The 72,089-nt window shown below is 37.5% G+C and overlaps 2 protein-coding genes across 3 annotated transcripts; one reads left to right on the top strand and one right to left on the bottom strand.

Moving 5' to 3' along the window:
- Positions 1–39,798: 39,798 nt before the first annotated feature.
- LOC120080945 (Myb domain protein) lies at positions 39,799–49,621 on the top strand. 2 transcript variants are annotated; one of them, XM_039035633.2, is made up of 4 exons: positions 39,799–40,002; positions 42,445–42,552; positions 48,703–48,767; positions 48,923–49,621. In XM_039035633.2, the coding sequence occupies exons 1-4, from the start codon at positions 39,913–39,915 to the stop codon at positions 49,068–49,070; spliced, it is 411 nt and encodes a 136-aa protein (XP_038891561.1). In that variant the 5' UTR covers positions 39,799–39,912; the 3' UTR covers positions 49,071–49,621. The 2 variants fall into 2 exon arrangements, with proteins under 2 accessions (XP_038891561.1, XP_090172196.1); XM_090316070.1 differs by having other exon boundaries at positions 39,815–40,002; positions 48,672–48,762.
- A 99-nt stretch (positions 49,622–49,720) lies between these two features.
- Positions 49,721–52,922, bottom strand: LOC120080934 (uncharacterized). The gene is made up of 9 exons (XM_039035624.2): positions 52,600–52,922; positions 52,063–52,088; positions 51,756–51,840; positions 51,404–51,613; positions 50,874–50,996; positions 50,740–50,797; positions 50,572–50,645; positions 50,090–50,178; positions 49,721–50,010 (listed from the first exon to the last, which is right to left on the bottom strand). Exons 1-9 carry the CDS (start codon positions 52,705–52,707, stop codon positions 49,941–49,943), a joined length of 843 nt encoding a protein of 280 aa, XP_038891552.1. The 5' UTR covers positions 52,708–52,922; the 3' UTR covers positions 49,721–49,940.
- Positions 52,923–72,089: the final 19,167 nt, after the last annotated feature.

Here is a 72,089-nt window from a genome sequence, read left to right as displayed (position 1 = left end):
ACCCACATGCTATCTGTAATGTGATAGATAATGCCCGCATCCAGCCACTTGATAATCTAGCTAGGAGTGGACATCATCATCATCTGCAGACAAATCCAGATCCTGTTTCATCATTAGCTTAGCTAAAGTGGAATAGTTTGACAGGCGGAGCTATAGCCGTTTCATTCCTATTCGTTGTTATGATGTTCCATATTCAAATAGCGGAGATTCACGAAGAAGTCTTACGCTAGACAAGCTACCTTTATGAAAAACCTTTTTGTTTAGGGGTAAGGGGTTCTTCACGAAGTTCGAAAGAAAGGAATAAAAAAGAGTTTCTTTATGGCCTCCTCGTTTTGAGACATTATGGCTATGAAATAGCATATGATAAGCTTGGTCTTTCTTCCCGTACTGATAAAGAATATTGGTATTGGCTGACACAACCTCCTTCCTTCAGGCTTTAGGTTCTTTGTTTACCAGGAATGAAATACGACAACCTCTTTCATCGTAGGGTTAAGTCTGCGTTGATTTTCAATGGTTACTTTGTGGTCGTCCTCAAGACGAATATGGTGCATGCCGTACGCGGGGCTAATTCCTCTGATATCAGCGAGCATCCAGCCGATTGCTCGCACATGCTTTTTGAGAATGCTCATCAACGCATTCTCTTTATCTGCGTTAAGTGTGGAGGAAATTATTACTGGCAGCTTCTCATTCTTCCCCAGAAATGAGTACTTCAGATGTGTTGGTAGGGTTTTTAGTTAAAGGGTTGGTGGCTCCACGAGAGAAGGTTACGTTATTTTTCTTTCTTCCTTCGGCTCTGCTTCTCGCATTGCGATCGATCCTTCTTCTTTGTTTGTTTTTGCTATGATCATATTGCAGGCAGCTACGGATGCATCAGCATCCTCTTCTTCATACTTTTCATCAGATTTTTCTTCTTCAACAAATTTACGTCATCTTCCGAATCTGGCAGATCTTTCTCATCAGGAAATTTCATGGTACGAATTATATTAAATTTGAGCTTTTGTCCGTTTATGCTCAAAGTGATCTTGCCCTTGTGCACATCAATTTGAGCACGACCTATTGATAGGAAAGGTCGCCCCAAAATGATAGACACATCTTTATCGGCCTCATAATCCGGGATGATGAAGTCAGCTGGCAAAATAAATTTATCAATTGTAATAAGCATGTCCTTCATCTTACCCTCTGGATGAACCAAAGATCTGTCGGCCAGTTGGAGGGTCATGGAGGTGGGCACAAGTTGACCCACATTTAGTTGTCTAAAAATCGACATCGACATCAAATTTATGTTGGCCCCCAAGTCACACAAAGCTTGCCCAATATAGAGTTCTCCTATGGAGCAAGGAATAGTGAAGCTCCCAAGATCGCTCATCTTCCGTGGGATAATAAATTTGGAACTTTGCGTTAATGCCACCGTGGAAAATTTTCCAGTGCCTCTTTTCTTGGTTACCATGTCCTTCAAAAACTTGGCATAGGCAAGCATTTCCTCAATCGCTTCACTGAAAGGAATATTAACATGTAATTGCTTTAACATAGATAGGAAGTGTTGGTACTGTACCTCTTCGTTTTTCTTCTTCTTTAGCCTCTGAGGGAAAGGTGGTAACTGGACTTTCACGATTCCTGTTTCATTTGACTTTGAGGTTGACACAACCTCAGGTTCTACTGCTTCATTTTCTTTTTCTTCTTCTTGCGTTGCCGCAATCGCAAGTTCAACTGCGATGGAGGTTGATTTGTTCTGCTTCTTCTTTTCTCCCTCCACAGTTTTTCCACTGCGCAATGTCACAATCTGACATTGCTCCTTACCTGAACCCCCTGGGTTGTGTGGAAGCTCGGTTGAACTTGGCAGTGCCCCTTGTGGTCTACTTTTGAGCTCATTTGCAATTCAAAGTTGCGGATGGACGTAGGCTGACTTTGAAGCACCGTCTCATTTTTCTCTATATATTGCTTCAATAGGCCTTCTAGGAAAGAAGATTGTGGGGGTTGTTGTGAGCTACTTGCTTGGTTGCTCTGTTAACCGTTGATGTGTTGAAAGAACCCTAGTGGCCCTTCTTTTTATGCCACAGATTGAAAGTTTTGTTGTTGATTTTTCCCAGCAAAGTTTGGGTGGTTTTTCCACCCGGAATTGTAGGTGTTGAAAAAAGGGTTGTTCTTTACAAAATATACAGACTGTGGGTTTTGTGGACAATCTTCCATCGCATGCCCATCACCACAAGTCACACACCTTTTGGTGTTTTGACTTATTGCGTTGATTTGCCCAACTTGCAATTTTGGGCTGCTGATCGTCATTCCTTGAATCAAATTCATCATTGCGGTCATTTGGTTTTGCAATGAAACAATAGCATCGTTATTTGCGTCAGAATCTTTGAGTCTTAATCTCTGGTCGCTCTCCCTCCAGTCTTCATGATTCTTGGAGATGCGATCCAGGATATTCTTCACCTCATGTCAAGCAGACCACCAGCTGCTGCCGCATTGGTAGCGGTCTGCGAAGTAGGATTCAAACCGTGGTAGAAAATTTCCATCTAAAGGCAGTCTGGCAACCCATTATATGAAGAATCTAGGACAAACCTTTTAAACCTTGCCTAGGCATCGCTGAGCGATTCGTCCATGTCTTGTTCAAAATTAGTAATAAGTTTTCTTCGTCTCGCATTCTCTATAGGTGGGAAATACTTCTTCATAAACTTCTCCACCACTTGCTCCCAAGAGGTGATCTCTCCTGGTTCGAGTGAGTAAGCCCATTTCCTAGCCTGATCACAGAGAGAAAATGGAAACAGCATTAGTTGAACCTCCTCAACAGAGATATTCAGGAACACAAAAGTATTGCAGATTTCAATAAAACTTCGGAGATGGGCATTCAGATCCTCGCCACACCTTCCTCTAAATTGACCTGCAGCTTGGATCATCTGCAGCATCACCGGTTTCATTTCAAATCCACTTCCGTCTAAGACAGGCCTCATGATTTCTGGAGAGAAATCATAGAGGTTTGGCGATGCATAGTCCTTAATGGGCCTATTGCGATCGTTGGCCAACAGAATTAGATTTGCAATGACATTGTTGTTGTTTGGTGCTTCATTCTTAGGTTGCTCCACCACCTCTTCTTCATCGAATTGTGGTTGCTGACGGTTGTTCCTCAGTGTCCTTCTAAAAGTCCTCTCAATCTTCGGGTCATAATTCGCCAGAGATTGAGAGTCCTGTAAAGAAATAAAAAAAAACTACCGTTAACAAACTATTTTACCGAAGTCCCCAGTAACGGCGACAAAAACTTGATGCGCTATTTTATTAAATCTGGAAATGGATGATAGACATTGATGGAATTTGTCACTCAAGTTTCCTCAGCGGAATCCAAGTGTAAATTCCTCTAAGTTTCATGGTAAGTCCAAGGTCGATCATAGGGACTTGTGAAAATAGTTGCGTTAATTTTCTTATGGAAACTTTGCGGTAACCGGTAAAATAAATAAGGTAGTGGTTTGTTGTTGCGTTAATGAAAATAATAATAAATGCGGTAAAGTTCGAAAAGAGTTGGCAACGGGAAATATGATGAATATGCGGTGAACGGGTTGAGAAGGGTTTCGGCTAACACTCCTTAGGTTGCGTTCATGCCTTGCGATCATGCAACATGCATATAATAGTAAACCACCTCTCAGCACGAATGCCACAGCTTCTAAGGCTAGAACGCATGCGATAAATATGCAATAAGTCTAAAGGGTTTAAACATAAACCTCTATTTCTATTTATACAATGAAAACATGACATTCACACAAATATGCGACCGCATAATATCATTTCTATTCCTAGGATGCATGCGATGCAAGTTGACAAACAGAGCTTATCTCTAAGTCCCTATTTCTTGTTTATGCAGGCCTAATTTTGCTATTTCAAGTTAGATTCTAACCTTGCTCTCTCGATACATTAGGTTTTTTCTTTAGATTCTTTCTCGAGCAACTCTAAAGGGATGTTTCGCACAGCATAAAACCAGACAATCGCAAGCAATGAACTTCCTAGATCATGTTAGCTTAGTTCCTCTCAACCCATTCAACTAGTTTAGCTACTCATGCATATTAAGAGAGTGAGCAGATGTAGAATTATAACTTCCATTGAATAGATAAAAGATGAAGTACAGAATAACAATGCAAGTATAGTAAAGAGCCTGGGACAATTTCTTGCCACCAAGTGTTCACTGTTCTACTTGTGCTCTAAAGATGCGAGAGTCAACCCGCTCTCTGCTCTTACGCCCCAAGGTCCTCTCTCAAGCTGCCTTGGAAAATCTCCAGCGTCACCACTCTTCTCTAGCTCCGCCGTGAAATGGAAAAGAAAACTGTGAACAAAAGTGTGAACTTGTAAGGTGATAAAGTAATCAACTGCTTAACCCCATCTCTGAAGAATGCACTGGGTATTTATAGGGCATAAAAAAGGTGAAAGGCGGCTTCTCTTTTCTAGTTGTACAGATGGGACAACTTTAATTCCTGACTGATGTGCCAGATAATTGTCACTAATAAAGCTGGATGTAATTTGTGACCGTTATCGGCTGTCAACTTAATTTGGATCCGACTGGTATCAGCTTTCTGCCCCATCGATCTTAATTGTCCTTTCGTCCGGATGCGTCCACCATGTTGCGGTGATTCTTCTTGGGTGAGTATTTGCGAACGCGATCAACGCAAAGTCTTGCGGTGAAGTTGTGTTCGACCAATGAATTCCTATGATCGCAATCTCTATAATGCATTACGCATATTCTACACAAAAAATACAAAAATCAATAGTTCCAATGCGCTGACGCACGCGACCACAATATTATAGATTTTATGCTTAATGGACGCAATTTATCATTTTTCATCAACGCAATCCAACATTGTTTAATAACTTAGCACTATGATAACGTGTATTTCTACCCGTTATCACACCCTCAAATTTAAACAATGCTTGTCATCAAGTATAACCTAAAGATTCCTTTACCAAGTCCACCACAAAGTTCTTTTCCTAGATTTCTCAAGGATACTTCATTGAAATCCTATATACTAGAATTTTCTTAAGTCTTATTCATGTCTACTCTTAAAATATTTCTAAAACCTAGGGACTGCAAGTTTAACTTTCAAAAGGACTTTACCAAATTTCGGAACATCGCATGATTTATTTCAAAAAGAAAATTTTCTACCGGGGTGACAAAAGATTTATCCTTGCACAAAAATTTTCTTTATTGCCATTTTTTTTCTGAACTTACGCTGATCCGAGTGCCTTGCCTTCATTTTCACTTGCCCCCACAGGTGTCATGCGGACATCCAACTACGAGCAATGCACTCTTTCTCAGGCTAAACTCATACCGATTTGGCATTGAAGTTGCAGTCATCGATTTATGCATTGATCTTGGTAACTTACTTTCGTTTTGGCTTGCCCCCATGTGTGTCATGTGGACATCCAACTACAAGTAAGTGCCTTTCATACCTTAACTCTTATCAACATAAGTTTCCCTTTTGCGTTAACAGTGGAGTTGTTATTCTCAAAAAAAGTTTTTTTTTTTTTTAAGAAATGAAAATAGCAAGGTCGAAAAATAAATACCTCACCCCCAAATTTAAAATACGGCAATGTCCCCATTGCCAAAAGATTAAAATAACTTATGTGATGTTCTAGAATACGTTGTAAAGAGAGTTTGAAAGAAAGCTAGCAAACTCCTAACTTCTAGAAATATTTATGAGGTGACTATCTTAAGATTAAGTTTACTCTAATATATACGAAAGAAATCAAAGCATAATTTCCATCATTGAGATCTTACTTGGTAAAGAAACAGAATGCGGTAAACTACTAAATTTATCTACTTATTAAATGATTGCGGTAATCAAGAAGGATGCGGTGATAAAACTTCGAAAAGCGACATGCAATGTGATAGCGCAAAATTTTAAATAAAGATAAAGAAGAGTACAACCCCAATTTTTGCGCTGTCGCCTGTATTGTATTGACGCATCCATCCTTGTGGCGATCTTTCTTCTGTGGGTTGCAGCAATGGAATAAGATGAATGCTTTTTGGCGTGACATCACCGCAATCCAGCGCCTCGATCGTTGTAAGGAAACAAAGAGAGGGTCAAATTATTTTAAACAAAAGAAAAATCGTTAACGCAAATTAAAGATAGTTGAAAGATAGTGAAGGTTTTGAGTTAGTGGAGAAAAGAGTTGAAGACTTGAAGTTTTCCCAAGCTTGCGTCCCTGAGAAATTGCGATCATGTAACAACGCAGGGATCACCTACTTCCTTCTTTATTCAAAGTTTCTTAGTTCCATGGAGTCGACTTGGTGATGCCAGTCTTCTCCATGGTATACCTTGACTCTCTGCCCATTGACTTTGAATATGGTGGTACTATCGTCATTTGATAATTCCACCGTGCCATGCGGAAGTACTTGTCGAATTATGAACGGTCCGAACCGACGAGACTTTAGCTTTCCCAAGAAGAGTCACAAACGTGAATTGAAAAGCAAGATTTTCTGTCCGAGTTGGAGGTTCTTGCCACATATGCGTTGATTGTGCCAACGCTTGGTGAGCTCCTTATAAATTTTCGAATTTTCATATGCGTTGTTCCTCCATTCTTCTAGTTCGACCAATTGCATTTTCCGCACTTCCCCTGTTTCCTTTAAATTTAAATTCAGTTTCTTGACCGCCCACAATGCTTTATATTCCAGCTTCAAGGGCAAGTGACATGCTTTGCTGAATACCAACGCATAGGGGGACATACCTATTGGTGTTTTAAATGCGGTTCGGTATGCCAACAATGCATCATCAAGCTTCACTGCCCAATCCTTCCGCGAAGCTTTTACGACCTTTTCAAGTATCAATTTAATTTCACGGTTGGACACTTCAGCCTGGCCATTTGTTTGCGGATGGTATGCGGTGGTCACTTTGTGGAGGATGTTGTACTTGTGCAGCAGCTCCTTAATACTATGGTTGACAAAGTATGATCCTTCATCACTTATGATGGCACGGGGAGTGCCAAAATGCGTGAAAATATTTTTCTTCAGGAACTGGGAGACTACTACCGCATCACTTTCGGCACATGCAATTGCCTCTACCCACTTGGAGACATAGTCAACAGCTAATAAAATATAGTGCTTACCGTTTGAAGGAGGGAATGATCCCATGAAATCAATCCCCCATACGTCGAATAATTCCAGCTCCAGGATAGTATTCATCGACATTGCGTTCTTCCATGAAATGTTGCCAGTGCGTTGACGCCGATCACATTTCATTGCATAGTCAACAGCATCCTTGAATAATGAAGGCCAAAAGAATCCATTTTGCAAAACTTTGGCTTTAGTGCGTTGTCCTCCAAAATTCCCTCCATAAGGTGAATCATGGCACTGTGACAATAGGCGTTGTTGAGCAGCATTTGGTATGTATAATCGAATGATTTGGTCTGCACCTCTTTTATACAGATTTGGCTCATCCCAATAATAGTGTCTGCATTCATTCTTGGGCTAGTGTCTCGGTTCCACTCATCGCATGGAAGGAATCATACGACAACGTTTGAGCACCAACCTTCTTCTTGCTCGGCTGGTTCAGACCCCATCATCTAGGGATTCGAGCAGATTCAAGATTTTTAATATGACTCCATAAACTTCTCTCTCATCTCTTCGTCTGGCATTTCCTGTGTTGGAAACAACGGTTGCAGACAATCGTGAGGTGATGAAGAACGCGATAGCACTAGCACAGGCCGGAGGAGGGCAAGGCTGAACGGCGAAGGCGATGCCTGTTGAGGTTAATGCCCTAAACCGTGTAGGCTCCTATAGTTTGTAACTTTGAATGAACAAACTCTTATGTGATTAATAATATATGATATTTTTATTCACTTTGTCTATAAAATATGTGATATTTTAGTCACATTAACCATAAACCAATAAACTAACATCTAAGGTTATTATTGTAACTTAAACATGTATGTGGAGACATATAGGTGGATCAAGTTTAAGTGATAATCTAAATGGTTTGTAGTATATGGATAAGGCTGGGTACCTTATCCTGGTGACACTACGAGTATGGCCCGCTTTGTAGGTGTTACAATTGTTGTAAAGTACTACAAATGATCTGATCCTGATCATTCGTGTATTAGACATGCCAGCGAGGATATTCTGTACAAAGAAGTTTGTATAAAACTAGACCACAAAATGTTTAGTCTTATTATATAAGACCATTCATAATAGAGATTTTCATTTCAACAGGATGACCATAGGTAATATGACCTGAATCCTGAGTGAGTTGTGAACTCCTGCCTATGAGGGCAGTCCTTTGATTTTTATGGGTGAGAGTGGCCAGATCACCGACTCAACAAGCCTACCATTTTGGGGTTTCGTTTGATTGGGGAGTTGGGAACACAGCTACACAAGATAGAATTCACTTCTTCCCCGAAGCAAGGGTAAGTAGATAAATTGCTTCTTTAAGGGCTGATTCCGGGGCTTGACCAATGTGGCACCACACCCTCTTCTAGCCCGAGAAGGGTTTAATCATAGTGGGACTATGATATATTGTTCATTAGAGGGATTAATGGTACTTAAGGAGTTAGATGTAACTACAGGGGGAAAAGGGTATTTTGGCCTAGCTGTACTTACGAGTGATTTGTGAAGGGTCATCGTACTGTTGATTGGTTATATCCAATGGACACAGAAATATATCTGCAGTGCGAAGAGTGCAGCTGTCAGTCTTTAGTGGAATGCTCGACAGTTAACAGATAGTGGATAATGTAATTGAAGAGTTTAATTAATTTATTCACGTATCGTTGGAGCTTCAAGCTACAGGTCCATAAGGTCCCCTTAGTAGCTCAAAAGAATTTAGTTGAGAATTAGTTTTTGGGTTAATTTGAATTGTTCAAATTAATAAGAGGGACTTTAGTTATATATGATATAATTAAATTGATTCAATTATATATGAATTTAATTATATATGATATAATTAAATTGATTCAATTATATATGATATAATTATTATAATTTATTTGAAACATTATAGTTTATTTGGAGGAAATAAATATTTGAATGGGATTCAAATATATTTTCTATGAATGTGTTTCATAGTTGTTAAATTTAATATAAATATGATTTATATTAAATGCCATAAAATAGAGAAAATAAATTATAGTTTATATTGTATATGATACAATATTAAAACTGTAGGTTATGTGTTATATCTGATATAACATATAGTTTAATATAAATATGATATGGTAAGTTAGTTATCATATTTATTTTTATTATTTTATTATTTTGAATAATAAATTCCTATTTTCTCTCCAATCACCTTAGTGGGTGATTATTTGGTTTTGTGGCAAAAAGGAATAAAAGAAAAATTAGTTTTCTTTTATCTTCCAGACATCTACATGGCTAACACTACACGATTGAAGATTGTCTATACAATAGAGTTTTCACAGAATCGTTCTATGAGTGTTCTTCAATCTTCATCTTCCTCCAAACTCAAACAAACCCTCCAAACCAAAATAGTCAAAGTCGACCACTCCTGGGTTCTCACCTTGAGAATACCAAAGGTCACTGTGGTAGTGTCCTCTCAATTTAGTTCGTGAAGTTCTTGAAGAAGATCTTCAAGATTTTGCTGAGTTCGAGGTTCGTGACTGTTCAAGGGATTTACACGAAGAAAGGTACTTCAAAGGTGATATCTCTTGAATCCTTTTTTCCTTGTAAAAAACATGTTGTAATTTGTTTATGAATACATATCTTGTATGTTTATTGTAAATTTAGTTTTCAATAAAAATAGAATTTGGACGATCCACTTCTGCTCAAGGATCTCCTTGTAAAGCGAGTTCCTTCAATTGGTATCAGAGCCAGGTTATAGTTCTGATTCCAAATTCCATTTCTGTATTGAATTTGTTTACAGTAATGGTGGGTTTTAATTTTTGCATTGTGTTTATATGATAAATCTTTGTGGAGGTTGTTGATGGATGTTTCGAGATAGAAGTCTTTGTTTATGGCTTTCTGTTTAAATTTACAAAGTTAATTTGAAACAGTCCCTGCGTTTTTGGGCAATAAATTGCAATCAAGTCTATATTCATTTAGTTTTGAATCGCTCATGAGGCTTCAGAAGAATGGTTGCAGTGCGTTTCGATGGAGAAGATGAAACGGTGGTTGTCGCATCATGTAGTTGGAGCTAAACAATCGTTTAAATTTTTTTATGTGATCGTGAGAGTTTACTATACGATCGTATAGCATTTTCACGATCGCATAGCTAATACTACACGATCTTGCGTTGGCTGCATGATCGCATAGGCGCCCGATGGGTAGACGATCGTGCGGTATATGATACTCGACACAGGCTTGCGTGCTAAATGATCGTGTAGACTATCATGCTCATCGCATAGCCATTAGCTACACGATCGCATAGTATATGATACTCGATGCATGCTACACGATCGCGTAGACTTCATGCTCATTGGATAGTCAAAAGCTAGGAGTTTGCTACATGATCAACTACAAGGGTTCTTAGTGGAGCGGTTCGAGGCGAGCGGTTCAAGATCCGGTTTACTTGTTCTGAACCGGTGGACTCATTTTTGTAATAAGTTAGCTTTTAAATTTTGGTTTTTTGAGATTGTCTATCACGGTTCATCAACTTTTGTTAAATATACATGTGATGTATGTTTATTTTATATGTCATAATGTATGTCATATAGTTTTAAAATCCACCATAGGTTATGCATTTATTTTCATGCATCATTTTATATTATAAGTGTTATAATATATTAGTATGCATGATTTAAATTACATAAAACATGCTCATACATCATATAATATAAGAGTTATAATATATGTATGCATGCATTATAGCATATCCATGCATCATTTATATTATAAATGTTCTAATATAAGGTTGAATGTTTGTATGGAATGTATTTTATAGCATAGTTCATTACTTAGATATATAAAAGTTATATATTTGTAATGAATGAATATTGCATGAAGCATGACACTACCTTAGGTTAATTTATAAATGTTATAAATGACTTATGTATGTCTAGCTTGAAATGGGTTGGTTTTGATTGTATCATTTCTTATAAGTGTTGTAATAAATGAAATTAGAATTAAAATCAATAATAAAGAGTTGCATGAAAACCTTAGGCTTTAATCATTTTTTAAAAAATTTTTAAAATTTGATTGAGATAGATCTAAGATCACCTTTCTAATGAGATTAAAATTCTCAGTTTGATCTTTTAAATCAGTTTAATAGGATTAAATTGATTCCTAATAAAAGATTAAATATGTAACAAATATATCTATAAGGAACCTTTTGTCTAAGGTTGGTTTTGGCTAGGCTGGGGTACTTAAGTCGATGGCAACGTCGCACCCCTATCTGGGACCTACCTAGAAAGGTGAATTAGATAGATTTGTTACATGCATACAAGTTTGATGAAAGTTTGTAAAAGAGTTTAATGGGACTTGAATCAAAGTTGTTTAATCATCAAAAGCAAGAGTTGTTTTTGAGCAAATTAAACAAACATTAGATAAAATCAGTAGTAGGATTTTCTAAGTTAATGAACCCTAGGTAGAACACTCAGTGGGAGGAAAATGGGTATATGATATTTCACTTTAACCTCTGCATATTTCTCCCTAAAAGTTCACACCGTGAGATCTACTCTCGACCTCGAGGCACAATGGATGTCCCCCTATGGGTGGCGTTTGGGTAGGTCAATACCAAGGTGAATGGAGAGAGTGTTCATAGTAAGTGGGAGCAGGACGTGTGACAACATATCCCTCGGTCTCTCTCATTAGGTTGGATAAAGTTCCTGCATTTCCTCGAGGCATCGTGGGTGTCCCCCTAAAGGATGACAGTTTTACATGACGCTTTATTTGATCTCCATAAATGGATAGGTTTGCTTTAGTCTCTTGTTCTAATCGGCTTTTCTCTAAGGTTGGCTCATTAGAGTGGGACTCTAGAACCTAAAATGAGGGGTTACACTTATACAGAATTGGTAAGGATGTTAACAAATTCTGGACCGAACAATGATGACTATTAGTTATAGTTACAAGGAGTTATTTTTATCTAATGGTTGAGAATGTCTCATTTCAGTGAAGTGGCAGTTGATCACTCTACGGTGACTTTTGTCCTGCCTCACTGAAGCATCATTGCAAAATAGATATCACTTAGGGTACACTATACTATTTTGCTAAAACATGATTGGTTTTCTAAAAAAGGTTTATTTAATATGGCTACCGTTTCACTAAGTTTACCTGCTGCCGACAAATTAACTGGCGAAAACTACACTAGTTGGAAAAACACCATAAACACGAAAACTACGCTAATTGGACAAAACGTGTTCGAATTCGGTTTTTGGAGCAAAGCAGTAAATATATACGATATATTTAACCTAATGTTTAATTATGAATTAAACATAAAGAGAGAGAAAATATGAGATATTAAATCATATTTGAATATCAATATTATGAATAGGGATTCATATTCATTGGGATTATTATTGGATTTAATATTAAATTAAATTAATTAAATTGTTTAATTAATTTTTAACATTAATTTAATTTTAAAATTGATTATTAGAATTAATTTTGAAATTGAATGGAATTGGTCAAAATTGCATTAAAAGTCAAATTGTTGACTAGGTCAAAAATGCAATGAAAGTCAAATTGTTGATTTTTTATTTTTGACATTCAAAAAGTCAAATTTGTTGACTTTGGACTTTGAGAGTCAAACTTTGACCAAGTTAATGGAAAGATCCAATATTTGTGAGTGAAAAATGCCAACTTTTACATGGCTAAGTGTTGTCTTCATTTGAAGATACTTGTCCCACTAAATTCCACTTTGAATTAGTGGATTTTTTAGTGTCACATTCTCATCAAACTCAAAGTTGCATCTTTTTCATGTAATGGACTTTAAAAGGAAGAGTTTCTTGTTCGTTTAGAACTCTTGGACATTGTGGAATTGGATGAGATTATGTGATAATCTCATTGCAATTTTCTCTCAAAGTCTTAGCTTCTTTCTCTCCAAATTAGTTACTCACTGGATCCCACCATCCCGTTCTAAGGCTGGAGAATAGTCAGGAAGACTCTCTGGTGGTCTACGAACCGTTCGTGAGAAGATTGAAGCTAATTTGGAGAAGATTTAAAGTCTACAAAGGTTATATTCTTTTCCCCCTTTTATTTGATTTATTTGCATGCTTATCTTTATAATCAACCTAATTAGAGTACTTTAGATCCGTTTTTTCTTCTGTTGCGCATATGTTCGTTCCATCAACATGTACATGCATCATAATTAAATAAAAAGGTTATATTTTATGGATGCATGAGTAAATTAGTATGCTCATGCATCATGATATAAGTTTTATATTACAATGATGTATGATTACACTAAGCATGCCCATGCATCATGCTATTTTAAAATTGTTATAATACATAGTGGAATGATGTATGTGAATGCTTGATTTTCATGTATGATTTATATAAGTGTTATATTTTGTTGGGGTTGATGCCCTAAATCTCATAGGGTCCTGTAGTTTGTAAACACATGTATGAACAAACATTTGTGATGTAATAATATGAGATATTTTATTCACTATTGTCTATGAAATAAGAGATATTTTAATTGCATTAACTACAAACCAATAAACTAAGATCCTTGGTTATATTTGTAACTTAAGCATGTATGTGGAGACATACAAGTAGATCGTTCCTTAAGTGATAACCTAAATGGTATGTAGTATATGGATAAAGGAGAGAAACCTTATCCTGATGACACTACGAATACGGTCTGCTTTGTAGATGTTACAAGTGTTGTAAAATGCTACAAATGACCTGATCCTTGTCATTCATGTGGAGACATGCGAGCGGGGGTATCCTATACAAATAGTTTGTATAAGACCGGACCACGAAATATTTAGTCTCGTTATATAACGTCATTCATGAAAAAGACTTTCATTTCACTACGATGACCATATATAACATGACCTTAATCCTAAGTGAGTTGGGAACTTCTGCCTATGAGGGCGGTCCTTTGATTTGCATGGGTGTGAGTGGTCAGATCGCCGACTCAAACCTACCACTTTGGGGATTCGTCTGATTGGGGAGCTGGGAACTCAGCTACATAAGACAGAATTCACTTCTTCCCCGAAGCAGGGATAAATAGATAAATTGCTCCCTTAAGGGTTGATTCCAAGGCTTGAACAATGTGGTGCCACACCTTCTCATGGCCCGAGAAGTGTTTACTCATAGTAGGATTATGATGTATTGTTCATTAAAGGAATCAGTAGTACTTAAGGAGTTAGATGTAACTACAGGGGAGAAAAGGTAAAATGGCCCAGCTGTACGTATAAATGATTTGTGAAGAGTCATCGTACTGTTGATTGGTTATATCCAATGGACAGATATATTTGTAGTGCAAAGAGTGCAACTGTCGGTCTTTAATGGAGTGCCTGATAGTTAACGGATGGTGGATATCGTGATTAAAGAGTTTAGTCAGTTATTCACGACCGTTGGAGCTTCAAGCTATAGGTCCATAAGGTCCCCTTGGTAACTCAATGGATTCAAGTTGAGAATCAGTTTTTTGGGTAAGTTTAAAGTGTTCAAATTGACAAGAGAGAATTTGATTATATATGATATAATTAAATTGATTCAATTATATGTGATATAATTGATTTGATGTATTAGATACATTAATTGAAGGAACTAATATAAATATGATTTATATTAAATGCAATAAAGGAGAAAAAGAACTATGGTTTAAATATTACATATAATGTGATATTAAAACTATAGATTATAAATATAATATGATAAATTAGTTATTATATTTATTTATAATAAAGCAATTATGAGATAATTGTTTGGTAGTTAATTTTTCCTCCTTTAACTAATCAAGTGGGAAGTTATTATCAGTTTTAATAACTGAAGGATTAAAATGAAAATTGTTCTCATTTTTCATGGGTGCAACACATTCGATCGGGTAAAAAGAAAAGTTATACGATAGCCATTGAGTGAGTGAACAATCAAGAATCAAGCATCGAGTTTGCTAGACGATCGAGTACTTAGTCTATACAATAGACTTAGCCATTCTCCCACTTACTCGATCATTCAATTCCTCCTTCCCTCTACCAAATCCACACAAAGCCCACACCTCCTGGATTCTCACACCGAGAATACCAAGGTAGCCTCTTGGTTGTAAAACCCAAACCCTAATTACTTCAAGAAAGAGTAAGTAATGTGATGCTTCTAATGAGCCAAATGAAGCCATGCCATCTAATAAGGTGTAGTGCTGAAGTAATATTGTGAGTGAAGTTAGAAAAAGGAGTTTTACTAAATCCTAGCCTTCATCACCAATAGTGGGCCAGGTGGCACAAGGAGGGTTCATGCTGGATTTTGGGCGGTAATATAAGCAAGAAGGTCGAATTCATTGGGTCGGTTTGGACAAACTACTTAGGCTATTTGTGTAATTCTAGTGGCATTCAAAAGCTCTATGTGTCTATTTTCTGTGGTTGGGTTGCTGATAGGAAAACACATCGGAATAAGGCCGGAGGGGCAAAATAAAGATAAAGGGTTCGTTTTTCGGGTGAATCTAGGCCATCAGTGAAGAATTGAAGCTCCAGGACGAATTACGAAGCTTTTTAAGCTAAAAAATTGAGGTAATATTGTTAACTCAGTTATGAACAACTTTTAGAATGGAAATTTTTAAGATGAGGCCTGGAAATCGAGTTATATAATTTTGAAGTTTGAATTGGAAATTATTGAACAAGTAGGCAGCTGCTTGAATTGGGGCCAACGATGAATTTTTGAATCTCTAGATTAAATGACGATAAATTTTGAGCTTAAATTTTAAGTAATGTTGCTAACTCAATTCTAAACAAATTTGTAGAAGGAAGTTTCTTCAAAAGAGGACTGAATTTTGAGTTATGATTTTTTAAATTTGTAACAGAGAATCTGTGCATAAGCAGACAGCTGCTTGAGAAGAACAAGCAAACAGCTCACCGTGGAGATTATAGCAAGATTTTGTGATGAGGATCTCGCTAATAAAGGAAACCTCGCTAATTTTGTGATGAGGATCTCGCTCTAGAAGGGAATCTCGCTAGAAATTGGGCTGAATGTCGCTAGAAATTGGGTTAAGTATCGCTGGTAAGGTGAGTATCGCTGGTATCGCTAATCTTGCTCTAAAGGATCTCGCTGATCTTGCTCTAGAGGATCTCGCTGGTATCACTCTAGAGGATTTCGCTGGTATCGCTCTAGAAGATCTCGTTGACCTCGCTCATGGGGATCTCGCCAGTAAAGCTGTCTTTGTTGATGAAAGTTCCTTTAATAAAGGAATTAATTAAGGTATTTTACTAAGAATTCTAAGTAGTTTAACCGGGAATTATGACTTTTTAGGCCAAGAGGAGCTAGGAGAGGCGTATAATCCGTTAAGAGACCAACAAGCTGTGAGTGACTATATGATGACTTACTGTTTTAATGATTTAGAAACTATGATCTCTTTGAAGATATTTCTCATGCTAAGTGTTTAAATGATGTGCCAAGCAACATATTTGGGAAATTGTTTCTCATGCTAAGTAAAGCATGTTTTCCATGAAATTGACATGATTTAGATATGTTATCTTGTCTAAATACTATCAATATGTTTAAGTAACTCCATTTTTTATGATGAACCAGTATGGTGGATGAACTAGTATGATGATTTGAGCACTAAGCCTTAGTGTTCAACTAAAGATTTATGACTAGTTATATGACGGATACTAAAGGAAAATGAGAAGGTATCCTTTCAACTAAATGTTTATGACTAGTTATATGATGGATACTGAAGGACAATGAGAAGGTATCCTAAGGATACTGAAGGACAATGAGAAGGTATCCTAAGGATACTGAAGGACAATGAGAAGGTGTCCTAAGGGTACTGAAGGACAATGAGAAGGTATCCTAGTCAAGTACCTAAGGTATGACGGTACTCAGTTATAACCACATGCATGTAGGTAATACGATGTCGAGGGATTGAGCAAAAGGGTTCTCCCCGACTAAGGTTGGCATTGAGGGTTAGATCTAATAGTTCACTCTCAAGTAAGGATAAAGGTAGTCATATCTTCTTCTAGGCTAGAAGGATAATTTGGAAATGCTAATGCTTATGAATGTTTATCAACACATGATGTTACTAATGTAGGAGTTTTCCAAGTATGTTTTCCATATCTAACGCATGCTAATAGTTTTACAAGCTAGTTCAACATGATTTAAGCCAACTTATTTTGCAAAGTATGAAGCATACGTTAGGGTTAAAGCTAAGGTTGTATGAAGCTTGATGTACTATGCTTTAAATACCTAAGATTGTCAAAGTACATACGTTAGTATTTCTAAATATACTGAAAGGGATACTGAAGGTAGGGAAGGTATCCTAAGAGTTTTCTATGCTATATTTGAGAACTATTCTAGAACTTGATAGCTTGAGTGAGCCGGATACCAAAGGTAAGGAAGGAATCTAAATAAATTACCTAAGGTATTAACGGTACATAGAAAACTCCATGAGCACGTAGACAGGTCTGAATGAGAGGCCAAGGTATGAGTCTCTTAGCCGATAACAGACGTTGGGAGCTAGAGCGATGTATGCTCGTTCTCAACTGAGGAATAATGATGTTAATGGTGGTTTTAAAGGTTTTATGTACACGTTTGCTTGGTATACTCTAGTTTCAGTATTATGTTCTCAAGCTTTCGATTTTAAGCATGAGATTTATATTTTTATTAAGTCACTGGGCTCCTAGCTCACGTTTTTTAATGTTTTTCTTTTTCAGGTAGCGGTCAGTTCCCAAAGGACTATTCTACTGCTGCTCTGCCACTCAAAGAAATAGGTTGAAGGAAGCATAATTGAAGACCTATATTAGTTAGTACACATGTGTCTGTCTAGTGACTAGTACTCTTGATGGGGCTCACTAGGTTGTAATATTCATGTATAAACGATGCTGCGAAACCCTGTAATGTAAATGTGTTAAGTTCTAAGTTAATATGTATGTATTCAGGGTTTGAGTATTACTTGGCAGGTAAGATAGGCAGTAAGTGCCAGTAAAAGAGTTGGTAACTACTGCAGTCACCATTCCGTCCAGGTTAGGAGGGTAATCTGGTGCGAGGTATGACATTGGTAGTGTCGAGTTTGTTGTTCGAGGGTCGAGGATCTAGTCTTACTCAATTGTGTTCGAGGATCTGACAGCTCGTGACTTGCACTGGTTATTTGTTGCGTTCGTGCACTTGATCGAGTTTTCTTAGACACTGGACTAGTGTTGATCGAGGGAATACTCGAAGAAGAGTTCTTCAAAGGTATGTCACTCGATTCCCTTTGTATTTAACTTGAAAGCATGTTGTAATTTACTCGATGATGCATAACTATTGTTGATTGTTTGTAAATGCTTTGTTCTTTCACAATGGGTTTGGAACGATCTGCTTCCGCTCAATGGTTCTCTTGTTTAAATTTTCCTTCATATTTATCAAATGAAAATGGAATTCGCATTGAGCAAGACATTACTTAAATAAATATAATTGTTGTATTTAATCAATGTCATTAGATGCAAATTTATAGGTTTTAATAAAGCATTAAAATATAAGTGTTATAGTTTTAATAAGATAGTATAAAATCTATAATCAAGAGTTGCATGCAAACACAAGTCCAAATTAATTTTTAAATTCTTTAGAATTGATCAATCTAGACTTATTTTGGAGTTATTTCTAATGGGATTAGAAATAGGATAATCTTTTTAATTTGTTTTAATAGGATTAAAATGAATTTAATCAAAAGATTAAATTTATAAAATAATTACCTATAAGGGACCTTTGTTTAAGGAACGTTCTGTCTTAAGCGGGGGTATTTAAGCTGACAGAAATGGAACACCTCCACCTGGAAATCGACCTGGAAGGTGAATTGGGTAAAAATTCTATAAGCATGCAATAAATGATTGATTTTATTAAATAGTTTAATAAATAAAATCAAATATTGATAAATCATTCAATATAAATGTTATATTGGGCAAATTAAAATGACTTAGAAAAATTCATTAGTTGGTTTTTAAACTAAGTATAATAAAACCCTAAAAATATTAGAATACTTTAGTGGGAGAAAATTGGTATATATGATATATCAAACTTTAGCTCTCACGTCCTTAAGAGTTCACACTGTGAGATCCATGCTCGACTTCGTGTTGCCTTGGATGCAGCCTCTCTTCGAAAAGTGTTTGGATGGGTTAATAACAAGGTGAATATGGAAAATGTTCATAGTAAGTGGGAGAGAGATGCGTGTCAACGTATCCTACGATCTCCTCCATTAGGTACTGTGAGATTCTTATGGTTCACCTGTGTGTCGTCCTAGAACGACATCCCTTCGGAAGGCCTGATCATAAAAGTCGAAACAATGCAAACTCTAGCGATGAATAGGGTTTCTTAAGTTAATCTTCAACAATTGTCTTTCCTTTTGGTAGCCTGTTGAAGCATGCCTCTGGGATCCGAAAATGAGAGAGTCATACTTGCGGGATGAATTAAGCTAGTTAATGAATCCTTGACTGAAACAATGATAGCTAAAAAACCATAGGAATAAGAGTTATCTGGTATTAGTGGTTGGTTGAGATTGTCTCAATTCAGAGGAGGAGTAGCTGATTACCCTTCGATGGTTGTTTTTCTAAACCTCTGAAGTATCATTGCAAAAAATAAAATAAATAGTTTAATTAGGGTTCTATGGTTACGTGTGTTTTCCCTAAATTGATTGGATAATTATGTAATGGGTTAAGACAAATATAACTAATACGGTCAATTGATTGTTATTTGTTTCAGCATGTCTTCCACAATCATTTCCTTACTTAAAAATGAAAAATTAACTGGTGAAAACTATGCGATGTGGAAATCTAACCTGAATATGATTCTGGTTATTGATGATCTGCGGTTCGTCTTGACGGAGGAATGTCCTCCAATCCCTGCTCGCAATTCATCCCAAGCGTTGAAGGATGCATATAACCGTTGAACGAAGACCAATGACAAGGCCTAAGTCTACATCTTGGCAAGTCTGTCTAACGTTCTTACCAAGAAGCATGAGGCCATGATGTCTGCATGTTAGATCATAGAGTCCCTCTAAGAGATGTTTGGATAACCATTCATTCAGATCTGACATGAGGCCCTTAAGTACATTTACAATGCGCGCATGAAGGAAGGCTAGTCAATAAGAGAACATGTTCTCAACTTGATGGTCCAGTTCAATGTTGTCGAAATGAATGGAGTGATCATCGATGAGCAGAGTCAGGTGTCCTTTATTTTCGAATCTCTTCCAAAGAGTTTTCTTCAATTTCATAGTAATGCGGTTATGAACAAAATACTATACACTCTGACTACCATTCTTAATGAGTTACAGACTTATGAGTCCCTTATGAAAGGTAAGGGGTCAGTGGAAGGAAAGGCAAATGTTACCCATTTCAGAAAGTTCCACAAGGGTTCATCCTTAGGAACTAAGTCTGTTCCTTCATCCTCTGGTTCTAAGAAGATCTAGAAAAAGAAATGAGGGAAGGGGAAGGCTCCCGTTGTTGGGAAGGACAAGGACAAGGCTAAGGTTGACAAGGGAAAATGTTTCCACTTCAATGTGGATGGTCATTTGGAACACAATTGCCTCAAATACCTTGTTGAGAAGAAAAAGGAGAATAAAGGTAAATATGATTTATTAGTTCTGGAAACTTATTTAGTGAAAAATGACCATGATGCTTGGATACTTGATTCAGGAGCCACTAATCAGGTTTGTTCTTCTATACAGGGAATTAGTTGCTTCCAGTAACTTGAGGAGGGTGAAATGACGTTCAAGGTTGGAACGAGAGACACCATTGCAACTCGTGCAGTGGAAGCTGCTAAGTTGTTTTTTGGAAGTAGATTTATGTTTTTAGAGAACTTATACATTGTTCCCAAAAGGAGGAGGAACCTTGTTTTTATTTCCTGTTTAATTGAACAATCATACTCTATTTCTTTTTCTTCCAATGAAGCATTCATTATGAAAAATGGTGTGACTATCTGTTTAGCTAAACTAGAAGACAACTTATATGTGTTAAGATCAACTGAATCAAAAGCACTTTTAAATCATGAGGTGTTTAAAACTGCGCATACTAAAAAAAGGCAAAGAATTTCTTCAAGTAACAATGATACGTATCTTTGGCATTTGAGATTAGGTCACATAAATCTCGATAGGATTGAGAGATTGGTAAAAAATGGACTTCTAAGCAAGTTAAAAGATGATTCATTACCTCCATTGAATTCTGTCTTGAATGAAAAATGACTAAAATACCTTTTAGTGGAAAAGGTTATAGAGCCAAAGAGCCCTTGGAGCTCATATATTTGGATCTTTGTGGTCCAATGAATGTAAAGGCTAAAGAAGGGTACGAATACTTCATTTTTTTCATAAATGATTATTCAAGGCAGGGTTACTTATACCTAATGGAACATAAGTCTAAAGCTTTCGAAAAGTTCAAAGAGTATAAGGTTGAAGTTGAAAACCTATTAGGTAAAACAATTAAAACACTTCAATCTGATTGAGGTGGAGAGTACATGGATTTAGAATTCTAGGACTATATGATAAAACATGGAATTTAATCCCAACAAGGTGCACCTCAGCAGAATGATGTATTAGAGAGGAGAAATAGAATATTGTTAGATATGGTTCTTTCTATGATGAGCTATGCTCAATTGCCTAACTCGTTTTGATGGTATGCCGTAGAGACTACAATTCACATTTTGAGCAATGTTCCCTCAGAAAGTGTTTCTGAAACACATTTTGAGTTATGGAGGGACATAAACCGAGTTTACGTTACTTCAAAATCTGGGGTTGTCCTATACATGTGTTAGTGTGAAATCTTAAGAAGTTGGAACCTTGTCCAAGATTATGCCAATTTGTTGGTTACCCTAAGGAAACAAGAGGTGGTTTGTTCTATGACCCTCAAGAAAATAATGTTTTTGTATCAACAAACGCTACATTTCTAGAGGAACACCACATGAGAGGTCATAAACCACGTAGTAAAATAGTATTAAGTGAAGCTATTGAAGCATCAACAAGAGTTATTGATGCAGCTGGTCCTTCATCAAGAATTAATGATGAAGCCAACACTTCAGGTCAATCTTGTCCTTCTCAATCGTTGAAAGTGCCTCGACGCAGTGGGAGGGTTGTGATACATTCTGACCGTTACTTGAGTTTAACTAAAACTCAGGTTGTCATACCAGATGATAGTGTTGATGATCCATTGACCTATAAGCAGGCAATGAATGACGTAGACAAGGACCAATGGGTCAAAGCCATGGACCTGGAAATAGAGTCTATGTACTCCAATTCAGTATGGGAGCTTGTAGATCCACCTAAAGAGGTCAAACCCATAGGTTGTAAATGGATTTATAAAAGAAAGAGAGATGTAGCTGGAAAGGTACAAACCTTCAAAGCTAGACTTGTAGCAAAGAATTATACCCAGAGGGAAGGGATTGACTATGAAGAAACTTTTTCCCCTGGTGCTATGCTTAAATTATAAGAATTCTCTTGTCCATAGCCACGTATTATGACTATGAGTTATGGCAAATGGATGTCAAGACTGCTTTTCTGAATGAAGATCTTGAAGAGAATACTTTATATTTTAGCTCGAGGGGTTCATAGCCCAAGGTTAGAAGTAAAATGTTTGCAAGTTGAATCGATCCATTTATAGGTTGAAACATGCATCCAGATCTTGGAACATTAGATTTGATGCAGTGATCAAATCTTTTGGTTTTGATCAAAACATGGATGAACATTGAATCTACAAGAAAATCATCAATGATAAAGTAGCTTTCTTAGTACTTTATATGGACGGTATCCTACTCATTGAGTATGATGTAGAGTACCTTACTAACATTAAGAAATGGCTGGCAGCCCAATTCCAAATGAAAGATTTGAGAGAGGCGCAGTGTGCGCTTAGGATGAAAATCATTAAGGATCGTAAGAACAAAATGTTGTGTCTGTCTAAGCAACTTATATCGAAAAAAAAAATTTTGACTCGATATTCGATGCAGAACTCTAAAAAGGATTTATTACCTTTTAGGCATGAAGTTCACTTGTCTAAGGAACAATGTCCTAAGACACCTCAAAAAGTTGAGGATATGAGACGCATTCCCTATGTCTCAGCTGTGGGCAGCTTAATGTATGTTATGCTCTGCACATTTGTTGTGCAGTGGGAATAGTCAGTAGGTACCAGTCAAATCCAGGATTAGACTATTGGACTACAGTTAAGAACATCTTCAAGTATCTTAATAGAACGAGGGACTACAAGCTAGTGTATAGAGCTAAGGATTTGATCCTGACAGGATACACTGACTCTGATTTCCAAACTAACAAGGATTCTAGGAAATCCACGTCAGTATCAATGTTTACTCCGAACGTGGGAGTTTTAGTATTTCATAGCATCAAGTAAGGATGCATTGCACATTCCACTTTGGAAGCTGAGTATGTAGCTACTTGTGAAGCAACAAAGAAATTAGTTTAGCTCAAAAAGTTCCTAAGCGATTTGGTAGTGGTTCTAAATATAGACTTACCCATCACCTTATACTGTGACAACAGTGGGGTAGTAGCCAACTCTAAAGAACCTCGTAGTCACAAATGAGGAAAATATATTGAGAGGAAGTATCACTTCATACGGGAGATTGTGCAACGAGGAGATGTGATTGTCACAAAGATCGCATCGGAGCACAACATTGTCAATCCATTTACGAAGACTCTCTCGGCTAAAGTGTTTGAGGGTCATCTAGAGAATGTAGGTCTACGAGACATGTACATTATATAATCTAGGGCAAGTGGGAGATGTGTAATGGGTACATGGATGCCCTAGTTTATTGTATTTATTTAACATTATCCCACCTTTTGGATTCTGATATCATGTACAACCCACTGACTTGAAGTTTAGTTCAAATGGGAGTTTGTTGGGATTTATACCCTAAAACTCGTAAATAGTAAGTGTTATTAATTGACCGTCATCAATAAAGAGTTATTGTGTTATTGTGTTTTTTGTCTTAATAACCCTAAATCTAATAAACTAACATCCAAGGCAGCCTTATGAGTTTTGATATGTATGTGGAGACATACAGGGATCAATGTTAATTCAATAAATGTTATTGTGTTTTTTTCTATTTTGTCTTAATAACCCTAAATCTAATAAACTAACATCCAAGGTTGCCTTATGAGTTTTGATATGTATGTGGAGACATACAGGGATCAATGTTCAAGATACAACCTAAAGGGTCTATAGTATAAGGATAAGGCTAAATGCTTTATCCTGGTAAACTATGGATACAAATCACTTTGTATTTGATACAAACACAAAGATCCAACGCGTTCATGTAGGTGATTTGCAAGTGTGGGTATCCTATGCAATGAGTTTGCATAAGACTGGACCGCGAAATAGTAACCACTAGATGTAATACCATTGACTAGTTAGATTTCTATTTCACTAGGATGATCAAGGCAACTTAGCCTTAATCCTAAGTATATAATTAACTCATGTTTACGAGGGATTATCTTTTGATTTGTATGGGTAAGAGTGGTCAATTCACTGACTCAATAAACCTACCATCAAGACCGAGTGGGGAGTTGAGAACATAATAATACAAGATGGAATTCACACCTTCCTGTCTTCAAGGTAAGTAGATAAGTATTCCCTTAAGTGGTGTCTTTAGAACTTGAACAAAGAGCCCTACCCTCTCATTGGCCAGAGAGGGGTTTCTATTTCTTGATTGGACCATAAACAAGTTGTTCATTAGAGGAGCACTAGTACTTAAGAAGTCAAAGGTAACGAGGATAAAATGGTAACTTGACCCAGTTGGATTTACAAACACTCATGAAGGACTAAGCTGCTGTTATTGGTATCTATCCGTGGATACAAAAATATATTTATAGTAATAAAAGTGCAGTTGTGGGTCTTTAGTAAAGTATACCCACAGTTAAAGAATATTGATTAACTTGGTTGATGAGTTTAGCCAATTAATCTCATATCGTTGGAGCTTCTGATCTACAGGTCTACCAGGTCCCCTTGTTGGCTCACTAAAGGATATTAAAGAGGAATGAATGACTTGAATTGTTCAAATAAATTTGAGGAAATTATATATTAATATGATTAATATGTAATTGATTATGGATGTGATCTATAATTCAAATTAAGTTGGAAAGAAACACTTGAATGAGATTCAAATAATTAATTCAAGTGAATTATATTTACCAATAATCAATTAATAAATAGAAAGGTGTTGCACATAGACATACGATGTTTATTATAATTAAATATATAACTTCAACTTCTCAAGACTCTAGGACAAAATTAAGCACCAAACCCTAGCCAGCACTGCACCAGGTTTTCCTCTTTTGGGTTCTGTAGGCCAACAAGTAGCCTTGTTGTCTGATCAGGTTCAACGGTTTGGTTGTGCGTCATGGTCTATCAGCAACGTCAGATCAGAGTTGTCAAAGAGTTTGGCCGTGTGTTTTCAGTTGTTCCTCCTCATGACCAGTTCATGTAAATGTCATCACTGTCTTGTGTATGAAGCCATGCTATACTTTTTCTCTTAGTTCCAGTGTACCAAGGCTGTTTTTTAGCTGAAGGATGTTCTGGCTTGGGTAGGTCTGCGATCTGCGATTAGATCTGAGGTATGGGCATTGTTAGATTTGAGATATTATGGTGTGGTTTTAATCACGGTGAGTTTTAGAGACAATGGTGCGTAAGCGGTCGCCTTTAAGACTGAAGAAGAAGAATGGAGGTCGAGTTGCTCGAAAACTCTTTCGTTTGTTTAGACCAGAGATCGAATCGGGATTGGGTGCTCGTTCTTCGGAGGCGATGGACTTTGGGATGTCTAACGGCCGTTCTGAGGAGGGTGAAGGGTCTGGTATGAGGAGTGTTGCCGAAGTTGGGCTGGGGAGGTTGACGGTGGGTGATCCGGTGGCGCTTGAAAGGTTGAAGAAGCCTCTGTCGTATAACCTAGAATCAGAAGAAAATCGGTTGTAAGGGATGAACAGGGTGGGCTAGGTTTTGGGTTAGTTGATGGTCAGGGTAGTTTGGGCTCTAGTGGAGGTGGGGCCCAAGATATGAGGGGTGTGTCTGGGAGCCTTGAGGGTGTTAGGGGCCCGAAAGAAAACCAGGTTGTGAAGGGTGTTAGGTTGAGCCTTGAGGGAGTTAGGGTGAACAGGCCTGTTGGGAGTGGGCTGAGGCTGAGTGAAAGGAGTGAACTAGTGTAAACAGAGCTAGGGAAAGGGTCGAAAGGCGTAGGAGTTTTGGTGGGTGGGCCGCGTGGTGTTGGGCCGAAGTTGGGAGGCTTAGGGGGGCAAAAGTTAGGCCGTGAGGAGGTTTCACGGGCTGGTTTTGTTGGAAGCAAGGGTCGTTAGGTGGACGCGAGGGATTTTCGTGAGCGGGAAGAGCCAGTTCTCAAAATCGATTCAACCAGGCGGTTTGGTTCAAAGTTAGACCGATTGGAGGAGCGTTCTGGTTCTGTTGGTTCTGGTTCCGACATGAAAGGGGAAAATTCATGGGTGGCCCTTTTTGGATCTAATTTGAGGGGAAATTTAGAGTTTATTCCCCCATTGGTTGAAAGTGATAAAGTTATTGTTGAACCTTGTGAGGAGATTATTGATGCGGGTGTTTGTTTGTGGGAGAAATCTTTGGTCGGTCAGTTTATGGATGCTAAACTCCCGTATTCTGTTATTTGTCGCCTTATTCAGAGAATTTGGGGACGCGTAGAGATGCTAACTATTACCTTGTTGGAGAACGATTTGATTATCTTTAAATTTCAGAAGGTAGAGTCATGGGATATGGTGCTAGAGAATGGTCCGTGGCACTTGGGTGGCAAGTGCATCTTATTAGAAGTTTATTATTCCAGTAGTGTATGAGTGGAAACCTCGTAAGTGTACTTGTTGCTTTAGGCATACTGAGGCTGTGTGTGAGAAACAAGATGTTGGAAAGGGTCGGGAGATGAGTATTGTGGCAGTTAATGAGGGGCGTTTGGGGGAGAATGGGGGCCTTAAGAGTGTAAGGAAGGGGCAGGATTTGGGTATTGATGGGAGGGGAGTTAGCCTAGTGGTTGAGAATAGGGGTGCGAGGAGTGATGATGAGTTTACTATGGTTAGTCATCGTCGGCGTGATAGAGGAGGTGTAGGGCATAGGGGCGGCAGTGAGTCACCGGGTTCGGCGCCCTTAAGAAGTAGAATAGATTATGGTTCCTCTAAAATTACGGGGTTTGTAAAGCATGTTGTTGAACATAATCAGTTTGACGTTTTGTGTGATGAAAGGGGAGACTCGTTGACACTGGCATTAGTGCAAGCAAATCCTGATCCGTTGTCTGTTATGGATAGGATGTTCGGTAGTTTGAGCAAACGCCCAGTGGGAGGTGGTAGGTGTGATTTCTTACAAGGTTCGTGATTTAGTGTTCCTAGAATCTTAGAGGGTTGAATGACCTTGTCAAGTGTAGGGTGGTGGTAGAATTTCTGGCTTCCTCCTCTGTTACTTTCTGCTGTTTGCTTGAGACGAGGGTTCATCACGAGAACTTTGGTATGGTGGTGGGTAGGTTTGGTAATACTTGGAGTTGTGTGAGTAGCTATAGTGTGAAGGGAGTTAGGAGGATATGGGTGATGTGGCGGAAGAGTGTCTATGATTTTTTTATGGATGTTAGTGGGGATCAGTTCATTTCTGGAAGCTTGGTGGATATTGTATCTAGTGTTAGGGTACATATTGGTGTTGTGTATGCCTCTAGTCACGTGAGTGAATGGAGGCACTTATGGTCCTAGTTGATTGATGTATACGACTCGTAGCAGCTTCCTGGAGTTGTTTTGGTGGATTTTAATGCTATTCGTAGTAGTTCGGAGGATTTTGGTGGTTGCCCTAACTTCAGGAAGATGGAGGATTTTGATGGGGCGTTATTGGAGGTGGATCTGGTTAAGATGGGCGTGACAGGTAACTGGTTTACTTGGACTAGTAAACTTCAGGGGAAGGGTATCTTGTGCCGGTTGGATCGCTGCTTGTCTAATGAGACGTGGAAGGTAACTTTTCCGTATTCAGAGGTTAGGGTTGGTTAGTGGGGGATTTTTTATCATAACCCTCTTCTGGTTTCTATAGGGGAGACGAAGAGCAGGTCGCCTCCTATGTTTCGCTATTTTTTTCATTGAGCGAAGGCTGATGGTTTTATTGATAGTATCAGGTTAGTGTGGAGAAGGTCTGAGGATGTGTCTCCTATGGTTAGCTTTGTGCAAAATTTGAAGGTAGTGAAGCGGGTTTTACTTGCATCATTTGGTAGGCATATCTCTGTGTTATCTAATGAGGTGCGGGTGGCTAGGAAGATTATGGAGGTTGCTCAGTCTGAGGTGGAAAAGCATCCTTTCTCAGAGTCGGTGTGTGCGGAGGCGGCTCAGGCCACTGAGGTATTCTGGTTAGTGGTTAGATTGGAGGAGGCGTCGCTCCGATAGAAGGCCAAGGTGGGGTGGCTAGAGTAAGGTGATATGAACACGACATTTTTTCATCGTTGTGTTCACCCTCGACGTAGTTGCAGTGGTTTATTTACGGTTGTGGATGCTGGAGGAACTCGCCAGACGGTGTATGACAGGGTGGCAAGGGTGACGGTAGAGTTCTTTTAGGGAAGTTTGGGGTCTCAACTTGTGGGGTATAGGGATCTTACTACCCAGATTGGGGATATTGTGCAGTTCAACTGGTTCTAGAAGGGGGTGGAGGCACTTGGTCGCCCAGTGAGTCGGGATGAGATACAGAAGGCTTTATTCTCGATGAAGTCTGGGAAGGCTCCTGAGCCTAATGGGTTTTCGGTGGACTTTTACAGAGCTACTTAAAGTGTGGTTGGGGATGATTTCTGTGATGTTTTTCTTAATTTTTTTTAGTCATGTTATCTGCTTGGTGGAGTTAATTCTACTGCTATTACTCTTATCTCAAAAAGGCGGGGAGCGGAACGTATGAAGGAGTTTCGTCCTATTTCTTGTTGCAATGTTGTGTATAAGTGTATCTCGAGGGTCCTAGCTGAGAGATTGTGGTTTTGGTTGCCTTCTTTCATTAGTGCTAACCAGTCTACATTTGTTCCTGGTAGGTCGATTTTCGATAACATTTTATTGTGTCAGGAGCTTGTGGGTGGCTATAAGGAGGGAAGGGGGAAGTCGCATTGTGTGTTGAAGGCAGACATTCAGAAGGCATATGACTCGCTCAATTGGGATTTTCTGTTTGGTGTGTTGCTGGCTATAGGTATGTCCCTTCAATTTGTTAGTTAGGTGAGGGCTTGTGTTACTTTGCTTACGTTCTCTATGATGATTAATGGTTCCCTTGAGGGGTTTTTTTTCTGGTAGAAAGGGGTTGAGGCAAGGGGATCCGTTGTCTCTTTTTTTGTTTGTGATGGTGATGGAGGTATTGTCCAGGTTATTGAATAAAGCTCCTGTGTGGTTTAGTTTCCATGATGGATGTGAGCATGTGGGCCTGACTCATTTGGTTTTTGCAGACGATTTGATGATTTTCTGTGTAGCTGAGAGAGATTCTTTGGAGTTTATAAGGAAGGTTTTGGTGAAGTTTGCAGGGCTGTCTAGGTTAGTTGCGAATGTTGGGAAGAGTTCCATGTTTATTGCGGGTGTGAAGTCTGGTGAGGCGAAGGAGCTTGCTTTGTTTATGGGATTCTCTCTTGGTTTGTTGCCTGTTAGGTATCTAGGGTTACCTTTATTGGCTGGTCAGTTGAGGGTTGTGGATTGTGCGCCTTTGATATAGAGGATTACAGCTCGTATTAGAAGCTAGACGACGCAATCCCTCTCTTTTGCTAAGAGGTTACAGCCTGTTAGGTTTGTTTTATAGTCCTTTCAGGTGTTTTGGTGTAGCATATTCGTGTTGCCTGCGTGTGTAACTTACGAGGTTGATCGTCTATTATGTAGTTATTTATGGAAAGGCGGTGCGGTGAGTCGGGGTGGTGCGCAAGTGGCATGGAATGAGGTGTGCTTTCCATTGGGTGAAGGGAGGTTGGGTGTGAAACATATGGCTTCATGGAACCAGGCTGCTATTAAGAAGCTGCTCTGGCTTCTCTTAATTAAATCGAGATCATTATGGGTGAGTGGAGGCGTATGTTTTGCATGGGCAGTCTTTTGTGGGCTATTCAGAGTGAGGTTCGGAGGTCTTGGTGCTTGGGGGCTATCTTGCGTTGTAGAGATAGTTTCAAGCATTTGGTTCAATTGATGGTCGACAATGGACGGTCATGTTTTGTTTGGTGGGATCCTTGGCTGTCGGGGGGTGCGATTATGGATTCATATGGGTCTACGGTGGTTTATGATACGGGGAGTAGTTTGGAGGTTCGGTTGGCGGAGTTCATTGATGGTGAGGGAGGTTGGAGGTGACCTATAGTGTCTTGGGAGTTGCTTGAGATCTAAGGTCTTATTCAGGCATTGGGGCCTAGAGTGAGGGAGGAGGATAATTGGGTTTGGGTGCGGGGTGTTAGTGGTCGGTTTTCTATCGCTAGTGCATAGGAGAGTTTGTGTCCTCGTCGTCCTAGGGTGTCTTGGGCTGGTATTTTGTGAGCGGGGGTAGTATTTTGCATCCCTCCTTCTGTATGTGGTTAGTTGTGAGGGATAGGTTGGGTATGCGGGAATGGTTGAGGAGCTGGGGTGTGATGTCAGGGGGGGGTTTCTTTTGTGTGGGGGAGGTGTGGAGTCACAAAATCATCTATTTTTTTTAGTGTGGGTTTAGAAGAGAGGTGTGGTCTGGTGTGTTACATTAGTTGGGTTCGTCGCATCGAGTGGCGGGTTGGGATGTCAAGTTGAGTTAGTTATGTCGAGTGGGGTTCGGTAAGGGGGTGCGTAATAAGTTGTTTCGTGTCTTCTGGTGTGCTTCCATCTACTACATCTGGCAGGAGTGTAATCGATGGCTGCATGGAGGTCGATCGAGGACGGTGTCTACTCTGTTTCACCTTATGGTCTCTACGGTTCGTGCTCGAGCTGCTTCCTGATAGGTTGATCTTCTTGGTCTTATCTAGTGTGTTTACAAATGTTTTTCTTCTTTTTGAACTTGTCGTTGCTCTTTGTTTTGCTATTGACCCTAGTTATGGAGTTTTGGTTTCTTTTCACTGCTTTTTCTCTGGTGGTTTGGGGGTATTTGCTTTTATGTTTTGGTTATGTTCTAGTCTTATCTTGTTGGCTTTGTTTTGGTTATGTTGTCTTGTCTTTGCTTGTCCTTTGTTGCTTTGATGTCTTGATCCAGAGCTGTGGGATCCACCTTGTTGTTGTATAATATTATCACCTATTCTAAAAAAATATATATATGATTTAATGTATAAATAGTTATTTAACTAATTTTTTTATTAATTAAATAAGTGTTATTTAATTAATTATGCACAAGGAAATTTGGAAATGGATTTGGAGAAAGGGGTTGACCCTTCTCTATATATAAAGTCTTCCTTATGGCTCTTTTGGGGCAAGCATTCATTTGTGCAAATTTTCCTAAGCCATAAAAATAAATCCTTTCTACTCTTCCAAAAGTTTTTGCTCCTCACCCTCTTCCAATAATTGGATACCACCTATCTTTCTATTGGAATCCTTGAGAATAACAAGGTTATTCTCATTGTAATGTTCAAGATTGTTCGAGGAGACGTTCATGTTCAAGATCGAATGGAGGAGTCATTCGTTAGAATATCTAGAGGATCGTTCTAGGAGCTTGAGAATCTACAAAGGTGAGATTTCTTTCTTTTCTCTAAAGCATGTCATTTCACATGTTTATTCTACACATATTCTGTTTTAGTACACTTATTTTGTTTATGTAAAAATCGATTTACGAGATGCAAGGCGTTCACACGCTTCCACTCGAAATTCGAATCCCATCAATAGAGGGGTCGTAAAAGTAGTTAATGACATCTCAGGACTGAGGGTGTCCGACTCATGTGTTAGTGACTAACCCAAAGAAGTTGGAACCACGTTCAAAATTATGCGTCTTTGTAAGCTACTCAAAAGAAACGAGAGGTGATCTCTTTTATGATCCAAAAGAGAATAAAGTGTTTGTATCAACAAATGCTACTTTCGTGGAGGAAGAATACATTAGGGAGCATAAACTAAGAAGTAAAATTGTATTAAATGAGCTTTCCAATGAATCTACTGAATCTTCACCGAGGGTTGTTGAAGAATCAAGTACTTCAACGAGAGTTGTTGTTGTTGCTTCATCTAGTCACACACATCTTCCACAAGAGTTGAGGAGCCTTGATATAATGGAAGGGTGATAACCCAACTTACTCGATATTTGGGTTTAACGGAAACTCAAATCATCATACCAGATGATGATGTCGATGATCCATTGACCTACAAGTAGGCGTTGGTTGATATGGAGAAAGATGAATAGATTAAAGCCATGAATCAGAAAATGGAACCTATGTACTTCAATTCAGTCTGGTCACTTGTAGATCAACCTGAAGGAGTAAAACCCATAGGTTACAAATGGATCTACAAGAGAAAAAGAGGTGTAGATGGTAAGGTGCAGACCTTTAAGGCTGGATTAATGGCAAAGGATTATACCCAAGTTGAGAGGGTGGACTATGAAGAAACTTTTTCACCTATTACCATGCTTAAATATATCCAAATTCTCTTGTCCATTGCCACATATTATGACTATGAAATTTTGTTGGGTTGTATATCCTAAAATTCGTGGTTTGTAAATAATAAACGAATTCTATTTTTCAATAAAGTTGTTTTGAGGTTTATTCAGTAAAAATGCTATTAAATATGTGAATTGCATTTAAAAACCCTAAATTCAATGAACTAAGAACCCCTAGCTATAGCATGAATACTTGAACTATATGTGGAGATATAAAAATGGATCAAATACGAGTAAATAACCAAAACAGTCTATAATATAAGGATAAGACTGGATACCTTATCCTGGGGACATGATGGATGTGACCCACTTTGTATTTGATACAAACGATGTGATCCTGAATCGTTCATGTGAAGACATGTGAGTGGAGGCATCCTATGCAATGAGTTTGCATAAGACCGGACTAAGAAATAGTCACTTTTACTTTATAACGTTATTTACTATTAAGGCTGACTATTTCAATAAGATGACCTAGGTAACTCGATCTTAATCCTGAGCTAACTATGAACTCCTATTCATTTGGGATTATCCTTTAATCTGTATGGGGTGAGAGTGACTCGAGTTCGCCAACTCAATAAGCCTACCATTTTAGGGATAAGACCGGGTAGATAGCTAAGGACATAGTTTTGCAAGATGGAATTCTCTCCTAGTCGATTTTAGGGATAGTAGATAGGTTGTTCTCTTAAGTGCTGACTCCGATTCTTAAACAAGGGGCCCCATCCTCTCATTGGCCCTAGAGGGATTCGATTTGGTGGTTGGACAACAAACCAATTGTTTATTAAGAGGATCAATGGGACTTAAGGAACAAGATGTAATTACACGGGTAAAACAATAATTTTAACCTGACTATACATACGAACAACCTATAAAGGATTGACTTACTAATTATGGTTACATTAAGAGGGTTGGATGTTAAGCGACAACGAGAGATTTAACTAAACTATGGAGTTGTGCGATGGAGTGCAAGAGCTACATGATGGATTAGACGATGGGCCAAGTGTTTATGCGGTGCTGAGGACTGCGTTACGCAAGGCTGATGAATTCACCCGGATAAGTGGTCGAACCGAGAGGAGCTTGAGCTTGAGTTAGTAGGAGGTGAAAAAATAGAGTTTCATGCAATAAGAACTTATGCATGAGGTAGACAACTCAAACTTCATGCAAGCAGGTAAGTGGCATGGAAGTAGGTGAATGGCAAGGAAGAAGGTGGTGACAAAGCATGGTGTAAACACTCCAAAGTAGGAGGTGTCTTGCGTTGAAGGCTTTGTAAGATGAGAAGGATCAGTTCCTTTTGGCCTATAAACACCACCACAAAGTGACTCTTTAGTTCATAAACCGAAATCCTCTTGAAAAACATTAGGAAAAATGTTTGAGAGCAATTTCAGAGATAGCCATGCACTGATCAAAAAGTTCCAAGAGGAGGAGATGCTGTCGGACAGTGAGGTCTGGAAATAGCATCAAATTGGGACGAGAAGTTCTCCAAGAATACTCATGTGTTTTAAGTGATTCTAAAGCCACCTGAAAGCTCTGAGAGTCTAGTTTTCAAGCTAGGGCTAATAAAGAAGAAGCTTTAAGGAATCAGGCTGAAGAGTGAAGAAAAGACAGAAGGGTCGAGCTCTCGAGTAAGCTTGGGCCAGTCTTGATGATTTGAGGATTCCGGCAAAACCAAAAAGAATTCTGAGCTTAGATTTTAGGGTATGCTTTCTAAGACATTTTAGAACATGTTTTTAGAAGGACGTATCTCGAAATAAGTCTAAAACTATGAGTAATCTGAGCTTAAAGTTGAATCTTGAATTTAGGATTCAAAAGGGAGCCCGAGGAAACCAAGGAACTTCTAGAGAGAAAGGTTCCTACCTTGGTGAGTGGTAATTTCCTTTAAGTCTTAAGCATATATTTTAGAGTATATGTATATGCTTATGTTATGAATGAGTAATTAGCATGAAAATGAGAATGTGTAATCGGGATGGTCAGGGGGTCAATAAACCTAGTTCCTGAGCCCGAGAGCAGACCACGGGATGGTCTAAGGACCGAGAGGTCTAATTCCTGAGCCTGTGGGAGGAACCTCGTATGGGATGATCAGAGGGCTGGCAGGCCTAGCTTCTGAGCCCATAAGGAGGGATCTATATGCACATAGGAAACAAAGGGAACGCAAGAGAGTAAGCATTTATGACTAGTAATAGTTTAACTATCTATCGTGTGTGTAGGTGGAATTTAACAACTCATTATGAGTAGTATCAGTTTAACTATCTACCGTGCGTATAGATAGAGTTAAGAACAGACTCATTCGAGATTGAGGTTTGAGTATTAACCTCGTATTTATGATATGCTTGTATTATTATGAGTTGAAATAGACTCTAAAATTTGCTTACCACTTACTGAGCTTCTTGAAGCTCATTCTGTTCTTTCTTGTTTTTCTTCCCAGGTAGTGAAAGGTGAAGAGTTTCATGGTGCTGCTAAGGTCAAGGTCTACTACAGCCACAGTCACACTTTTGGGGTTTTAGAGTTAATGTAAACTTTGTAGTTAAACCTAAGAGTTGTATAAACATTGTACTGTTTGTAATAAAATGAGTTTAATCAAACAGTTGTTGTCTACATCTTTGGCTTAATGTTTCTGAGAGTATAAAGTTCAGTTGGGCAGTGTGAGTATCATAAAAGGGTGGTATCTATGGTCTTTCACGCCTCACCTCGAGCTCAAGAGGTGAGCTCGGGGCGGGGTGTGATAACTTGGTATTAGAGCAAAGGTTTACGTAAAACCTGGGGAAAGGTTGAGATTAAGTTGATACCAATTTGGTATCAAAGCATAAGTTCTTGGAAACCGGAAGGTTGAGTTTAGAAAAACCTGAGGTTTGAGTTCAGTAAAACCAGAGGGAAGTGTGGTAGAGGATAGGTTTAAAGAGAAACCTAAGAATTAGTCAAAGTGAGACTAAGAGGAATAGCAAAAGTGGCAGGACCTAGCAGACAACTAGAGCTGGAACTCACAATGCTACCTGAAGATCTGTCGAGGAAGGTAAAAATGAATTAAATTATTCTCATTTAGAGTTTGAGATAGAAAAGTTATTTGTAGATAGTTTGGTTCGATGACTAGCTTATGGCTAGGAGAAGTATTGTTGGACAAACTAAGGAAATTAATATCAGAGTAGCGCAGCGGAAGCGTAGTGATAGATAAAGTTGTAAGAGTTTACAACAGATCTTGTTGTGAAACCTTAAACTAGAGTAAGTCCGAGTAAATTTTGAGGACAAAATTTTCTTAAGAAGGAAGTAATTTTGAAACCCGAATTTCAATTTCCCTACTTAAGCAGGTAATTAAGGAAATTAACTAAGTATAAGTTAAAACCTATGTTGAAGAGAAGGAAAATTTTAAGTGTTGAATAGATTTTCCTTGAGTAGCTTTGAGTTGAGCCTTAACTAGTGAAATTTGGCTAAGTGTAAAGTCAAAAGAAACCATGCGTTTGGTGTTAGGAAACATTAACGCGTGAGATGAGGCTAAATTTATAGAGGTTGAAAGGAGTTAAGCATTGAAGCCAAGGACACCCATGCGTTGAGCTTGTGAGGTTTGGACGCATGTTGGGCGAAGTATTGACAAAGAGGCATTGCCCAAAGGTTGCTCATGCATTGAGGCTACGTGAGCGAGAGTGAGAGAGCTAGACAATGAGTGCAAGGCATTGGGTGGACGATCATCTAGCTATGTGCAGCGCTAAGCGATGTGCTAGACGATCGTGTAGCTACGAGCGACGCTAAACAATGTGAAGTGTTGTGCTCGACGATAGCACTACACAATAGGCGATAGCACTACACGATCAGCATAAGCGCTAGACGATAAGCGTAGACTAGACGATAAGTGTAGACGTTAGACGATGCATTAGGCATGGGTGCTGGGTGATAGATGCAAGCGCTACACGATGAGTGTGAGCACTACACGATAGGCAAAGCGCTAGACGATGGGCGTTGCAGACGTTATATGATGGCACTACATGATAAGCAGACGCGCTAGACAATGGGCATGATGCGAAAGACGTCAGCACTACACGATGAGCGGCAGCGAGAGCTACACAATAGGCGTGGGAGCTATGCGATAGGCTATGCGCTAGACGATGAACGTCAGCGAGATCGTTAACAGCGAGAGATATGCGATAGTGAGATCGTTGAGAGCGAGAGATCACTAAACGATTAAGCTATGCGATGGGGCGTAAGTGTTATGTGATGGACACAGGCACTAGACGATTAGCAACAACGAGAGGGCTGGATGATGAACGACAATGAGAGGGCTGGATGTTAAGCGATAGTGAGAGATTTAACTAAACGATGGAGCTGTGCGATGGAGTGCAAGAGCTACACGATGGACTAGACAATGGGCCAAGTGTTTATGCGGTTTTGAGGCTTGCGTTACGCAAGGCTAATGAATTCACCCGGATAAGTGGCTGAACCGAGAGGAGGTTGAGCTTGAGTTAGTAAGAGATGAAAAAATAGAGTTTCATGCAAAGGGGACTTATGCATGAGGAAGAAAACTCAAACTTCATGCAAGTAGGTGAGTGGCATGGAAGTAGGTGAATGGCAAGGAAGAAGATGGTGGCAAAGCATGGTGCAAACACTCCAAAGTAGGAGGTGTCTTGTGTTGAAGGCTTTGTAAGATGAGAAGGATCAATTCCTTTGGCCTATAAATACCACCACAAGGTGACTCTTTAGTTCATAAACCGAAATCCTCTTGAAAAACATTAGGAAAAATGTTTGAGAGCAGTTTCAGAAATAGCCATGCGTTGATTAAGAAGTTCCAAGAGGAGGAGATGTTATTGGATAATGAGGTCTGGAAGTAGCATCAACTTAAGAGGAGGATTCTCTAGTTTTCAAAGTAGGGCTTCTAGAGAAAAAGCTCCAAGGAATCAGGCTGGAGAGTGAAGAAAAGACAGAAGGGTCAAGCTCTTGGGTAAGCTTGGGCTAGTCTTGATGATTTGAGGATTCCGGCCAAACCACGATAAGTTCTTAGCTAAGTTTTTAAGCTTCCTGAGACATTTTAGAACATGTTTCTAAAAGGAAGTATCCCAAAATAAGGTCTGGAATTATGAGTAATCTGAGCTTAAATTTGAATCTGAAATTTAGGGTTCAAAAGGGAGCCCGAAGAAACCAAGGAACTTCTAGAGAGAGGTTCCTACCTTACCAAGGTGAGTGGTAATTTCCTTTAAGTCTTAAGCATATCTTTTAGAGTATATGTATATGCTTATGTTATGAATGAGTAATTAACATGAAAATGAGAATGTGTAATCGGGATGGTCAGGGGGTCAATAGACCTAATTCCTGAGCCCGGGAGCAGACCACGGGACTGTTAGGGGACCGAGAGGTCTAGTTCCTAAGCATGTGGGAGGAACCTCATGTGGGATGGTCAGAGGCCGGCAGGCCTAGCTTTTGAGCCTATAAGCGGGGATCTATGTGCACATAGAAAACAAAGGGAACGCAAGAGAGTAAGCATTTATGACTAGTAACAGTTTAACTATCTACCGTGTGTGTAGGTGAAATTTGAACAACTCATTATGAGTAGTGTCAGTTTAACTATCTATCGTGTGTGTAGATAGAGTTAAGAACAGACTCATTCGAGACTGAGGTTTGAGTATTAACCTCGTATTTGTGATATGCTTATATTATTATGAGTTGAAATAGACTCTAAAAGTTGCTTACCACTCACTGATCTTCTTGAAGCTCATTCTGTTATTTCATGTTTTTCTTCCCAGATAGAGAAAGGTGAAAAGTTCCAGGGTGCTGCTAAGGTCAAGGTCTGTCATAGCCACAATCACACTTCCGGAGTTTTAGAGTTGTTGATGTAAACTTTGTAGTTAAGGCTAAGAGTTGTATAAACATTGTATTGTTTGTAATAAAATGAACTTAATCAAACAGTTGTTGTTTACATCTTTGGCTTAAAGTTTCTGAGAGTATAGAGATTCTGTTGGGCAGTAGGTATCACAAAAAGGTGGTATCTGCAGTCTTTCATGCCTTGTCTCGAGCTAGGAGGCGGGCTCAGGGTGGGGTGTGACATTTACACTACATCTTTAAAAGTTAGCAAATTCACAAGAAGCGACAAATAATTTAGAGCCCAAATTTTTATATAATGTTAGTTCAATGAGTCAAAAATAGAATGACAGGAAGATGGCATAAAGGTCAAAAAAAGTGTGCAAATTTTGTGAAGAAGGAATGACGTCAAATATGCACTGCATGGGAAAGCGTGATGTCAAACCTTAACAAACGTGAGATTCTTGCCACCTTCTAGAGAAGATATTTAAGACAATTTGGTGATTTTCTACATTTTTAGTTTTGCATTTTGACTTATTAATTAGTATGCAATTAAGTTTTAACTTCCTAGGTCTTATTTTCTGCAATTTGCAATTGATTGCGTTTGAATGACTTTTGAGTTCTTGGTCATATCTACAACCATTTGGCTTTTAAAATGACTTGTAATGCTCTTGAAAATTCAAACTATTAATATTAAAAAGTTTATACTTATTCAACCCCTTTGGTGTTTCTTTTCTTTCAAATGTTGCTTTAGATTTGATGTTTAAATCCATTCATTGGATTAGTCTTGATCAAGTTAATTCTGGAGTGGTTTATCTTAGAATCTAAGAGTGACCATCATAGATTCTAAGTTTGATCTAAATTAGCTTTCTTTGTGAGTTTTTGCAAAGATCCTAGAAGGACCTCTAGCTTTGCATCCAACGAACATTGCGAGTGCTTATCATATTATATGATCTAGAAACTTTATAATCACTACAATCATATGTTATACATATTTCATATGAAAAATAGTCATGTTTTATAATAACATCGTTTTCACATATTGTTTAATCTCACATAATCATAGAATAGGAACCTAGCAAAGTTAGAAGTGACATTGAGGTTTTTGTACAGATGATCCATTTTTTGAGACATTAATAAGAAATGACCTAATCTTAAAAAATCAATAAAAACTAATCTTTAGTTGATGTCATCACTACTATGTTAAGGATGTCACTTTCATTGCGAAATAGTTATCATATTATGATTAAAAATGAAAATCGCGTCAGTATTTCGTGATGGATGAGACATCTCTAATACAATTATGCATTTCAAACAGTGGTGGAGTGCTCTATGATACAAACATAATGGTAATTTTAATTATTTTTTCGAATTGAGTCATTCCATGTTAACATCACTCGTACTTTATTGGACAGCCTACAAAATCTCCATGACATTGATTAGGAATTACTAATTAGAATGGGAATAGAAAAGGTAAATCAATAAGAATTAAATAAAAGAAAGGTACACACTATATTGGGGATTGAGCGGCCAAAGAAAACGGAGGCGTAAGCAACAGTGACGCTAGAGGAAGAGAAGGAGTGCATATTCAGAGAAACCATGTTAGCTTTGCAAAGAGTTTTCCGGACGATCCATACCACCATCGATGCTCCTCAAATTACCACTTTCGCTCTTCGCGCCCCCAAATATGTAAGCCTTCTCCCCACTAATCTTCCTTCAATTTTCCAACTCATTTCAATTCTGCACACCTTCTTGCCTTTTTGTTTCTGGGTTTTCGTTTGTGATTTGGATTACAACTACCCATTTTATTTCGTCTTTCTGCAATCCTCCATCGCAATTTTGGGTGCTAATATCAATTCCTCCTGCTTACTTTTCTGGAAACTGGAAAGCTCCATCATGTTAAGGAAATGGAATTGATAACTGGCCTTCTTTTTGGCAGATCATTATTCTAATAAGTTTATGTACTAGAGAATTGATTTCCCGATTTGTTCCTTTTGCAAATGGGTTTTGAATTTAGGATATCCCCATTTCATGAAGAAATCAGAGCCACGAATTGGGTGGCCCCAATGTTACAAGTTCTGTTGGTGTGCAATTTTTCTTCATTATAATTACTTGTAGACTTCTTCTTCTTATTATAATTTTTTTAATTAGGAAACAGCATCACTTCATTGATAAATTGAAATTGCAAAATGATGAAATCCAATCCACTGGATTACAGGAAAATTATTCTGATGGGCAATAAGGGTTGATAAGTTATAATTACAAAAGGGGCCTACACAATTTACACAAGTTAATGATACATAAGTAATTGACGAGAGGAGATTGAGGTTCTTGTTCTTTGGCAGTGACGATGCAAGAGTTTCTTTCCAGCCATATAGACCACAAGTCTGAATAAAGCTAAGACAAAAGATCGTGTTTTCTTTCTTGAATGGATGCCCAACGAACATGACAGAGAAGATCCCAATTTTCATTAAGGAAGAAGGCCGTCTGCCAACCAAAAGCCCCTAGGATGTGTTCCCAAAAAAATCTAGCCTGTTTACACCATATGAAAAGGTCACTGTATTTCCTCATCGTTTTTGCAAAGAATGTAGCAACTACGAGAGATATTAATCCATGGAGACCTTCATTCCAGCTTGTCATGAGTATTAAGGCATGAGTAGTTGAGTTCCCATAGGAAAAAATTCGCCTTTTTAAGAAACTTTCCTTTCCAAATGGAAAAATACAGGTCTTTTTTACCATGATCACCAGCTGAGGATAATAACTTGGAGAGGGATTTTGATGACAAAACCCCATCCTTTTGTAAATTTCAAGACCAAAAATTTCAAGAAGCTAATGGACTTTTTTTCTGAAACAATAGATTATTCCATAAATTAGCCAATAATGCTTCTTTCTTCTGTTTGATAGCAAATTAGAGGCAAAATTGTCTTTTAGGGCCCTATTTTCTAACCAAATATCAGACTAAATCCGGGTGCCATCTCCTTTCATCACCTTGCAGATGATGTGGTCGTAGACTGTTTCTTTGACCTTCTCAATGTATTTCCATGGTCCCTTTGAGGTGCTTAATGTGGTTGTTCCCCCACTGGTCAAAATGGCAGGTGCCATATTTCAAGGCAATCTACTTCCTCCAAAGGGCACATTTTTCCTTATGAAATCCACTTAGCCAACAAGGAAATATTTTTCTGTTCTAGATTTGTACTCCTCCTTCCTTTAGAGCTTGGTTTTTCCCATTCAAGATTGTGTATATCTCCCTTCTATTTATTTCCCTTCCACACAAGACATTTCGAAATATCCCCCCAATGGATGCCAAAATCTTTGTGGGTGTGGGAAGAAGAGATAAATAATAAATAGGTAGGTTGGCCAAAGTTGCTTGAATAAGGGCAATGTGACCCCCTTTAGAAATGTGTGAGTGTCCCAAGAATTAGATTGGGTTCATGGGGGCAAAGTGGGATTTGCAGAGCCTGTAGAGATGTGGAAACAGATTAATGCATGTGGCATAGAGGGGGATGTTTGCTAGGAATGGGGGGAAGGACACATAGCTCGGTAAGAGTGTTAGGTGGTGGTTCAATTGCCTTTCATGGTTGCATAGCTATATGGTGCAGTTTTGATGGAGCTGGTGTGTGTGGCTGCGTGGAGGAATAGCTATTTGGGTTTGGGCGAGTGGTAAAGGTAAGGCCACCCTTTTGGGCGTGCCCATGTGTTCAAACTCCGACAAGATTTGTGGTATTTTGCCATGGATTCCAACAATATAATCAATGAAAGGGTCTGCTTCAAAAAATGGGTTGATTTGTACTATCAAAGGGGGAAGTAGAAGACGATGGGAGGTGGAAACTTGCAAGGACGGAACCATATATGTTCTCTTGTATACTTTGGAATTTTGAAAAGATTGTCTCTCATAAAGTTTGTTGGAAATTAATATACATTATATTTTCATAGCTTTGGTACTTTTCACTTATTTAAACTTGGGTAGATAAGCTCTGCCACGTTCTTTCATCACAATTTGGTTAGAAGCATAACTTGAAGTTGATTTTGCTGAATGTTGTCATGTGCTATTAGTATTCAGTTTGTGAATATGGTTTTTTCTTTTTCACATACACTGTTTACTATGATGCAGTTCACTTGTTTCACTTTCAGGTAGAGGTTAAATTTGCAGATGGAAGTGTGTTCAACTTGTCAGCCGAATTCTTGAGAGTATATAGTCCAGCTGCTGATGCTAAAGTCCGGTCAATGGGGGGTGAAAAGGTACTATAGAAACAACATTTAGTTTCGGTTGAAAATGTTGTATTTGCCCTAAGGATGTTTTAGTCTTTTTATAATTCTCTATTGTATTATGGTTTGCCTTAGTCTATTTATATGTTGTATGTTCAGTGTGTGAAAAATAAGAAAATCTACTATCGTGGTTTTTTCTCCTTGATCTAGGATTTTCCATGTAAACTTGCCTTCTTTCTTCTACCCTTCTTTATTTCAATATGATATCAGAGCAGGGTGACGAAACCTTAGCCGTCATTGACGAAGGCACAGCCGACACCGTAGACACCGCCGTTTAAGCTACTGTCGACAGGTACCTTCAGTCGATATTCCAGCAGCCGTCGTAGGAAGATCCAAGCAGTAGTGTGTCATCTGATCAAATCGCATCGTATCCAAGCGTGTAGGTCGCATTGTATCCAAGCGTGCTGTCCCAGCCGATTGCGCCTACCCAGATCGCGCCAACGTCCCTTCAACCGACCCAGCCGCACCTCGCACCAGCCCAATCGGCGCCGCCTACCCAGATCGCGTCGGCGTTCCTCCAGCCGCAGCCTGCGCCAGCCCGATCATCGACCCAGCTTGCACTGGCGCTTCTTCCTTTTGCGGCATCTCAGTCGCATCAGTCCAGCCGAGGTACTTCTGCGCCAGCCTCTCCGTCCCAGCCTACGTCTTTTCACTCGAATCAGGAACCATCTGACACGTCGTATATGGGTGAATCCTCGTATTTTCCGGGTGGACAGCAACCGAATACAATAGCCACTCATCTTCCTCAATATGCACCGGCTAGTCAAGGGACTTTGGATTCGACTAGATTGTCTCCAATGGCGGTTCAACAATAGTTAATTAGTCTTCAACAACAGATTGCGACTCTTGGGGCAGCCCTTGGAACGACCGTACATCCTCAGTCCGACCCAGTAAATTCAGTTTTGTGTTCTGGCCTACTGATGTATTCAAAGAATCCGATAACTTCTTTCCCTGCTTTACCTACAACTAATATACTGTCTAGATCTATGGGAAATTCTACAGGTTTTATTATAGGGGAAAAGTTGAATGGCCAGAATTATTTCTCTTGATCTCAGTCTATGAAGATGGCTCTTGAAAGGCGTCACAAATTTGGATATATAATGGGTGAGATATCGAGACCTTGACCCGGCGATCCTCAAGAGTGTGTTTGGAAAGGAGAAGACTTCTTACTTCGCTTAGTGTTAATCCAGTATGGAACCAGAAATAGGTAAACCCCTACTATATGCAGCGACTGCTCGGGATATTTGGGATGTCATCCAGAAGTTGTACTCTAAATTGCAAAATGCGTCACGGTTATACACCTTGCGTAAACAGGTTCATAAGTGCAAGTAAGGGACTATGGATGTTACTTCATATTTCAACAAGTTGTCCCTAATATGGCAAGAGATGGACCTGTGTTGAGAGATCGTCTGGGACCGTCCATGTGGTGGGGTACAACATTCAAAACTTAAGGAGGTTGATCGTGTTTATGACTTTCTTGCCGGTCTGAACTCCAAGTTTGATATAGTTCGTAGTCGGATACTGGGACAGAGACCGATTCCTTCTCTTATGGAAGTGTGTTTGGAAGTCCGGTTGGAGGAAGATCGATCAAGCACCATGAACCCTAGTGCTAACTCTCTTGACTCTGCAGCTTTTGGTGCAAAATCGTCTGGGTCCGTTAGTAATACATAGAATGGCAGGTCTCCTCCAATATGTGAGCACTGCAAAAAACCGTGGCACATTAAGGATCAATGCTGGAAGCTACATGGTCGACCCCTAAATGGCAGACGATGCCCTCCGAACGATAAGTTAAAATCTGGCCGAGCACTTGTGAGAAAATCTACTGTTGGAGCATCACAGCCTCAAGTGCCTCACCAGAATGACCAAGTATTGTTGGGGTCGGGTATGATTGTCCAGTCAAGTACACCTCAATCCTTTAGTCTTCTTATTGAAGGAAAAGACCCGTTGGATATTGGATTCAAGAGCAGCAGATCATTTGACTGGCTCATCTAATCGATTCCTCTCATATTTTCCAAGTGCTGGTAATGAGAGGATTCAGATTGCAGATGGATCCTTTGCTCCTGTTGCAGGAAAGGTCATTTCTCTCCTTTCCAGGGTTTGATCTTACGGAATGTGTTACATGTTTCAAAAATATCCTATAACTTGCTATCTATCAATAAAATTACCAGGGATTTAAACTGTCAGGTTGTTTTCTCACCAAATGCTACTTTGTTTTAGGACTTGAGCTCGGAGACGACGATTGGCACTGTCCGACATAACAGGGGCCTCTATTTCCTTTCTGATGATGTTGCCTCTAGGAGTTTTTCTATGACTAGTTCGTTGTCCTCTTTTTCAACTTCTGAAAATGATTATTTGTTATGACATTTCTATTTAGATCATCCAAACTTTCAATATATGAAACATTTATTTCCCTATTTATTTCATAGTGTGGATGTTTCCTCTTTAACTTGTGATGTGTATACGTGCAAAACAGCCCCGGGTTTCCTTCCCTTCTCAGCCCTACAAACCTTCCCACTTATTTCATCTGGTTCATAGTGATGACTGGGGTCCTTCCAACATCACTACCTTGTCCGAAAAGCGGTGGTTTTGTAACTTTCATTGATGATCACACATGTCTTACATGAGTGTTCCTTATCACTAATAAGTCTAAAATGTAGTATGTTTTTCAACAATTTTATGCTACTGTAGAAACGCAGTTTAATACCAAGATTGCTATTCTTCGGAGTGACAATGACCATGAATTTATTAATAATACCATATGCGAGTTCCTGACTTCGAAAGGTATTGTCCATCAAATCTCGTGTGCGTATACTCCTTTACAGAATGGGGTGGCTAAACGGAAAAATCATCACCTCATTGAAGTTGCCCGGTCCCTCGTGCTCCCTGCATCTCTCCCCTCGTATTTATGGGGAGATGTTGTTCTAACTGCAACCCCACCTCATTAATCGAACGCCCTCCCGAGTTCTCAAATTTCAGACACCTTTTGAATGTTTCAAGAAGTCTTACCTATCCACACATCTCATTTCTGAAGTCCCTCTATAGGTGTTTGGTTGTACCACTTTTGTCCACAGTCACGGCCCTCACCAAACTAAGTTTGCTCCTCGAGCTCAAAAATGTGTCTTTGTCGGGTATCCTCTTCACCAGCGGGGCTATAAATATTTACACCCAGCCTCAAGGAAGTATTTTGTCTCTATGGATGTAACGTTCCTTGAGGATAAGCCCTTCTTTCCCGTTAGTCTTCTTCAGGGGAAGAGTATTAGTGAAGAGACTAACTTGTCCACATATTCTCTTCGTATGAGTTTTCTTCCTGAACCTATCCTCGATACAAATAATACTGTTTTTCCTACTAAAGAAGTGCCCTAGATAATATACTACAGGAAGAATCTTAGAAAGGAAATAACGCCTCCTGTTGCTTCGCCAGATACTATCCATGAATCAGAACCAGCACCGACTCAAGTTCAAGATACCTCTGTTCTTGATAATACTGGTAAGTGTGTTGAGGGTGATGTAATTGAAAGCGGTGAAACTATTGAGGTTGTTCCAGGTAATGCCACGACTACTGATAGTAATGGGTCATCGGGAGAGATTCAGGAGGATGAGGACTTGCTACGTATAAACGGGTGTGACCACTGGCCTAATATTAATGAGTTAGGTAAAGCAAGAGAGTATGATGTCACTCTTGATATGCCCATTGCGTTGCAGAAAGGGACCAAGTCATGTACCAAGTATTCCATGCATAGTTTCTTGTCTTACAGTAACTTGTCTTCTGGGTTTAGAGCCTTCATTACTAACCTGGATACTGTAACAATACCAACTAATGTGCATATGGCCATGGAAATTTCGGAATGGAAGGCAGCAGTTATGGATGAGATGAAAGCTCTTGAGACGAATAAGATGTGGGATCTTGTGGCTCTCCCTAAAGGACATAAAATTGTTGGGTGCAAATGGGTATTCATTGTTAAGTATAAGTCTGATGGAACACTTGATATATACAAAGCGAGATTGGTTGCTAAAGGATTTACTCAGATGTATGGGATTGATTACTCAGAAACTCTCTCTAGTGGCAAAACTGAACACGATCGGGTTCTTCTCTCGTGGTTGTTAACAAAAATTGGCCTCTCCACCAACTTGATGTGAAGAATGCATTCTTGAATGGTGAATCAGAGGAAGAGGTTTGAATCCTTCTCCTGGGTTTGAAGCTCAATTTGGTTCTCAACTTTGCAAACTTAGGAAATCCCTATATGGTTTGAAACAGTCTCCGCGAGCTTGGTTTGACAAATTCACCACCTTTGTTAAGTCCCAAAGTTTCATTCAAGGACACTCAGATCATACCCTATTCACAAAGAAGTCTACATCAGGGAAGGTGGCAAACTAAAACAGAGAATGGCAAGTGAATTTGAGATTAAAGATCTCAGGAGTTTAAGATATTTTCTTGGAATGGAGGTGACAAGATCGAGAGAAGGAATATCTGTGGCTCAACAGAAGTATACCCTTGATTTGTTGAGAGAAACAGATATGATTGGTTACCTACCGATACCCCTGTTGAAGTCAACGCTAAGCTAGGAGACTCAGCCGATGGAATTCCTGTCAATAAAGAAAGGTATCAACGTTTGCTAGGAAAGTTGATTTATTTGTCTCATACTGGACTGGATATATCCTATGTTGTTAGTATGGTTAGTCAGTTTATGCAGGCACCTTACGAAAAACATATGGAAGTTGTTGCTCGAATCCTAAGGTATTTGAAATCTACTCCAGGAAAGGGTCTAATGTTCAGGAAACATGACAGGAGATGCATTGAAGCTTACACTAATTCTGATTGGGCAGGGTCTGTTACTGACAGAAAATCAACTTCAGGATATTGTACTTTTGTGTGGGGTAATCTCGTGACTTGGCAGAGTAAGAAACAGGGAGTGGTTGCTAGAAGCAGTGTTGAAGCAGAATACAAGGCTATGAGTCTGGAAATATGTGAAGAAATGTGGTTGAAGGTCTTGTCTGATCTTCAGCAAGACAGTGACGCACCGATGAAACTCTATTGTGATAACAAGGCAACTATAAGTATAACCAACAACCCTGTGCAACATGATAGAACTAAATATGTGGAGATCAATAGACACTTCATTAAAGAAAGGTTGGATAGCAGCAATATTTGCATTCCCTACATTCCTTTTAGTCAACAAGTTGTTGATATTCTCACTAAAGGGTTACTAAGGCAAAACTTCAATACGTGTGTTAGCAAGTTGGGTCTTATTGACATATACGCCCCAACTTGAGGGGGAGTGTTGAAAATGTTGTATTTGTCCTAAGGGCGTTTTAGTCTTTTTATATCTCTCTACTGTATTAGGGTTTGCCTTAAGTCTATTTATATATTGTATCTGTGGTAAGTCAATGTGTAAAAAATAAGAAAATCTTCTATCGTGGTTTTTTCTCCCTTATCTAGGATTTTTCACGTAAACTTGTCTTCTTTTTTCTACCCTTTATTTCAATAGTTTCATTTATCTCTCTATCTAAAAATTTGACCAATTCCTCATTGGCTGATCAAATGATCAAATAAGCCAAATTGGGTAGTGGGATGATTTATAAGAGCAGGGCTTTTAAAATGAAACACTCCCTTTTAATATTTGTGGCTTGCACTTTGACTAAATTTATTGGACAATGGTCTAATTCTACTATATTTAGTTTCTAAGAAAACTAGATACATGGCTACTGTACTATGTTTTCGACTAATTCTCTTTGAGCCCTTTACATTTTCCATTGGTCACGAATACTAAGCCAACCCATGAGACATCAACTTTTCACCATTCTAAAGTCATACCATATTACGACCAATATGTCATACAACTTTTATAGCATTAAATATTGTAATGTCAAACTAATCTCATAAAGTTGATTTATATGTAAATTGGTTCAAACACTCATACTTTACATCAGTTTAGGACTAACTGTAAACAATTTCACTGTGTAAGATATTCAGACTCAATTGGTTTATAGAGATATCATCTGTACGATTCAATGTTTAGCCACATTCTCACAACCCAATGTTTCTACTGATTTATCAATATCATCTAGAGTTTTGACTGCTTTTCTTTTATCAGATTCAACTACTAAATGCATGTTTCAAACCAGGTAATTTCTGGACGACGTCATGTCTGTATCATGTCTGCCGAACCAGTTGGGAACTATGGGGTAAGGTACTTTGAAATCACTCTAACATATTTGTTTCTGAATTCTACCAATCTTTTGGTATTGACTTGTGGAAGAATTGAAATCTTAGATCAAACACAAAGTATAAGTATGGATAGTATGCCTTTTCAAGAATCTAAACATATTTGCTGCAATTTGCTAGGATCCTTTTTGATGATTTGCATAGAACTGGGATTTATTCGTGGGATTATTTCTATCACCTCGGGAGCAACAAATTTACACTCTTGAGAAATTATGTTAAAACACTAAAGAAGCATGGGCTGAGCCGAGATCCACCAAAGAGAAAATGATGAAGAAATCAACTGTCTCCGGCCATGAGCATCGTATATTAGATAATCATGAGTGTTTGAGTCAACCGACAAGCTCCTTAGCGAATCTTGTAATGATTAGATGGGATTTGTTGCTATTTAGCAGGGACCTGGAAGATAAAAGAAGACCAAGTCGTCTCATCAGCACTGGCTGATGAAAAAGATTCAATTGTTGTACTAGGCAACAGAAAGAATTTTCCAAGTCTTCTGCTTCAAATCTTACCTATAAGCTATATGCATCAAATGACCTCTTAGGCTGAACCTGAGCGTGGAAATAGACATGTTGCTGTAACTCCTCGCAAGATTATCTTATGAATCAAGTTAAACTACAAATTAGGACTTATATTTAGATGGTTTAATTATGCCCATGAGATATCTTCTTGTCTCTATCACTAGCATTTTTCATTACTGATGATGTTACATGATTATTTATTAGTCGAAGGCTAATTACTTTGTTACGCTGAGGTGGATTAAGTGGTATGTACACACGATATTAAGTTAAAGCAACGATCAATTATAAGATCATTGTATCAGTTTTGGTTATTTTAAATCACTAAAATATCTTGCTTGTCAATATTATTTATTTAGAGACGAAATAATGATGATATGCAAAATAATGGATGGACCATCAGTAACAAGTTAACCTTCATGAAATGGTTATATTTCTCGAACAAATGTTATGATACAAAAAATCTCATTCCTCTCTAGGAGTTGAATCTGTATTAAGACTTCTATAGGTACAGATGAAGGAAAACTGATTAAAAGAACAAGATTTGCCCTTTCACTCCCTCTAAAAAATGAGTTGAAAATAAATCAACATATTGTTATTACTGAAAGGGCAAAAGGTTCTATCTATGAAGGTTTTTTCTTTCTTCCACTTTGCGAGAGACGCTTCAGCACCTGTGGTCGAGTTCTCATTCCCCTGGGAGATGATTGCGACCGTCAAATCGAAGTTGAAGATTTTATGATCATACGAATGAAGGTAGTTGAAGGAAAGATACCTCTTATACAAGTAAATGAAGACATAGAAAAACAGCACAAAAAGGACAGTCAAAACCGAAATAACAATGTAGAACACATTCTTCCTAACCTGCAACCACAGTGAAGAATGCATTTGACAAAATGAAATTTCATCAGAGGTTTATAGTAGTACACGAGGGAAAAAAGGAAATACAAATATGCATTACACGTTCATCCAGAACGTGCATTATGGTTTGAACTGTTTTCCTGCTGACTGTTAGAATACAAAACGACTAGATGAACTTAAAATGCATTACAGTTACTATACGTTCTATGTGATATCGTTCATTGCCAACATAAAGGCATGATGATATTATGATATAAATGTATCAATGGTCAGTCAAAATCAGAGTTAACAACCCCATATTTTGAATATTGCTCAACATACTTGCATCATGTACCATAAGAAACAGATCAAAAGGAGCTTTACATGTGTATGCAAATTTACAATGAAACGACTTACCTGTCGACCTCTGGAGAATGGTTTTGGCTTTCCGCTACATGTGTGTGCATCACAGAATTGGCGCAAGAAGAATTCTACCATTTGAATAACACCATAAGTGTTTCATTAGATAAATGATAAAAGTAGTGAAAGTTGTCAAATGGGGGGAGTGAAAATTCCTGAAGCTACCGTGAAGATGGCTAGCCGAAGCTCCCTCATCGACAGGAAAACAGCTGTCAGCAAGGCCCTGCAATGAATTAACAATCATGTGGTGAATTATGAGGAAATAAAGAAGAAATCTGCAGGAAATCTTCTGATGTCACCTCACACATATGTTTATTTCTTGCAGCAGCAGCAGGATTGCATTTACTTTTCTGGGATACTGTATCTATCACATGGTCACAGTGCAATGCACCACAAAGATCTGCCAAGCACCTGCTTCGACTCTGGATTAAACATGACCGAGATAATCAAAGTGCTATATCAGCTAAAACTGAGGCAAACAATGCTTTTTCCAGTGTCTAAGAGAGATGCTCCTGAAGTACAAGGAAGAAAGGATCATGCAAGCCATCTGATATCTAAAAAGAAGCCTAAACTAATGTGGAGGTGGGGATTTAAACCTTCCTCAGGGGAAGGAGCAAATGACTTAACCACTAAGATATGTTTATGTTCGCAAGAAGCCTAATCATATTGTAGCTTGAGTCTCGTGTTATATCCACTTCTCCAAGATAATTGACTAGATAACTGAACTAATGGAAGCCCACAATTTAATAGGAACGTTCTATAATGATCTTATATAACAAACTAACTATTGTCACTACTGTTGGAAATTGAATCATGAACGGCAACTTACCACATTTAGCAAATTATAGTGTCTATTGTCAAAGTGCTGGTCGAGATACTTTTCTTCGTAGAATCTTTTTCTACAATATCCACACTTCCAGTCATTAAAATCTAGATGACTCTTGTGCTGTTCTTGATCTCTGAACATGTCATTATCAGGGTGAAGCCTACACTTAGAAGAAATCTTGTATTTCTTTTTTTCCACAAAGGGCATTAGATACTGCATCGAGATAGAAACATTCCAATTTAGTTCAATAAAGTATCACATCATACATACCAAGCATGTCAAGCATGTCAAGCATGTCAAGCAATCAACAATTAATTAATTATAAAGAAACTCCATCAGAGTGTTGAATGGATACCTCCTCAATTATTTTCCACGCCGCCCTACTCCTTTCTCTCGAGCAATGAACCTCATGAGCATTGTTCCAATCCTGCTTCGGAGTACTGAACATCAACTCCAAAGCCCAAAAATTTAAATTTATTATCATCATAACAGAAAGGAAAATACACAAGAGATAGCATCTACTTGGAATAAGCTATTGTGTTGACTGTAAGGTTCTGAACTTTAGGTCTGTCTAAACACATTAAGACCAGTACTAAAAACTAGAAAGAGGGAGGGGGTGGAGATAATCAGTTGCTGCCTATGTAAAGAAACAAAAAAATTACCTTTCACTGGCAGAATCTTTGAAACCCTAGGGAAAATGACAACAAAGAAGAAGGTCATGCATAGAATGATGCTCCTCCAGTAATAAATTGCAATCAACCATAAAAAGTAAGAAAATGAAACAAACATGAACTCAGAACTATGCAGAGAAGTGATTAGTTGATTTCGCCTCACTTTTTTTTTAGTTTTAACAGACAATTCCAGTGGAACAGAACATAAAAAGAGATCGAAAATATAACGATTGGTTAAGAAAACTTCAAATAGTTCGATTCCCAGATGAATTTACAGAACCCCATCAACAAATTTTCATGAGACCTCATGAAAAAACATTGGGAACACTCTACAATAAATTATCTAGTTAAATAGACAAAGTGGTGAGGAAGCCAAATCAAACTCTAGAGTATTTAAAGAATAATCGATCGCTCTTTTACGAAATCAAACAATGAAAATACGCTTCTTGAAGATGGATTAATGGAGACCCATCTCGCAAAATTTGAATCTAACAGAGGGAGTTGAATTCATAAGCGAAAAATAAGCACCTGATTCAATGCTTGAAGAGGAAGAACGGAAGAAACTGTGTGGGGTCGCAAAGAAAGAAGAAGATAAAAGACGAGAAGTGCAACCCATACGGATCGCCTTCCCATCATCGATGAAATGGAACCTCCACGAGCGTCGAGCGGAATTGAACGCAACCGATTTGAAGTGGAAACTTGAAAAACTCCGAAGACAGTGAGGGCCACTTCTTAATTCTGGAAATATCAGGGGAAGAATTGTAATTTCTTTTAATTATGTGAGGGGTATGGTGTTTTTTGCGAAGGACATGCTCCAAGAGAAATAAGAAAAATTACAAAATTTTCCATGATCGTTCCAATATTGACTCAGGGTTGGTAAAATTTCCCAGGGTTGGGTCCCGGAGCCCCACCCCAATCAGGGTGGAGAATCTTTTGTTTGATTGGAGATGGGTCAAAGTGAAATTTTTTTTCAGGGTCCCGTCCAGGGCGTCCCCGCCCCAACCCCGATTAATGTTGACCTTGATTTTATATATTTATATTTTTAATATTTTATAAATATATATTTATAATATATAAAATAAATCTATACTATAGACTTATAATTTTGTGAGCCAAATATTGAATATATAAATTCTAAATTTAAGCCCAAAAGTCAAGTACAAATTTAAAAAATTAAAAGAAAAAAATGGAAAATCCCCGTAGTGATCTAATAAAGGATTCCCGCAGAGAATTAGCAGGGGATTCCCCATGGGGAATGGAGCCCGTGGGGACCTCGTTTCTCCGACGGGAATCTCTGCCGAAGGCAGGGATGGGGGAGGGGGAATTTCCCCCAGGGGTCGGGAACGGGGGACCCTCCCCACCTCAGTCCCGTTGCCAACCCAACCCTGAGGTGTATAACATTAGAAGTGTAAAAATAAAGCTATATATTTTACATATATATTTAAAATTAGCTAAATTTATATTTTTTGGTATCTTATTCTGATAACACCATGCACGTGGCTCACTTTGTAAGTACTACAAATGTTGTAAACGTTACAAACGATTTGATTCAAGTCGTTTATGTGTAGACATGTGAGTGATATATCCTATACAAATAGTTTATATAAAATCTGACTGCAAAATAGTTAATCTTTCTTTGTAACACTATTAACTGAAAAGAGATCAATGTTGATATTATATTTGATCCGAGTCAATTTTAAAGCTTTTTTTTTCTTCATCTTTTTAATGAAATTAAAAAAAATAAAAACAAAATAGAAAAAATATCTTTTCTTTCGATTGCCCTTTAAAAATAAAGTTAAAAACTAAAAATATTTTTTAAAAGGTAGTTTAAGGAAAAAAAAAAAAATAGGGTGAGTTGGGGTGAGTTGGTGAAATAATCAACTCAACCCCATCAATATTTAAAGTTGTTGTCAAACATTGAGTTGGTAAAAAAAATACTAACTTAACCCAACTCTCTTTGGGCTGTCAAACACCCTCTTAGTTCTAATATAAGTTTTTCAAATTTCATTTCAATTTCCAATTTGGAACTCTAAAAAAGAATTCTAATATCAATATGGTGTCAAACTCTTATTTTGTTTTCGAATTTGTTCAACTTGAAATTTCTTTAAAAAAAAAAACATTTTCATTTAAATTTCGTTCGCAGTCTTCATAAACGAATTTTAAATCTATTGTAATTCAAGTTTGTTAATCGAATTTTAATTTTATTCTAGTTTAATTTCTAAAATATTTCAAATTTGTCTTAATTTGAATTCTCTAAATAACATTTAACTGTATTTAAATGAATTTTCAATCATTTCGATTCAAAATTTCTAAAAACAAGTTTATTCTCAATTTGAATTTTTCGTAAATGATTTTAACTTGGTTTTAATTCAAAATTTTCAAATGAATTTTAATTACATTGAAGTTTGAATTTTCTAAATACAAATTTCAATTTAGTTTTTATCTTGATTTACAAAATGAGTTTCAATCTTTCTTTGAAGGGCTCCCACTTATAAGGATTTATTCATATTTTATTTCTAAACGTGACTTGATCCACATGTGAGACATTTTCTTTTTATATTTATCGTGTTAACCCCATGACCAAGTTGAGATTGTCAAATGTCTCAAATTCTTAAGGTATATGATAATAAATTAATAGACATTTGTCTACTCACAAAGTGTTAACTCGACTCTATTCTTAAAGTTAGAGTGTGATTTAGTGAGACATTGTCTAAATTTATTTTGATATTTAGATGTTAGTTAAATGTTCATCTTGTAAATTGTATTATAAAATAATACAAAGTTTGTCAATAAATTTTTATATAAAATTATCTAGGCTAAGCTACTTAAGTTGACCGTAAAGGAACATCTACCTAGGAAGTATTTATTAATTGTTTTTATTTAACTTCATTAACATTTTTTCGAATAAACATTTTTAATAAAATAAAAATTTAATAAGGATCGTTTTTTTTATAAATTGGATAACAAAAATAAGATGTTTTTAAACGGGTGTTGTAGGGTGATAATACCTTCCCTACGCTCAACAACTTCTAAACCTAACTTTGGTTAAGTAGACCACATTTTTCTATTTTAAAATAGGTGATCAATCACACTCATAATGATTGGTGGCGTCTCCAAACCTTACACCTCGAAAGAGACCCAAATGTCAACCGCGTCGCGTCACGATGACATTGTGACAACTTAACGACTCCACTGGGGATTATAGAGGGTCAAAGCTGTTATGTTTTATTTTTATTATCCATACATTTTTGTTGATCTATTTTGTTTGTCATTTAATTATTTATATTTTTTAATTATAAATAATTTTGTGAATATTTTATTTATTGTTTTCATTCTATGTATTTTCATGCATCATCCACACTTTCACGAGCCTCCTACCCGAGCTATACTATTTAGGATTAGATTCAGAGGCTGAGTAGTGTATCTTTATGGAACTTGGTTCCCGTGCAGACGCATGATAATCTCCACCCAAGTCAACTTGCTTGAAAGTAGTTGGAAGGCTTAAGGGACTATATTTCCTTTAGGATATATTAGAATTTAAACCTCACAGTCATGCATGCATGGATTTATTTTTTGATCTTGTTTTGTTGGTAAAATTTTTCATGATGTTATCTTAGTTATCGTTCCATGTTTATACTTTGTCTTTATAATTATCTAAGTAGTGAAAATACATTTAATTTTACTCTAGCATTGTTATGCATTCCACACACATTCACGAGTCTCTTACCTGGACTATACCATTTAGGATTAGATTCAGGGGCTGAGTAGTGTGAACTTCATGGAACCTGATTTCCATGCAGGCATATGAAAATCTCCACCCAGGTCAACAATACTGTGAAAGCAGTTGCAAGGCTTGGGGACCGTTTTCCACTAGGAATGTTAGAAACTTAAACTTATATTGTCATGCATCTTGGAGCAAACCAGCGCTTATCAAAAGTTACATTTTAAAAATGTGGTGTGTTTATACCAATGATTAAAGAGGATAGAAGTCACTCAGAAAGTTTTTTTTTTAAAAAAAAATAGCAAAATTTATGAGGTTATTAATTGCATTTTTTTTCTTCAAGATCTTTTAGGAAAAAAAAATATTTTTCAATTGTCTTTTTAAGAAAAATAATTTTAAAAAATAAAAAATGAAAATTTTCATAAAAAATTTTCAATTTGGATTTTCTTTACGTCTTTAAGAAATTAGAAAACTTTCATGGTTTTCAAAAAGGAAAATAGTTTTCTTAAGAAACAATGGGGAGATCTTTTGGGAGAATTTTTTTTAAGAAAAAAAAAAAAACCATTAAAGGTTTTAAAACTAGCTTTTTGTCCCCGATAAGCGCCTCTACGAAAAGAATTTTCTATTCTTAAAAGTTTTTCTCTGAAAAATGAGGTCTCTTTGGAATAAAAAAAAAAAAAAACTTTTGAAAGACCAATAAAATTCAAAAAAGTTTTCAATAGTTTCCAAAAAATAAAACAAGACAAAAACTAAAACTAAAACTAAAAGGATTTTTGTTTTGAAAAAAAAGGTTTTTCCCTCAGAAAAAGTCTAAAAAAATCTTTAAAAAAAAAAAACTAAAGTTTTCACAAGGATTTTGAATTTTAACTTTTTTAGAAAAAGAAAATTCAATGACCTTTTTAAAATAAAAAACAAAAATATTTTCTCAAAAAAAGCATTGCAAAAACAATAAAAACAAGTTATCACGTAAATTTTTTTTATTAAAAAATAAAGTCTATAGAAAAGAATGATTTTTGTTTTAGGTTTTTGGAAAAAAATAGAAAAAAAATCAGAGGAGGTCTTAATTATATTTTTCTTAAAAGAGGATCTTTAGAAAAGAATTTTTTTTACGGTAAAAAAAAAAAAAAAAAAAACTTCTTTCCCTTAAAAAAATTTTTTTTTTTTTTTAAAAAAGGAGAATCTTAAAAAAATCCAAAATTCTTCTTTGAACGTTTTAAAAATATTTCAAAATTAATTTCTTTTTTCCAAAAGAGTATCTTTTCTAATCTTAAAACATGTCTAAAAAAGCCAAAAATCTGAAGAAAAATATTTTGTTTATCAAGGTTTTTAAAATCGATTTTTTTTTTTTTTTTTCTCAAGATAGAAATCTTTAGAAAAAAAAACATTTTCTATCGCTAAGAAAAAAACAAAAGAAAAAAAAATCATTCTAAAGAAGGATTTTGTATGATTTAAAAAAAATAAAAAGAAATTTGGAGGATATTTAGAAAAAGAAATTCAATAATCAATTAAAAAGAAAGAAAACAAAACAAACAAAAAAAAGAGTTTTTTTTTAATGAGTCTTGTAAAATGTTTCTTAAAAAGAAAAAGTCTAAAAATGCTAAAAAAAAAAAAAAAAAAAAGAAAATTCAAAATTTATTTCCATAAAGAGTTTTGAATTTGGACCTTTTTTTTCCTCGAGCAAAGAATCTTTAGAAAAAGAAGAATTTCCTATATATTTAAAAAAAGATCTCTTATTGTGTTTGCATTTTGATTGCTTCCTTTCATTTTAATATTGGGCTTCTAATTTAGATTAGAACACACGTAACAATTTGACGGTATTGTAGTGTCAACCTTTAAGGGGCAGTATTGTGCATGTATAAACATATGAAGTATCTTCACTCAAATTAATTCTTTTGTTTTTTAACTAATTTGAGAACATTGGTCTTTCTAACTAAGATTGAGATTTATCTTCATATTAATTTTTAATTTATAAAAATTTCTCAAATTGTTCGCAGCATTTTCCCTATCATGCACATTTAATGTTAAGAATACTTTAAGATAAGATGTTGCCATTAGTATCCTCATGTAGGCATCAAATTTTCTCGTTCATTCATTATGGGAGTTTTTTTTTTTTTTTTTTTTTTTTTTAAGATCATGCATTTAGATCCATGTTCATTTCATATAGAGTTATAAATCCACAAACAAAATCTCTCAGTCATGAATTACATCTACATGTCTATCCACGATTGATTTAAGACAAAATTTGAGAAGATCAATTTCTTATATATAACATCTCATTTTGCATAACAAAAAATATTAATCATACCATCATACATGCACTAGGAAAATTCAAGATTATTGCATTCATCATTTTACATCACTGACATGTTTCCATTTGTCAAAAAAAAAAAAAAAAAACATATACGTTTCCCTTGCCTTTTCTTTTTAAAGAAAATAGTTCAATAACCACATGTCCCTATTCTTATTAGGTAAAAGGTGAAATCGTGGAAATATATATATATATATTTGACATATCATTGATTAGATTCCGGAGAAAATTATGAAGATTCAAAATTATGGAGCTAGAAAAGATTAGTCAAATACAAGAGCAAATCTTGAGAATTCAAAATTTGGAGATAATAAGGAGGCGAGCCATGTAGATTTCTTGTTCTTTTTGTTATTAATAGAGTTGATTTCTTTGAATTGAGCAGACAATAAGTGACGTCAAACCATGTGTTTGACTTCTTGTGTTTCTAAAAGAGTTTTCCTCTTTTAGATGTTGATTCAATAAAGAGTTACAGATGTTAATTCAATAAATGTTATTGTTTGTGTTATTTGTCTATTTTTGTCTTAATAACCTTAAATCCAATAAACTAACATCAAAGGCTGCCTTATGAATCTTGAACTGTATGCAGAGACATACAGGGATCAATGTTCAAGATACAACCAGAAAGGTCTATAGTATAGGGATAAGGCTGGGTACCTTTATTGGGTTTGATGCCTTAAATCTCGTATGGTCATATAGTTTGTAATTGTATTGTACAAACGTTTTATTTATTTAATAAAATATGAGATGTTTTATTTGACATTTAGTAGCATTAAAACCACAAATCAATAAACTAACATCCAAGGTTATCTTCTGTAGCTTAAACATGTATGTAGAGACATACAAGTGGATCATGTTTAAGTGATAATCTAAAAGGTCTGTAGTAGATGAATAAGGCTGGATACCTTATCATGGCGACACTACGAGTATGGCCCACTTTGTAGATATTACAATTGTTGTAAAGTACTACAAATAATCTAATCTTGATGATTCATGTGGAGACATGTGAGCGGGGGTATTCTATACAAAGGAGTTTGTATAAGACAGGACCATTGACTACTCTCATTATATAACACCGTTCGTAATAGAGACTTAGATTTCACCAGGATGACTATAGGTGACATGACCTGAATCCTGAGTGAGTTGTGAACTCATGCCTATAAAGGTGGTTCTTTGATTTGTATGTGTGAGAGTGGCAGATCGCCAACTCAACAAGCCTACCATTTTGAGGATTCGTCTTATTAAAGAGTTGGGAACACAGCTACACAAGACAAAATCCACTCATTTCCCAACGTCAGGAAAAGTAGATAAATTGCTTCCTTAAGAACTGATTTCGGGGCTTGAACAATGTGGCGCCACATCCTCTCAGTGCCCAAGAGGGGTTTAGTCATAGTTAGTCTATGACTTATTATTCATTAGAGGGATTAGTGGTACTTAAGAAGTTAGATGTAACTACAGAGGCAAAACGGTAATTTGGCCTAGTTGTACTTACAAGCAATTTGTGAAGGGTCATTGCACTATTGACTAGTTATATCCAATGGACACAGAAATATATTTGTAGTGCGAAGAGTGCAGCTGTCAGTCTTTAGTGGAGTGTCTGACAGTTGATGGATGTTGAATAATATAATTAAAAGAGTTTAATTAATTACTCAAGTAACATTGGAGCTTCAAATTACAGATCCATGAGGTCCCCTCTGTAGCTCAACAGGGATTAAATAAGAATCAATTTTAGATTAATTTGAATTGTTCAAATTAATTGAGGAAATTAATTATATTGATATAATTAATTTAATTTAATTATATATGATATAACTACTATAATGTATATGATACATTATAATATAAAGTTTATTTTAGAAAAAAAATAAATATTTGAATATAATCCAAATATTAATTATATGAATTGGTTTCACATAACTAAATCTAGTATAAATGAGATTTATATTAAATACCGTGCATTAATGAGAGAATAAAAACTATAAGTTATATTGTATTTGATACAATATTAAACTATAGGTTATATGTTATATTTGATATAACATATAATTTAATATATATTATATGATAAAATAATTATTTTATATATATATGTATTATTTTATTAAAATAAATTTTATTTTATTTTTGAAAATTACATGTTTTTGCAACTCCCTCCCCTTTTTCGCTTAGTTATATGTTTTTGTGGGAAGTGGTGCAGATAGGTTATTACCATCATTTTCTTCCCATTTGAATTTTACAGAGAACAATCTCTACAAAAAAAAAAAAAAAAAAGAGAAAAATTCTCAAGTTTTTCTCTCCTTCTCTTCCTCTTAATTTTCTCTCACTTCCAAAATACCAAAAACTCACAACTTCTTGGATTCTCATCCTAGAGAATACAGGGGAAGCCTTCGTGGTGGTGACCAATTAGAGTTTTGAGTTCGTTGCAATTTTGGAGGAGGAATATATACGTGAAGATCAAATCTTCAAAGGTTAGTAATTCTTCTCCCATCTTTTTTCTCTTTTTCATAAATAGCATGCTGTAAAATTTTAATTTAAATGCATAATGTTTTTATATGATTCTGTAAAAATTAGGATTTGAGATCGACCCCACTTTCGCACCGAACTGTAAACGATTCCTTCAATTATTACCAGAATGGGGTTTTTTGCCCTTTTTTTTTTCAAATTTTCAAAAAGTTTTTTTACAGTTTCTTGGTGGGATTTGATCATTCTATTTGTTTATGAATGTATGGATTGATTGTTTACATTATTGGATAATATCTCTTGTCTTTACAGCCTCTTATTTTGCAAATTTGATTTGTAAGGACCCGTGTTTTGGGCATAATTTTTGTTGTAAGAGTCTATATTTGGTCTATTTTGTATCGTTCATGGCTGTTATGATCAAAATCTGGAGACAAGGCCAAAATCAAAGAAGTTTTGAAGAAGATCGCAACTGTACAGTGCATTATGTACAGTAACGTTGTAACGTTGTGCCCTAGCATTGCAATGCTACGATTAGGCAAACGGAGCATTCTATCTGTAGCGTTGCAACGCTAGGTCACAGTGTTGCAACACTACAAATGTAAAGAAAAATTCGGTTTGCACCTGGTTTGGTTCGTGGCTCGACTGGTTCCTGTCCGGTTCGGGCGCTGGGTGGTTCGGTTCGTGCAGTTCAAGGCCTCGTTCGCTTGTTTTGAACCGATCGATCAATATTTATGTAATATATAGTTATTTTTTTATTAATAAAATTACTATAAGTGTTATATTAATTTAATTAATTGTTTAGAAGTCCAATCCCGATCCAATAATTGTTTTACATTATGCATTTGATGTATGATTTTTTTTTTAATTTTATATATGTCATAATATATGTCATATAGTGAAAATCCCACCATAGATTATACATTATTCATGTATCATTATTTATAGTATAAATGTTATAATATATATAGTTGCATGATTTATTTTTTATAGCATGCTCATGCATCATAAAATATAAGTATTATAGTATATGTTTGCATGCATTAATAACATAGTCATGCATCATTTACATTATAAGTGTTACAATATATAGTTGAATGTATGTATGGATGGATGTTATTAATTATTTCATTACCTTGTTATATAAGTGTTATATATGGTTAATAATGAAATTAAAATTGCATAAAGCATGACACTACTTTAGGTAATTTATAATTGTTATAGTTTCCTAAGTATGTCAATGAATGCAATTGTATGATTTTAATTTATTTCATTTATTTTATAAAAGTTATAATTAAATGAAATTAGAAATTAAAATCAATAATTCAGAATTGCATGTAAACCTTAGGTTAAAATCTTTTTTTAAAATAGTTTTAAAATATGATTCACATAGACCTAAGATTACTTTTCTAATAAGATTAGAAATTAAGTTTAATCTTTTAATCAGTTTAATAGGATTAAATTGATTCTTAATTAAAAGATTAAATTTGTAACAAATGTATCTATAAGGGACATTTTGTTTAAGGTTAGTTCTGTCTAGGTTGGGGTATTTAAGTTGACGAAAATGTAACACCCCTACCTAGGAACATACCTGAAAAGGTGAGTTAGATAAATTTGTTACAAGTATGCAATAGATAATTGAAGTTTATTAAAGTGTTTAATAAACATTAATCAAAGTTGTTTAACCAACCAAAGTAAGTGTTACTTTTGGGCAAATTAAACAAAACATGTAGTTCATTTTACTTGCTCCCGAACCGATCCACCTCGGCAAGTGTCGGTGAAGAACGTAAGCAAAGCTGGAGCTTGGGAGAGCCCTGACCAGTCTTGGCTGAAAAACTTTTAGACCCGGGGAGGGAAGTGGGACAAATTGCTGCACTTAGTTAAAAATCAGTAGTCAGATTTCCTAAGTTAAATAACCCTAGGTATAACACTCAGTGGGAGGAAAATGGGATATATGATACTTCATTTTACCTTTTCATGTTTCTCCCTAAAAGTTCACACCATGAGATCTGTACTCGGCCTCGAGACACCTTTGCTTGTGTCCCCCTACGGATGGTGTTTGTATAGGTCAATAGAAAGGTGAGTGGAGATAATGTTTATAGTGAGTGGGAGCGGGGCATGTGTCAACATATCCCACGGCTTCTCTCATTAGTTTGTAGTAAAGTTTCATGCTTGACCTTGAGGCATCTTTGCTTGTACCCTCCTACGGATGGCATTTGCATGATTCTTTACCCCAAACTCCAGAAATGGATAAGATTACTTTAGTTTTTTCCCTAATCAATTTTTTCCTATGGTTGACTCATTGGGTCAGAACTCTATAATCTAAAATAAGGGTTTACACTTACAAGAAATGTTAAGCGATTTTAACAATTTCTAGACCAAACAATGGCGACTCATAGTTACAGTAACAAGGAGTTGTTCTGTCTATTGGTTGAGATAGTCTCATTTCAGTGAAGGGTACTTGATCACCCTATGGTGGCTTTTGTCCTGACTCACCGATGAAGGAACTCTTATACAAGAGTAGTATGAGTGGAAGCGGATCGTTCCAAACTTATTCTGACAGAATTACCACATTTACAATCTAACACAACATATATGCATTATACTACAAATTACCGGCATGCTTTGAACAATGAACAATAAGAGAACAAGAAATACGTACCAGTTGAAGAACTCCTCTTCAGCAAAAACTCGTTCTCTCCAAGGAACTGCTCCTCTCGCTCTTATTGGAATTTCCAAGCAATCGTTCACTAAATCACCGGTCGTCTACCCACAACGACCTCCACACGAACATAGCAACAATGAGGATGACACTACCACTTAGAACCCTCGGTATTCTCAGTGTGAGAATCTAAGAGGTGTGGGCTCTGTTGGATCTGGTAGAGGGAAGGAGGAAACAAAGATCGTATATGACGACCAAGCAAGTGGGAGAAGGCAAGGTTTATCATATAGACAATACTTAATCGTTTAGAAGAAGGTACACAATCGTTTAGGAAATAGGTTGCGATCGTATAGATGGTCGTTTAGTAAATGCTCGGGCACTAGACGATCATTTAGAAAATCATATACAATCATTTAGAAAGAGCTACGCGTGTATACGATCGTGTAGCAATGTTGAGCTATCATGTAGTCTCTCGATTTGCTATGAAATAGGCTGTATATAACTCGTGAGCGAATTATGTGATCTCTTTGCAAAATGAAAATGATTTTCATTTTATTCTTTTTTTACGAAAACTTAATCTAACCTCCCATTATCACACGGTTATGGAGAAAACACCGGCATAATTATCCCATAATTGTCTAATTAAAAAAATATATAATCAAATTATATTCATTAACCTATAGTTTAATATCACATATAAACCATAGTGTTTTCTCCTCCACTAGATATAAATCTTATTTATATCCATTTTCCTCCAATTAATGTATCTCATAAATAAAGTCAATCATATCAAATATAACTAACCAGTTCAATCATATCATATATAATCGAACTCTCTCTTATCAATTTGAACATTTCAAACTGACCCAAAAACTTATTCTTAACTTGACCTATGGCTCGAAGCTCCAACAATATGCGAATAGCTGTCTAAACTCTTTAGCCACGAGATCCACCATCCGTTAACTGTCAAGCATTCCACTAAAGACCGAAAACTGAACTCTTCTTACCACAAATATATTTTTGTGTCTATTGAATATAACCAATCAACAGTATGATAACACTTCACAGATGCTCGTAAGTACAATTGGGCCAATTTACCGTTTTGCCTCTGTAGTTACATTTAACTCCTTAAGTACCACTGATCCCTCTAATGAACAATACAACATAGTTCTACTATGTGTGGACACCTCTTGAACCATAAGAAGGTATGTGGCGCCACATTGTTCAAGCCCTGGGATCAGCCTTTAAGGGACAATTTATCTACTTACCCCAGCTTCGGGGAAGGAATGAATTCCATCTTGTGTAGCTGAGTTACCAACTCCCAAATCAGATGAATCCCCAAAGGCATGAATTCCCAACTCACTGAGGATTGAGGTCATGTTACCTATGGTCATCCTAGTGAAGTGAAGTCTCTGACATGAACAACGTTATATAATGAGACGTTAACACTTGGTGGTCCGGTCTTATACAAACTCTTTGTATAGGATGCCCTTGCTCGCATGTCCCCACATGAATGATCAGGATTAGACGTTAACACTTGGTGGTCAGTCAAAACACTTATATCTATTCTACAAAGTGGGCCGCATCCATAGCGTTACTAGGATAAGGTTTCCCTCCTATATCCATATACTACAGACCATGTTGGTTATCACTTAAGACATGATCCACTTGTAGTTCTCCACATATATGCTTAAGTTACAAACGACAATTAGGGATTTTAGTTTATTGGTTTTTGGTAAAGCAAATAAAACATCTAATGTTCATAGACAATAAGTGAAGAAAATACCATATAGTATACATCACAAGCATTTGTTTAAAAACTGTGTTCACAAACTACAGGATACGAGAGTTTAGGGCATCATTCCCAACAATCTCCCACTTGTTCTAAAGCGAGTGAGGTGTACATACAACTAGTATAAAACAATAAACTAAAACATTAAGGCCCAATATAAAAATATCTCCTACTTGCCTAGTCCAGCCACGGGCGGTCCCGTAGACCCATACTCTGAAGGTGACCCTCAAACACTGTAGCAGTGAGAACCTTCGTAAACGGGTCAGCAATGTTGTGCTCTGAAGTGATCTTTGTGATGATCATATCCCCTTGATGCACTATTTCGCGGATCAGATGATACTTTCGCTTTATGTGTTTGCCACGCCTGTGACTCCTAGGCTCCTTGGAGTTTGCCAAGCACCACTATTGTCACAATAGAGGGTGATGGGCCTAGACATGTCTGGAACAACTTCCAGCTTTATCAGGAACTTCCGAAGCCAAACGACCTCCTTAGCAGCTTTACAAGCCACTACGTTCTCAGCCTCCATCGTAGAGTTGGCGATGCACCCTTACTTAGTGCTTCGCCACACTACAGCTCTTCTGTTAAGAATAAACACTGACCCTAGGGTGGACTTTCGAGAATCCTTATCAGTCTGAAAGTTAGAATACATGTATCCAGTAAGGATCAAATCCCTAGTTCCATACATGAGCATGTAGTCCCTCGTTCTCCGAATATACTTGCGGATGTTCTTAACTGCGGTCCAGTGACCCTGGCCTAGGTTAGGTTGATACCTACTGACTATTCCCACAGCGTAGTAGATGTCTGACCTAGTACAGAGCATCGCATACATCAAACTGCCAACAAAAGATGCATATGGTTTTGGGATTGATGCCTTAAAGTCTCATGTCCTGTAGTTTGTAAATAGTTTGTACGAACGCTTGTGTTGTATAATATATGATATTTTACTTCACATCTTGTTTTTGCTCAGTTGTTTGTTTTACTTGCTTTACCACAAACCAATAAACATAAATCCCTGGTTATCAGTATGTAACTTAAGCATGTATGTGGTGACATACAAGTGGATCATGTCTTAAGTGATAACCAAAATGGTCTGTAGTATATGGATATAGGAGGGAAACCTTATTCTGGTAATGCTATGGATGCGGCCCACTTTGTGGAATGGTCACAAGTGTTATGATTTGTCACAGATGGTTTGATCCTGATCATTTGTGTAGGGGACATGCGAGCGGGGGCGTCCTATATAAAGAGTTTGTATAAGACCTAACCACAAAGTGTTTATGTCTCAATATATAACACTATTCATGATAGAGACTTCACTTCACAAAGATGACCATAGGTAACATGACCTAAATCCTGAGTGAGTTGGGAACTCCTGCCATTGAGGGTGGTCCTTTGATTTGTATGGGTGCGAGTGGCCAGGTCGCCGACTCAAACCTACCATTTTGGGGATTCGTTTGATGGGAGCTGGGAACTCAGCTACACAAGATGAAATTCACTCCTTCCCCGAAGTAGGGGCAAGTAAATAGATGGCTCCCTTAAGGGCTGATTCCAGGGCTTGAACGATGTGGCGCCACACACCTTCTCTTGACCCGAGAGGTGCTCACACATAGTTGGACTATGTTGTATTATTCATTAGATGAATCAGTGGTACTTAAAGAGTGAGATGTAACTACAGGGGCAAAATGGTAAATTGGCCCAACTGTACTTACGAACATTTGTGAAGGGTCATCGTACTGATGATTGGTTATATCCGATGGACACAAAAATATATCTGGGGTAAGAAGAGTTCAGCTGTTGGTCTTTAGTGGAATGCCTGGCAGTTAACGGATGATGGATCTCGTGGCTAAAGAGTTTAGTCAACTATTCACGTACCATTAGAGCTTCGAACCACAGGTTCATAAGGTCCCCTAGGTAGCTTAGATAAAGTGGAGAATCAGTTTTTGGGTCAGTTTGAAATGTTTAAAGTGACAAGAGGGAGTTCAATTATATATGATATAATTGGGCTGGTTAATTATATATGATATAATTGACTAAATGTATGAGATACATTATTTTGGAGGAAATTAGATATAAATATGATTTATATCAAGTGGAGGAGAAATTATTATAGTAGATATATGATATCAAACTATAGGGTAAGAATATAATATGATTATATTTATTTATTAATTAATTAGTTAATTATGTGATAATTGGCCGAAAACTTTTCCTCAATCGTGCGTTAGTGGGAAAATTTTATTCAGTTATTGTAACTGAAGAATAAAATGAAAATTGGCTTTCATTTTGCAAAGGGTTCGAAAAAATTGCAAAAGGTGTGAAAACGTATCGATCGCTTAGCTGAGAGTCTATACGATAGTGCCTTATCGCCTAAATGATCACACACCCCACGTCTAAACAATCGCTCAGCGTGCCGAGTCTTCTAAACGATCGCTTACTAAATACGAGACGATCGCTTAGTAAAACCTACACGATCGTGTAGCTTTCTCTAAATGATAACCATCTGCTATATGATAGCCTTCTCCCACTTGCTTATCGTTCTACACGATCAGCCCTTTCCTCTTTCCTCTACCAAATTCAATAAAGACCACTCTTTGGATTCTCACTCCGAGAATACCAAGGGCTCTAAGTGGTGGTGTCGTCCCCGCTCGTGCTTGTTCGTTTGCTGCCGTTCATGTAGACGATCGTGCTACTGGTAGCCGATTGATTGCTGGGCAAGAAAGAACGTAGAGGTTTGCTTCCGCTGGGTTAAGTCCGAAGTGAAGAGAGTCTTCAACTTGTGCGTATACTCAATCTCTTGTATTTTATTTATCAAAGCATGCCATTAATTAGTGTTAAATTGCATACCTGTTAGATCTGAAAGCGCTCATAGATACTCTTGTTCAAAAGTTCCTTCATATGGGACCCGTCTCGTCTCCTCAACCTCTTGAGGCGTCTTAGGACACATTTCCTTAGACAGTATAACCTCAGGCTTGAACGGCAATAGGCCCCTTTTGGAGTCCTACATCGAGTACTTGAGCAACATCTTGTCATTGTACGATGTATGAGACAACACTAGCACTTTGTTCTTATGATCCCAAAAGATCTGTATACCCAAAACAAACTGAGCCTCTCCGAAATCTTTCATTTGGAATTGGGTCGCTAGCCAGTTCTTAACTGCAATCAGTAGACCTACATCATTCCCAATGAGTAGGATATGATCTACATACAACACTAAGAAAACTACTGAACTGTTGACGATTTTCTTGTAGATACAAGGCTCATCAACGTTTTGATCAAAGTCGTACAACTTGATCGCAGTATCAAACCGAATATTCCAAGATCGAGACACATGTTTCAGCCCATAAATGGACCGATTCAGTTTTCAAACTTTTTGCTCTTGACCTTGGGTAATGAATCCCTTGGGCTGCACCATATAAATGGTCTCCTCAAGATTATCATTCAAAAAGGCCATCTTGATGTCCATTTTCCAAATTGCATAATCATAATAAGCGGCAATGGATAAGAGGATGCAGATCAGCTTCAACATGGCAATAGGTGAGAAAGTCTCCTCATAGTCGACTCCCTCCACCTGGGTATAACCCTTTGTCACAAGTCGAGCCTTGAAGGTTTGCACCTTCCCATTGACACCCTATTTCCTCTTGTAGATCCATTTGCAACCTATAGGTTTGATCCCATCAGGATGATCTACAAGATCCCATACTGAGTTGAAGTACATCGACTCCATCTCGAGATCCATGGCTTTGACCCATTCATCCCGATCAACATCCTCCATTGCCTTCTAATAAGACAATGGATCCTTAACGTCGCCATCAGCTACCAAAGTTAGGATTTCGTGAAACCCAGATAGCGAATAGGTGGGTTCGCAACCTTCTTACTGCGTTGAGATTCTCTCAACTCTTGAGGTGAAACCGACCTACCAGATGAACTATCTCTTACTGATGAAGCAGGCCCTTTAACAACTCTTGTTGAAGTTTCAGTAGTTTCGTTGGAAAGCTCACGTAACACGACCTTACTACATGGACTGTGCTCCCGAATATGATCCTCCTCAAGGAAAGTAACGTTCGTGGAAACAAACACTCTATTTTTTGATGGATCATAAAAGTAACCCCCTCGTGTACCTTTGGGGTAGCCTACAAAGAGGCACAACCTTGATTGTGGTTCCAATTTCTTTGGATTAGCCTTAAGCATATGTGTTGGGCAACCCTATATGTGGAAGTGACGTAAACTAGCTTTATGCCTGTTCAACAACTCTAAAGGTGTTCTCGTAACACTCTTAGAAGGAACATAGTTGAGTTTATATACTGCAGTCTCCACTGCAAATCCCCAAAACGAGTCTGGTAAGGAAGTGTAACTCATCATCGAACGAACCATATCCAACAAGGTTCTGTTTCTCCTCTCCACTGCACCATTCTACTGAGGTGTTCCCTGCGTTGAGAGTTGGGAAACGATTCCATGTTCTATCAAATAGTTCTGGAACCCCAAATCTAAAAACTCTCCACCTCAATTTGATCGAAGTGTCTTAATCTGTCTATCTAATGCATTTTCAACTTCAGCCTTGAACTCTCTAAGCTTTTCAAAGGATTCATACTTCCGTTGCATCAGATAAACATACCTGTACCTAGAGTAATCATCAGTAAAACTAAGAAAATATTCATAGCCTCCCCTGGCTCCACATTCATAGGACCACAGAAGTCAGAATGTACTAACTCTAAAGGCTCTTTGGCTCGATAACCTTTTCCAGTAAAAGGTTTTTTTAGTCATCTTACCCTCAAGGCAAGATTCGCACATCGGTAAAGATTTTTCTTCTAACTCGCTTAGAAGGCCATTCTTCACCAACCTCTCAATTCTATTGAGATTGATGTGTCCTAATCGAAGGTGCCAAAGTTAGGCATTTTCTTTTGGAGAAACACGTTGACATTTATTTTGAGTTACAACAGTTTTAAACATCTCTATGTTATGGAGGGAACTTAATGCTAACGGTCTTAGCACATACAAGTTATTTTCCAATTTTATTGTATAAATTTCTACTCCATCTTTATGAATAAACACTTTATTCACATTATACTGAAGAGTATATTTACATTGCAACAAGCACTTTACAGAAATTAAGTTCCCTTTCAACTCAGGAACTACAAATACATCTTTTAAAATAAGAAATTTGTTCTGTAAAGTCAACTGAATCCCTCCCACTGCCACAGCTGAGACGACGTGCCCGGTGCCTACTCACATCGTCATCTCACTAGCCTCTAGCTGCCGACAAGATCTAATCTCCTAAAAAGAAGAACAAACATGATTAGTGGCACCCGAATCAATAATCCAAGCAGAATCATCATTCTCTACTAAACAAGTTTCTAACACTAGTAAATCATATTTACCTTTGTTCTCCTTGCCTTAGCCTTGGCCGCCTTCTTTTCCTTCAGCCAGCGAGGAAAATTCCTCTTCGAGTGTCCGTCCTGGTTGCAATGGAAACACTTTCCTTTGTCAACCGGCGCCAGACGCCTATTCCACTGGGCGATAGGTGATGGGTTAGTAGGCACCTTCCCCTTCCCCTTACCACCCTTCTTCTTCTTCTTCTTTCTAGTGTTAGAAGTAGAAGGTGCAGACTTAGTCCCAGAGGTCGAACCTCGATAGAACGTCTTTGAAGACGAGGCAACATTTACCTCAACTCCCTTCCTCTCTTTACTTTTCAGTGAAGATTGGTATGTCAGCAACTCGTTGAGGAGAGTTGTAAGGGTATATTCCACTTTGTTAAGAATCGCATTGCTAACAAAGTGGAGGAAGCTTTCCGGCAACGAATGTAGGATTATGCTAACCTGACTGCCTTCATTGATCCTAGACCCATTCATCTCCGCCATATTGAAGTAGACCATCATGTTAAGACATGTTCACGAACAGAGGTGCCTTCCTCCATTTTGGAGTTGAAGATGTATTTCAGAGCCTCGTGCTTGAGCTGTCCAGATGGTTGTCCGAACATCCCCCACAGGGACACCATGATCTCACGTGCTGAGACCATGGGCTCATGCTTCTTGGCCAACATGTCAATAAGACTGGCCAAGATATAGGCTCGGGCCTTCTCGTTCGCCCGTGTCCAAACATTTCGAGCAGCGTTTAGAGCTAGAATAGGAGGATGCTCCTCTGTAAGGGTGAACATAACATCCTCGATGATTAGTATAGTCGTGATCATATGTTTCCAACTAGCATAATTGTCGACAGTTAACTTATCGACGCTTAGCAAAGCAACTAGCCCTAATACGCCCACCGTAGGGAAAAAGTAGATTAGGACAAGAGACTAAGTAACCTTATCCTATACAGGAGATCAAATAAAGAAACATACAAAACTGCCATCCTATTGGGGGACACTCCTAGCGTGCCTTGAGGTGACGCATAGAAACTTTATTCAACCTAACGAGAAAGACCGTGGGATATGCTGTCGCACGTTCTGCTCCCACTTACTATGAACATTCTCTCCATCCATCTTGATATTGACCTACCCAAACACTATCCTTTAGTGGGACACTCCCCGGGTTCCACGAGGCTGAGAATAGTTCTCACGATGTGGACAATAAAGGGAGAAATGCGAGAGGTTTAAATAAAGCATCAGATGCTTCAAGTACCTCCCACTGAATGTTCTACCAAGGGGTTCATTAACCTAGACAATCCGGCTGCTGATTTTAGTCTAAGTCATTTTAATCCGCTGAAAAACAACTTTTGTCTTTGAAATGAAATAAGTTCAAGTAGTCACATTAAACTTTTTAATGGATTGTCCTTAATCTTGCATGCATACATCAAATCTATCTAATTCACCTTTCCCAGTAGGATCCCAGGTAAGGGTGTTCCGTTTCCGTCACCTTAAATATCCCAGCCTAGACAGAACTCACCTTAGACAAAAGGTCCCTTATAGATAGATTTGCTACACTTTAACCATTTATTAGTCAATTTAATCCTATTAAACTGATTAAAAGATTAAAGGCTAAGGTTGCTAATTATATTAGAACCGTGATCTTAGATCTATCTCCACCAAGTTTTAAAACATTTTTAAAACCATGATTTAAACCTAAGTTGGCATGCACATATTTCTTA

The sequence above is a fragment of the Benincasa hispida genome, chromosome 1 (genome assembly GCF_027475165.1).
Source record: "Benincasa hispida cultivar pf3 chromosome 1, pf3_genome.v1.1, whole genome shotgun sequence".
In the NCBI taxonomy this organism is placed as follows: Eukaryota; Viridiplantae; Streptophyta; class Magnoliopsida; order Cucurbitales; family Cucurbitaceae; genus Benincasa; species Benincasa hispida.
The sequence above is the reverse complement of the archived record's forward strand: the minus strand, read 5'-3'. Positions and strand labels throughout refer to the sequence as shown.

Excerpts from the sequence above, each read along its gene's own strand:
- LOC120080945 (XM_039035633.2), top strand. The coding sequence starts at position 39,913 with ATGTTAGCTTTGCAAAGAGTTTTCCGGACGATCCATACCACCATCGAT. Across the intron at positions 40,003-42,444 it reads CTCTTCGCGCCCCCAAATAT|GTAGAGGTTAAATTTGCAGA; the intron begins GTAAGCCTTCTC and ends TTTCACTTTCAG. Across the intron at positions 42,553-48,702 it reads GGTCAATGGGGGGTGAAAAG|GTAATTTCTGGACGACGTCA; the intron begins GTACTATAGAAA and ends GTTTCAAACCAG.
- LOC120080934 (XM_039035624.2), bottom strand. The coding sequence starts at position 52,707 with ATGATGGGAAGGCGATCCGTATGGGTTGCACTTCTCGTCTTTTATCTT. Across the intron at positions 51,841-52,062 it reads AAAGATTCTGCCAGTGAAAG|TACTCCGAAGCAGGATTGGA; the intron begins GTAATTTTTTTG and ends GTTGATGTTCAG. Across the intron at positions 50,997-51,403 it reads ACTATAATTTGCTAAATGTG|AGTCGAAGCAGGTGCTTGGC; the intron begins GTAAGTTGCCGT and ends TGTTTAATCCAG.